The sequence below is a fragment of the Pseudorasbora parva genome, chromosome 20 (assembly GCF_024679245.1).
Source record: "Pseudorasbora parva isolate DD20220531a chromosome 20, ASM2467924v1, whole genome shotgun sequence".
NCBI classification, from domain to species: Eukaryota; Metazoa; Chordata; class Actinopteri; order Cypriniformes; family Gobionidae; genus Pseudorasbora; species Pseudorasbora parva.
In genome coordinates, this window is record NC_090191.1 from 6,125,556 (window position 1) to 6,197,644 (window position 72,089).

The 72,089-nt window shown below is 42.9% G+C and overlaps 1 protein-coding gene across 1 annotated transcript; it reads right to left on the reverse strand.

The window, feature by feature from the left end:
* Positions 1 to 5,074: 5,074 nt before the first annotated feature.
* On the reverse strand, positions 5,075 to 36,102 carry LOC137049033 (protein NLRC3-like). Its single transcript, XM_067427429.1, has 8 exons — positions 36,029 to 36,102; positions 31,696 to 31,859; positions 29,051 to 30,863; positions 26,414 to 26,587; positions 26,142 to 26,315; positions 21,912 to 22,085; positions 6,278 to 6,324; positions 5,075 to 5,628 (listed from the first exon to the last, which is right to left on the reverse strand). The coding sequence occupies exons 1-8, from the start codon at positions 36,100 to 36,102 to the stop codon at positions 5,075 to 5,077; spliced, it is 3,174 nt and encodes a 1,057-aa protein (XP_067283530.1).
* Positions 36,103 to 72,089: the final 35,987 nt, after the last annotated feature.

The following is a 72,089-nucleotide window of genomic DNA, read 5'->3' on the forward strand; positions in this document are numbered from 1 at the left end:
AGGGCTGTATTTTTTGTCCCGCTCCCGCTATTCTGCACCGCACCATTCCGCTCGGGCGTAAAATTCACTCCGTGCTCACCCGCTATAAATTAGGCCTATTTTATTCCCAACCCGACTGATCCAGCTAAATTTAGATTTTGTTTCCAGAATCTATCTTTTAAATTTCCCTTACAGAAAGAGAGACACTGGGGATAGGAATTGTACGTGCAATCATTTATTTTTCTTATAGCCTATATAGCCTAGGCTACTGTCAACACCGTAGCTAAAACAAATATCACAGAAAAATAGGCTAAATCAAATGTGACATCTGTCACTTAGAATTAGAAGAAAAAATGCAAATATGCATGGCCTTCGAAGTGCGCACCTTCACTTTGGGACACAGCTATAGTCCTCAATAGAGCGATTTCCTTGGCAGAGGCACAGGAGGCAAACTGCTGGGTCCATTACTAGTGGTCTGTTATTCTGTAACATAGTCCACTGAAGAGGTGAGGTTGAGAACCCAAGTGCAGTTTATTGAAGCTTAAAACTTAACATAAATCAAAATCATAAACATAAAACAAAGACTTTGCAAAACCAACCAAAAGACTTGAGGAAACTTGACTAGGCTTAACGTAAATAAACTTGACTAGACTAGACATGAACAAACACTCACCAACAGTGGGTTACGTTGACAATAACAGAGAAATACTATGGCAAACATGAGGGCTTAAATACACCAGGGTTAATGACAAGACAAGGGACACCTGTGAAAAATGATTAACCCATAAACCAATGACAACATGACACAGGAACATGAGGAAGGAACACATGAGGGCATAGAGTCACATGACAAGGGAACACATGACAAAACCAGGAAGTGCATGACAAAACATGACAGTGAACCTAAAAACATGAAACATGAAACCAACACCAAAACACCCTGTGACACTAAGGCCCCATTTACACTGCATGGTTCAAGTGACCCAATTCCAATTTCTTCCTCTCATGTGGCACAGATCGGATATGACATGTGAACATGTAAGCAGTAAAAAAACGCATGAATTCTGATATCCTCAGATCGGATTCAGGCCTCACTCATATGTGGTAATAAATCCGATATGATTCGGATGCATGCATTAGCGTCTGCCATGTAAGCGGTCAAATCGGATATCCCCCAGTAAATGCGAGTCGTACGTCATTGAAAAAAGGACAGAGGCGAATGATGTCAACTCAGGTGGACACAAACTGAAATACAGTGTTGCCAAGTCTGCGGTTTTCATGCGGAATTGGGCTACTTTAACACAGTTTTGAGTTGCAATTGGATGGGTTTTGTTGTGAAAACCTGGCAACTCCGTCAAGGGCTCTCCTCTTTTTCTCCGTCTTAAAGAGCATATTGCAGGTTAGAGACTCCAGTGAGTCAGTGTATAGAAAAATAATGTAGGACCTAGATTCTCTTTAAAATATACTTGTAAATACGCTAATAAGGCTTTTTGAGTCGTTTTTGTGAGAAAATTTTACTTACGCATCTAAAAATGCGCAAACCGGAAGTGACATAACAAGAGGGAGTGCGGTGACTTTCAACCATAGGAAAAGAATGGATCGCAATGACAGTTTGGACGCTGAGGAAATTATAAATGTTTATTAATACTCATATGGCAGACCACAGCCATGCAAATCTCCAACGATTAGAGGAGATGATTTGAGTTGTTGTGTGAGGAGAAACAGTGGAAAAGAGAGCAGGTGAGAGAGTTGGCTCATAACATTATACGCTAACACTGTGCTCAGATTACAATACTTTGCAGATAATTATCATGTATCAGGCAATCGCAAAGCTGGTATTGGTCCTCTAGGAGTATTGATACCAATAACAGAAACTAATAATAAGTTCAGACCATCTGGCTTAAGTCACACTCGTCGTCCACATTAGATATTAAAGCCGGGCGCGGGGCGTAACGTTACCCGGTGCTGTTTTTGCTGACATAACGTTACGAGCTCGCAGACGATGTTTTTTCCTCGCGTGGACATTGTGGATGCTCGTATGGTCGTGGCTCGCAGCATGTGAGGAAAAACACGACGAGACGAGCACGTTATTTCTCGCACCTCCCTATCTCACGATATTTTTTAAACATGCAAAATCAAAAAATTCAGGAGTCGGCTTGATTTTCACCAGCATGGCTGTCCCCTATTGCCAAATCATGCACAACAATGTCACATAGGCTAGATCTATGAGTATTATTATGCTATAGCTCAGTTGCTGCAACCATACAGTGCCTTTTTACACACACACACACACACACACACACACACACACACACACACACACACATGTGCGCTCTCACTCCCTCTCTGGGTGTTTCTGTCGAAAAGGCTGCTGGTCTATGCTTTTCAACAAATCATTTGCACACAAGTAATGTTTTCTATCTAAAGTTAGCAGCAACATTGAGTCTCTGTTTTGAGTCTCCAGTCTCTGTTTAACGCGAACGCTCGTGTGTATGTGTTCGCCCGGATCGCCTCAGTTACGGTGCTCAGTTCACACGGTTTCTCCGAGCTGATCTTCTGACGGATCCGCGATCGGCCGTCACACTCCGCCGCGGCCGAGCCACAGACAGTATAACGTGTTATTGTGATCCTTTATTCACTCATTCTGTGTTATGGGTTTATTTTGTGCCGATTCACCGTCGATAGTGTAAGGATGTAGGACGTTTTGAGTATGTATTTGAGTGAACGATGTATATACATGGCTTGAATAAAATACATTATCAGCACATAATTCCTGACTTTATTTTAAAAAGTGTGAGACTATGCATTTGTGTTTATGTAGCCTACATACTTTGTATTAATCAATGTTGAAATTGATTCATGTAAAAATAATAACCAAGAAGCATTGCGTGTGATTATTTAATCATTTAATATTATCCTTTAACTACATGAGTATTGCAATGTTAAACTTCATCATATCGCTGATAATCTGAGTCTGTCAAAGCAGATGCAGAAGTGAAGTCCCATCTCTTCATTTGCACAAAACGCCACAATGCAGCTTTTCTAACTTTTTTTATTTAGGAAACCTGTGGACTCGATGTCCTGACAGGCTGGACACAATAATTTTCCATGACAATTATAAATTTAAATAGAAAAACGACCAAAAATATACTGATTACTACAGAATACCAACCTATTCTGCACTGAGCCAATGCAGAGCTTGGCAGACGACTCCCTCTCGTGACGTAATATGACGCGATGTTGAAAAAAACAGCAGTTTTTACAAACAGCCAACAAAACGGCCAATTTATCTGCTAAATTTGTGCTCTTATGTCTTTTAAAAACATTTTAAATCCTGCATTACCTTTTCATATGGCATTTTCATACAAGGTTATATGTTTATCTCAAACTTTTTTTTAACCTGCAATATGCTCTTTAAGAGAGAAATGTTTTGCCGACTTTAAAGATGTGTGAAACAGTGCAGACAGCAAAACGTGCAATCATTTTGTCTGCGTCCATTGCATATCGCGCTGTTTTACTTCCTTTCACCGGTTAAGAACGTCTTGGGCTGTTTTCCCAGTGTACAGTGTAAATGCAAATATCGGATACGGGTCACTTTTGAAAAGATGATGTAAGCGGGTCGTTAAAAAAATCGGATATAGTCACCAAATCGGAATTGTGCATCAAGACCTGCAGTGTAAATGCAGCCTTAGAGCCGCTCTGAAGACTCTTCTAGATTTACCTTATGCACACACACACAATTTCTAGTTTAATTGTTGTTATTATATTATACAAAATAATTGGTAATATAATTGTCTTTAATTAAAGCCAATGTTGTTGCTAATCTTTGACATGCCCAAGACTGTGATAAGAGGTTCAAATTTTTTGTCATTTTGTGTGTTTTTCCCCCAAATCAGTGTTATTGTCAACTTGTTCTGTTATAATTTGGCAATTACAGAGTAAAAACCATGGATTTTTTTTTAACATTTAGTAGTTTTGATCAGAATTTAGGTTGATTAATAGATTTTTGCAAAAAAAAAGAAAAAAAAAAGCTTTTTACAGCAGTTTAGTTTAGTAGCTGTTTTCATCCACGAGGATAACGATAACCAAAATATGTGTAAGAATAAGATTTGTCACAAAAAATAATTCCATTTGCTGAAACAAAGAAAGTTATGGCCAAGTTAAGACTCAAAAGCACCCCATAGTGGATGAAATCGTCCCCAAGAGCTCATAAGGGTTTAATTTTCATCTGTACCTCACATTAAACTATGGGATGGCTTCAGAACACTTATAATATAGAGCACGAAGAAGAGTTAATGATGATTTATAATGTTTTTGCGGGGCACTGGGGCTTAACAATAACTCAGAATGCACAGTATTGGATCTGGATCAGTCCTGTCTGACCGACACCCGAATGCTAGGGCGATCCAATGCAGTTTCTAGGGAGTATTTAGGGTGGTTGCTAGGGTGTTGCTATGCAGTTGCTAAGATAATTGGGGTGGTTGCTTTGCGGTTGGAAGGGTATTCTGAGTCGTTGCTACGGTCTTTCTATGTAGTTGCTAGGTTACTTGGGTGGTTGCTATGTGGTTTCTAGGGTACTTGGAGTTGTTGCTATGTGGTTGCTATGGCACGTTGGGTGGTTTCAAGGGTACTTGGTGGTTGCTATGAGAGATGGATAGATAGAATGGGAGTTTAAAATGAGTCTTATTTAGTATTTTTTTCTTGTTTAGTCTAAATATCTAATAATTCTTAAATCAAGATGCTTTTACTAGAGAAGTAAAATGACGAGATATTTTTCTTGTTTTCTTGAAAATAAAATCTAAATAAGGCAAGTTTTTGCTAAAGGGGGACGAAAAATAATCGTATTACTGTTTGCGACAGAAACAAGAAACAAGATTTCAATCAATTTCTCATTGTGATACATGCACCATCTCTCTCTCTCTCTCTCTCTCTCTCTCTCTCTCTCTCTCTCTCTCTCTCGCTCTCTTTCACACACACACACACACACGTTTGTCATGAAGAGAAAATAAGAGCCTCTATAGCATCTCACTGTCACTGATTTATCATGAGCTCCAAGCATTATGGGTAGAATTTCTCATCAGTCTATTCTGATTCATCAACACAGTTTCACTGATGATCCAGTCTGATAAACCCCAAACCCAGGATAGAGCGGCTGAGTGAATGTGGTCTGGACTGTGTGGATGAGGCTCATTGTGTCTCCAGAGACGCTGTAGAAGGACAGAGTTCCTGCACTGGGATCCACATACACACCTGTTCTATAGATATCAGCATACTCTCCTACTCTACTGATGATGGGCTCTACAGGTAGTTTAGTCTTTATGTTATTGTGTGTGAATGAGTAACTGGAGGAAGAGCAGAACAAACTCCAGGACTGATCATTACGTCCAAATCCACACTCATCAACACGTCCCTTCCTGCTGATGCTCTTATATGACACTGCTATAAACACACCTTCATATCCACTCCACTCAATCTCCCAGTAACAGCGTCCACACACACTCTCTCTACACAACACTTGATAATGATCAAATCTGTCTGGATGATCAGGATACGGCTGGACTGTGCGAGTGAATGTAATCTCTCTGTTCCCCTCAGACAGACGGAGGAGTTTATGTGCTGTGTTCGGATCCATAGTGAACTGATAGGAAACTGATGAAGAGAAAACACATCATAATCAGGAAATATGAATCTGATCTTATAATGAACAATGTAAAAAATATTCTTAAAGAAACTTTCTTGAGTTCAGATCTGACAAGTTCATTTATAATTTTCACAACTTCATATTCCAGAAGCAAATATGAACGTGATTTATGATTCTTATCCTGTCTATAAATCTCATCTGTAGTTCGGTGCTCAAATCTCAGGTCTGTTGCCAAGCAACCAAGAATATCAAAATCTATTACAGAATGACATTTCTTATAACAATCTTCATAAAAAGTGTTTTATACTTTTATTCTCATTTCATTTTATACTTTCATTCTGTGATAAATTTAGTTATAAATGAGTTTCTGACTGAAATCACCATGGTTACCAAACAGATCAGATAGGATAGTAAAGTTAAGTGTGTGCATGCGCACGTGTGTGTGTGTGTGTGTGTGTGTGTGTGTGTGTGTGTGAGTTTGCGTGTGTGAGTGAGAGAGAGAGAGAGTGTGACTGTATGTGTGTGTGTGTGTGTGTGTGTGTGTGTGTGTGTGTGTGTGTGTGTGTGTGTGTGTGTGTGTGTGTGTGTGTGTGTGTGTGTGTGTGTGTAAGATAGTGTAAGTATGTGTGTTGTGAGTGAGTGTGTGTTTAGACGTACATTTGCGTACTCCTGTAGTAATCCTGATCTCTCCTGCATGATCCACACTAAAAAACACAAACAGTGATAATTAATCAGTGAACACACACCAGGGGCGGATCTAGAAAATTATTAAGAGATGCGCGTTCCTGGTGGTAATTTGTGTGTGCGCCAAACTGTGCTGCGATTCACACGAACAGTGTGAGAAACATGGAGCACTCTTGTTCATAACCTGCGTATTCGTTTTAGAAATGAATTTAGTTCAATAAAACACATGTAGGCTACTGTAAGTGGCGATGGTGTTAATGATTTACCTCGGACATGAGCGAGAGTGAGCTTTAGCGCGCTCAGATGTGTTCGGTGAAAAAACTGTTTAATGAGTTTAATAAAATTCAAACTGGAGTTTAATAAAAGTTAAGCAGAAAATATGGTAGCTTATGTACGCTATAACTGCACTTGTTTCCGAGTAATGCTATTGTTAACCCTTTTCTTTCCCTTAATGTTTGCTGCTGCATCCTAAACGTCTATGGCTGATTTCAATTTCTCCAATTAAAAAGTCATGTGTTGACTTTGAAACAGATAAGACTTTAAATTATATGCATCTGTGGTGAAATAAGATTTTCACTTCAATAATCAGTGCTGACGCACCGCTCCTGAAGGCACTGCCGGACTGCATCGGTGTGCAGTGTGAAAGCTGTTATCCGTTAACATGGGTACGGAAAAAATTAGATACGCACTGCAAACGAACTGTGTGTGAAACCGGCGGTAGAGGTGAGTTGCATTGCAGATCACTAATCAGTTCTTGAGTCATTTGTTTGGACAATAATAGAAAGACTTGTTTCCTTGCTATTATCTCATCACAATGAAGCACCGCTGACGTAAATCGGTAGAGGAAGCTATTTATATTTTATACATTGGGAATTTGGGATAGGCAGATGGGGTGGCAATGATTTTTCTTAGGGTGGCAGTTGCCACCCCATGCCACCCCGGTAGATCCGCCCCTGACACACTCAGTCAGCTTATTTTAATTGATCATATAGCGAAAATGTTGGCATATCAGTATTATAGTTTATAGAATTAAATATAACCTAATTCATAAATTTTATTTGTATAATTAGTTGAATAACTTTGATCATAATTTTAGTGTCCCCAACTGAGCAAGCCAAGCCAAAGACGACAGTGGCAAAGAACCAAAACTCCATCAGAAGAAAAAAAAATTTGATGGAGAAAAATAAAACTTGGGAGAAACCAGACTCAGTCGGGGTGCCAGTTCTCCTCTGGCCTATTAACACTTTGTGTATGATTATTATTCTTGCAACCTTACAGGTCAGAAATCATATTAGATCGGAATATTCAAAATTTCAGGGTATCACGCAAGAGACGAGTTTATTTAGGATGGTGCGTCGATTACACAAGAGTATGAATACTTGAAAGATCGGAGTTATTGCGCCAGAGACGGATTTTACTACGTATTGCAAACATAAATTCACTGACAATAATCTACAATAACCTACATCGATATCATTTAAATATTAAAAGTCCAGTTCGTTATAAATATGGATAACGTATACATGCTATACATACGATCCATACTTCAAATTCGGACCGGAAATAGTAAACCATCCAGTATCTTTGGAATACTCTTTTCAACATACTATGATTTGGGACATACTAATTCTATTTTTGAATACTATTTAGGATGGATAGTATGCGTAATTGGGACACAGGGCCTGTCTCGCCAGGTTCGTCAGGTTAATTGACTGAAGGGACTCCCTGAGCAAGCGAAGCATGGCAAGCAAACGCAATACTCATTCCCTCTTCTGGGGAACCAAGGTCACGTAAGTAACCAAAGCGTTCTCTTTGGAGAGTACTCTCGTATTCCGTTTTGCTAAACGCTAGGGGAACCAATGCAAAACGCCATGCTCACTTAACGGCTCTAATAGCCTGGAGACACCATACCCAGGCCAACCTAAGTAAATATGATATTCATATAAGTTCCTAATATGAGTTGGGCTAATTTAATGAGAATGGCACAAAACATGTGTATAAATAAATATATAGAGAGAGAATGGTTAGTGTTGTTTATTGGTGTTGGTAACAGGTTTTTGAAGCCTTCAGCCCAGAGGGTGGTGGCACCTTAACATGAGCACGGTCGTGCTGAAGTGAGCTGTGGTTTACAACAGAGATTATTTTACTCTTAAATAATCTTAGACAAGCTGCCTATGATTATTGTTTGCTATATCAGTATGGTTGTATTTTTTCCTCTCTTTATGCGGCAGGGCCGGCTCTAGCTCTTTGGTTGCCCTAGGCGAGATGGAGTTTTGCATTTTCAATTCCACATTGAATTTTGCTACATTCATTGCGGGATATATAATCAAAATGCAATCGCAAGTATCTTAAATGGAAGTTTAAATGCAATTTATAAAAATAACATTTAAATGATCATTTTGTTACAATTTTTGCTTGAACATGTTAAACACATCTAATTATTTCTGTAATTTCTGTAATACATTTTAATTTTAATTTTGCAACTTATATAAAGTATTACAATATACAATTTATGTTTAAATTATATGTTAAAACTAGTGTAGGAAATAGCAAATGTTAATTATATTATTCAATTTGAATTATCATTTTGTTCCAAATGTTGCACACATGGTATGGAAAATGTAAATTTAAATATTGAAATGCATTGCCATTTTGCATATTGCATTGGAAACTTTATATCGCTACACTTCAGCTTCCATAAATAGGGGTGAGCACGAATATATTCAATCTGTAATTAATATTCGAAAAATAAAAATAAAATTGAAATTTTACTATATTGCTTCGCTGGCCGTAAATGCAGTGAATCCATGATAAATCCCTCTAAATCTCGCAGTTATAACTAAATCCATTGGGTGGTGCTGTGGAATGTGTTAATAGCTCGACTGTATTTGATCACTATGTCGTCTGCCACGTGAATTACTTAGATGTTCCTTTTACTTAAATACAGAGTTACTTTTAATAAATTAATTAATGAAAGTGAGTTTAAAAAATCACATCCAAACACCAGTGGAATGAGGACAGCTGTCCATCACCGCATTCACGAGTGCAGAAGAGCACAGATGTTCACTAAGAGCGCAATAACGTACGATAGCAAAATGCATTTCATGCAAATCATGATTGAGCTTCCTTTAAGTTTTTTTGAGGGATTAAGAACAGAAAACACAAAGTGCTGTCAACTTAACTTAACACCGTTATCTTTGTGTCTGTGCGTCTGTCGGGGCTTCTAGTTGCCAACTAACGGTACTTCAGCGAGCATTTGATTCAATGAGCGAGTCCGTGGCGTGAATCACAGAATGTGACGTTGGAATCAGAATGTAAACGTTCTTGGGTGGAGGGAATATCCATATCTTACCCAGATACAGCAAATCTATTTTATGATTGGCTGTTCGGTCTCTATTTTTATTAGATTAAACTGGTGCGTGGCAGGGCCGTCAGAACTCGGAACTCGCTTGATTCCTCTAATAGCGCGCAACTCAGTGTGTGTTACCCTGGTGATTTCTCTGCGTGAGAAATACAAGGTGTGGCGTGTGAGCGGGTTGAAATGCGTGTCTCACGGCCAAAGCGTGAGACTTGAGAGCCCCCTGTATATATAATATACAGGCCAGTCAGAGTCTGGACAAAGAATATTTAACGACCAGACAAGTCGAGTCATGTGAGAAATGTGTTAATTATTTAACCCAGACCGGATTAGGCCATAAGGGGTTAATATGTATTACATGGCAAGAAGTCCAGCCTGTGAGACGGGGACATCTAGATCAGTGGTTCTCAACCTTTTTTCAGTGATGTACCCCCTGTTAAATATTTTCTCAGCCAAGTACCCCCTAACCAGCGCAAAGCATTTTTGGTTGGAAAAAAAAACTTAAAACCTTCGAACAGAGCACTATGCCATCAGTTTCTGATTTATTAAATTGGAACACATAAACATGTAAAAAATAAAACATAAAAAACTCACAAAAAAGTTTTAGTTTATTTTATAATTTCGTTTTTCAGGAACAGTAAATTCATTATAATTGTTCTGCCTATTATCTGGTCATGTTGTATGAGCTCCACCACCTAGTGGACATTTTCGATGCAGTTTGTTATTTTCTGCACATATACGCAGTCGCAGTGTTGATTTAGTGGTTCGGCAGCGGTTCAACGTGCAGCATCGATTTCAATACAGAGCATAACAGTCTTCACCTTGGAGAAAGATATGCCAGTAAGTTTATTTGATATTTGTAAAGATATTTTAAAGTGTTAAGTAGTCACATAGCTAATATTTCCTATTGAAAATAAGTTTGTGATCAATATGAAAATGCCGGGAAGTTCTCTATAACGTTACACACGTGCAGATTGTAGCGCACACGTTTATATTATATCCAACGAATTAATGTACACGTTGCAATTTCATTTCTTGTTTATTGTATTTCAGTTTTACAAAAGAAAAAGGATAAGTAATGATTCTGAAATGGATAAACTGCTGTGTGTTTGTTAGCTAGCTTTCTAGCTTCTTCAAAGTGACGCAGTTGCAAGGACAGCATAATAATTATTAGTTTATTGCAGATTTATTTGAATGAAAAACTTATTTACAATTATAAATACTCTGAATTTTTTCAAAAGAATAAAAAATTCTTACATTTATTCTTAAAACTTTTAAAAAAATAAAAAAGAAGACTAACATCTTAACATGACAACTACCAACACTGAATATTGCATTGTTGCACTGAACTGAGTGTTTTTGCACTTAAAGAGACATTTTAGTGAGACACTTGGGTTTGTGCTTCACTGAGGATCTTTTTCATTCTTGGTGGTAGGGAGGCAACCGCTGTGATCAAGCTCTTCTCCAGGCACAGTCTGTTTCTCTGCTTTGTTTTGATCACAGTCATTGCAGAGAAGGAGGCCTCACATAAATATGTGGAGGCAAAGGGTAATAGCTGCTCCAAAGCTTTCTGTCCCAGGTCAGGGTGCTTCTGCTTCATACACACCCAAAACTGTGAAAGTGTGAACATGGCAAACTTCATCTGGAGGCCACAATCCAATGACACTTCCAAGAGTTTTTCCTGATAGGTGACAGGGAGTTTGCTTCTGTTTGCTACGGACACGAGAAACGGGGTTCTCACCCAATCCAGCTGTGCAGATTTCTCCTCTATGTCAGGAAAGTAGGAATGAAAATTCTGAATCAACTTGATCAAATGTCAATCAAAAAGGCATGTACTTCGGATCTTAATTCCAACAGCCTGTTGAGTATTCTCCCTCGAGAGAGCCAGCATACTTCTGTGTGCAGCAGCAGTTGTGTGTGTTCAGCTCCCATATTTTTGCAGATGCGGCGAAACAGACGTGCATTAAGTGGCCTTGACTTAATGAAGTTGATTACTTGCTGCTGTTCAAAACTTTGTGTAATACAGGGCTCATTTTCTTGGACGCCAATGCCTCTCTGTGTATGACACAGTGAGTCCACATCACGTCGGGGTTTTCTTTTTTAATGCGCGCTATTAGTCCTTTCGCGCTGCCTGTCATTGATGCTGCCGCGTCCGTACAGATGCTGCTGCAGGATTTCCAGCTCGAACCGTTTTCACAGAAAGCGACATTAACAACATAAAATATTTCCTCTCCTGTTGTTTTCCCCTCCAAACTTTTGCAGAATAGTATGTGCTCATAAATGTCGTCAGTATCAACATACCTCACGAAAGCAACAAGTTGTGCATTCCCACTGAAATCCGTGGATTCATCCAGCTGGAGTGAAAAGGAGTCGCTAAGTTTTCCCACAACTTGCTCAACAATTTCTGTTCTGAAAATATGGAGGATCTGGAGATTTGATTTCTGTTAAATTTATCTGTACCCTATATATTTCTCCAATAAAAATAAAAAAACAATGTCTGTTCCCATAGCATCTACTCTGCGGCAAATAGTGTCATTTGACAAAGGCACGTCTTTAATTTCTCCGTTGCTTTTTTGTCCAGCATAGTCTCAGCCAGCACTACAGCCGCTGGAAGGAGCAGGTCTTCAGTGACTGCGAATGGCTTCTTGGCTTGCGCAACGAGCAAAGACACTGCAAAAAAGGCCTCCAGGGCTGTGGAGGCCTTTCGCATCGTGTCTTGAGATGATCTGAATTCTGACAGTTTCCTCTTAAAAAACTCAATTGGCTTACCAACATGACATTCATGTTTTGTCTTAAGATGATGTTGCAGATGTGCTGTCTTCATGCTGCTGTTAGCTAATTTCTCCCCACAGAAAAAACAGTGCATTGGGTGGGTTGCAATAACTATGACTACTATTTGTGTACACTCACAATAATAAAGGCCGTTGATTCAGGGAACGGATTATTTTGCATGCACTTCATTTCAAAAATGTATTTTGTTTAATACAACGTTTTCAATTTTTAAAATATTTCTAAATTCAGTTCATATTTCTAACAATCGAAATTCCAAGCCAAAATAACTAAATGAAAAAAAAGAAAAACTTTATTAGCCTACCACCATGCAATTTCAAACATTTTTAATTAATGCTCAAATAACACGCCTATGTCTCCTTCCATTAAAAATAATTGCGGTGGCTGGGATATTCATAAACCTACCAACATAACGCCGTCATTTCTCAATAGTTTTTTAATCGATATTTAGTTAAATATCGCAAAGGTTTTAAGCACATCTGTAATGGAAACGCGGCTACTGAGAGAGCAGTCCAAACGAATTAATAATAATAATAATAATAATAAATTTTATGTATAATGCACTTTATATGTATAGATAAATGCTGCCCGTCATAAATCAAAGCACATCTCGGAGGAGAACACCGGCAAAAGTGTCAGAATGACAATATTATAGTCTGTATTTGTAATACACGTTTCAGCTGCGAGTGATCCGTGAGACAAACGCTGCCAGAATGGATGGCCGTCGGGCTCGCGGCTCCCGCTCTCCATATGAACTGCTTTTGCCCTGTCAACCTTAGTCAACTGACTGCTTGCGCGTGCAGTGGGACATTTGAATGGTCACAAAGCGCGTTCGCGACCGACTTTGACCATTCTAAAATGGCGGACAGCTAACATATAGCGGCCCATAGAAAAAGTCGCTAATGAGGTATCTACTTATATTGCGACCTGCCTGCGACGAGCCTGATCTCATCGCATACCCCCCGGAGTGCCTTCACGTGCCCCCAGGTGAGAACCAGTGATCTAGATTATAAAACCTGATAAAAGTGGATGGAGAGGCCCAACCTGCCACCACACAGATATTATCCAGTGAAATGCCAGTAGGCCAAGCCATAGAATAGAATATTGGTGCTTGTGTACATGTGAGTGCGTTTGCGTATGGGGTTGTTGACTGTGAGGATAGTGTTTCCAGCCACCTGAGTGCAGGGGGCTGGGGAACATAGGGGAGTGATTGAGTGTAGAGTGAAAAAGTGAGCGTGTTTGTTTACGGGCTTGTTGGCTGTGTATGAAATGTGCTCCAGCTTTAGCGTAACGGCTTAGGCAGGAAAAGTCGCATTGCCTGTGAGGCCTTCTGCGCCTCTGTGAAGCTTTCTGTGAACCCTACCACAGAGGGGCCAAATAATCTTGATGGCGACATGGGCACGTCCAGGAAAGCGGTTTTGTCAGAGTCTTTCATTTTGGTTAGGTTAAGCCACAGATGGCGATCCAATACCGTCAAGTTTGCCATGCATCTGCCAATCGCCTGAGCATTGGCCTTGGTCGCAAGCAGAGCCAGGTTGGTGGCGCTGCGCAGGTCCTTCAGGGCCTCGGTGTCAGGGACAGGCTCATCCAGGGAACGGAGGAGTTTGGCCTGGAAGAACTGAAGAACAGCCATAGCAGTTCTACTGCCTATCGCTGAGGCAGCCTGACCGGCGAGGCTGGAAGTAGTGCGACATGCCTTAGATGGGTGTACAGCTTTTGACTGCCATCCCCTGGTGGATGGCGGGCAAAGGTGTGCAGCGACGGCTTCCTCGAGGGGAGGAAGAGCGTGATATCCTTTTTCCTGTGCGCCATCGACCACCGAGAATGTAAATGAAAGGCGGGATGAAAATGGCGCCTTCCACTACTTGGAAAGTTCCTGGTGGACTTCCGGGAAGAAGGGAGCCGGTTTTTGAGCGGTTGGTTGACGGCGGTTCTCGAAAAACCACTCGTCCAGCCTGCTTCTTGTGGGCTCCTGGGGTTGAGACCAATCAATACCAAGGTCGTCCACAGCCTTAGTGAGCAGGCGCATAAGCTCAGCATCAACTGAGGTTTTGCTGTCAGTCCGCGTTGAAGTAGCGTGCTCCGAGACGTTGTCCGACCAACCGCTTTCAGATGCAGCAAGCAAAAGGCTGTCATCCTCCTCCTCTTTCGGTCTGCCGAAGGAGACAGTAGCAGCTGCCAGGCGAGGGGAGCTGTGTTGTTCCTTGGTGAACATGACGGAAGATGATGAGTCACGCAGGGAAATGGCGGGCGTGTGCTCGTCAGAGCGCTTCGGGGGCCTCTGGCCGCGTCATATCTTCTTTCCCGACTCGAGATGCTGAGTGCAAGGGACAGGATACTGGTCAAAACTTGCGATCCGAGCCCGCAGGGTCTGCAGCGCCATTTATAGCGTATTCAGGTCGTGTATCATGTTTTTGAAAAATAACTTAGTAAAGTAACTAGTTAAGTAACTAATTACTTTTGAAAATAAGTAATCAGTAAAGTAACTGGATTACTTTCTTGGAGAAGTAGTCAGTAATCAGTAACTAATTACTATTTCCAAGTAACTTGACCAACACTGCACAACACAGTCTCTCACACACACATTTTATATACTTTATTTGATTCCACATTACAAGTCAATTTCTAGAGGAATCAAATTTTCTGAATGATCTAAGGGTAAATGTACCTATGATAAATAAAAGATTGATCACTCACACAATATTTCATTTTATTTTAAATGAAAAAGCATATAAATATAGATATACATAATTAAACGCAAAAAGTCTGGCTGTGCCTAATGGTTTTTTTGGGGGAAAATTCTTGTTAATTTTATTTCAAAGAATAATTTTATAGTTTAACCTGTTAAGCTGAATCCCAACTTTTGAAAAAATCCTAAGAAATGCATGCTCAGACTAAAACAAATACAGTTTGTGAATCCTTTGCACTAAAAGCATAATTATGGTCTCATTTAAAAGGAGACACTTGGCAGTTTACTGTAAAGTCAAAATTATAATATTTCAATATTATCAAAAATAGCTATAATAAGCTTCAAAGTTTTGTAAAGTTATTAGAAATGTATTTGTATGAAATATCTTTATGAAAATAAAATTGAAGTTGGCCTTGGAGGAATCTAGAAATGCATTACAGCTAAAGCCACAAGTCTGACCATGTTATATTTCAGATCTGATGATAAGTCTAAAACTCTGAATTTTATTAAATGTTTAAAGATCATTTCATGTGATTTTATTTTGAGATATCTCTAAAATATCAACTGATGTTTATTGCCATGTCTTCTGAGCTTTTTATACATTGTATTGCCTCTATTGCTCCATTCAGTTTGTCTCCTCGGCACACATTCACACTTCTGCGGACTGGTTATGGCTCTGATTATTGTTCTTTTGTCTGCATTATAATTACTAACGACTCTCTATTCAAACTGTTCTATTCAAACCTCATTTCTATATCAAACCTCTCACTTTACCCTCACAGACTCTATCAAAATCATTTCGTCCAAATAAGCATTTCGGTAGTTTTACATTTAGAAAATGTTCATAAAAATTAAGTGCTCAGTGGCAGGTGCATCTAGGGAAAGCTAGCATGTTAGCTTAGCACACCAGCAAAACAACAATTTATACGATTAAAATTATGTTTTATTCCAAACTTACTTCATATCACCTTATACTTTATAAGTCGAGTGTTTTATATAACAATCTGTGATCTCATGTAGCTTCGGGTAAAACAATCTGACTGAAAATACACAATGCTAAAAGCTATGTGGAATAGCATTGCATTATGAATATAATCTATCATGAAACCTCCCAACATGGCATAAAGAACACAGACCAACCATATATTGCCGCGATTGTGTGTTTATTGTCTTCAAACGTGTCTATCTGCATGAAATAGTGATCTGACGATCTCTGGAAGCTGTTTTGTTTATGTCAGATACTTCCTGAATGTCACATGGTGTGTCATGGTGTGTGTGGTGTTCTTCATGAGCCATATATGGAGTGAATTTTCAGTAGTACAGCTTTCCAGCACCCTCCTCCGGCTGCCAGAATGAATTGAAAACACAGCACATCACAGTCTACTGCGCTCATAATGATACATCCGCGGATTTTGGATAAAGATTGAATAAATAATATGAGAATCTATCAATGTTTCTCCACATCTGCACACATTTAAAGTAAAAGCCCTGAGGTTAGTTGTTTTGTCGAGAGTCTTCATGACGACTGCAGAGGAGTTTTTTATGAATGGGAGCAAATGACGCGAATATTACAATGAAAATATGTGATGGCACTGAGGAGAAAGACGTGCGCAAATCTTTCAAGAGAGGGAGAATGTGTTCGAAATGTTTGATGACAAGCAGTTAATCAAACGGTATCATTTGGACAGAGCAGGCATTATCTTTTCAGAGCTGGTTAATGTTGGGTTTTATAAAAAATAAAAAATAAATGCTGTTCAACTAATTCAGCAAGCAGTAGCGTTCGCTTCTTCCTCCTGCCAGTTCGTTTTTCTTTTGGAATCCATGGAGGCTGATTATATAAAAAAACAATCTAGGGTATGTATAGGCAGATGAGTTAACAGCACACCAGTTTAAAAATTGTAATTAAGACATGGTGGAAAACATGTTTATCTTTCATTTCAAATGTATATAATAATGTATTCTTTTGAAAACTCTTTATTGTCAAATCTGTGTTGAATGAAAACTAGGGTTGCCAACTTTTAAGTTCAGGTTGGAGTGAGATTTGGGGGGGGGGGGGGGGGGCGTAATGCTTTTGATCTTGATTCAGTATCAGTTTATATCTGAGCATGCAACTCCGCTTTTCAACGCCTCTGGCTTTAATATTATGCCACATTAGCGCCAAAACGCTATTTATTGTTTGAATTTCATTAAAACACATTTAAAAAAATTAAAGCTTATAGCTTTGTTTATTATCAAAAGCAGGTTTGGCAATTTGGCGTGAGATTGAGTTGGGCGGAGTGAGAGCGTGACACAGAGCCTGAAAGCGTGAGTATCACGCCAGATGTGTGAGAGTTGGCAACCCTGGTAAACTCATCTTAGGAATTTCACCATTCAATGAGAATTTATCTGAGAATATATTCTTAAATAAGGACATCTATTCAGTGATTGGTTCATGCCTATGACATCATCCAAAATCCCATTTGTGGCACGGCAAAGTGTCGTAAATCCACTCTAAGATTTAGTCCTACACTTTACTTAAAGTATGATTGGGACGCTTGATAACTAACTTTTAAGCGCAGCTTTGAGCCAAGAATTTTTTTTTACTCTTAAGTCAATTCTTAGCAGTGTTCTTGTGAGTAATTCTAAGATGTTTGATAAATACGGGCCCTGGCCCGCGCACGCAGTCAGATGGTTTTGATAAAAGCTGTTTCTGAAATATATCTGTCATGATAGTGTAATGAGGCGAGCTAGTAAGAGCTGTGCAGGTAGAAATAATATGCAAAAAAGTAATACCTTATGCAACCGCCTAGCAACGCCCTAGCAACCACCCAGAACACCCTAGCAACAAACTAACAAACATGCTAATTGTATTAGCATCATGCTAAAAAATGCCAATCATGTTAACATCATGCTAGCATAATGCTAATTGTGTTAGCATATTAGCAATATGCTAATTGTGTTATCATTGTGCTAGCAAACATGCTAATCTTGTTATCATTATGTTAACAACATGCTAATCATGTTTTGCAATGTGTTAGCAACATGTTAATTGTGTTAGCATCGTGCTAACAACATCCTAATCGTGTTAAAATTTTGCTAAAAACATGCCAACAGTGTAGGTTATTAAACTGGGTCCCGAGTTTTGCCTTCCAAGCACCACTCACATTTTCTTCAGGAAATGTACATTCTTTGTATGCCCTATTTTCACTGTCAACTTTCCTCTTTAGACTCTTTGGTAGTGCTAGCTTAAATGTTAACATCACTACACTAAACGTAATTATCACGTACCTCCAGCATACAAACAATTAAACAAATGCAGTTTAGTACGTGAGGATGCCACATTACAAGTTGTGCTCCATTGTGTAACAAGCAAATTAAAATACACATTTATTATTCACGATATGGTTATAGTCCAGATCTGGCTCTGTCATTGGGTTTTCCATTTCTTTACATGGATATTGAGGATGTTTCTTTTTCTGGGCCTGAATTTATCAAGCATCTCAGTCGTTATTTAAGTGTCAGTCTTAGAGTGGAATCACGCCACTTTGCTGTGCCACAAATGGGATCAAGACAATACATTATAATATACACATTTGAAATGAAAGATAAACATGTTTTCCACCATGTCTTAATTAAAAAATTTGAACTGGTGTGCTGTTAATTTGCCTGCCTATATATGGCCTAGATTTCTTAATATAATCAGCCACCATGGATTCCAAAAAATCTGAACTGGCGGGAGGAAGAAGCATTCACTGCAGCTTGCTGAATTAGTCAAACAGCGGGATGTTATAAAAGGCAAGTTCAGCCCAACATTAACCAGCACTGTGCAAACGATACCGTTTAACTGCTCGTTGTCCAATATTTCAAAAACATTTTCCCTCTCCTGAAAGTTTTGCGCACATCTCTGTCTCCTCAGTGTTATCACAAGCCTACTGACAACTACTAACTCTCGAGCCGCTCTGATAACTGGGAGAGTAGGGGCCCAATCACACAGAACGCGTTTTTACAGTGAAGTCGTGATTTGGAATACGGATGTCAATATTACATTTAATTTGTGTTTGTTTGTTACTGTGTCGTTAAAAGGTACATTTAATTTTGAAAAATAGATTTAATTTTTTGAGGTTGAACAGTTACGTTTAGACCTGATTAAAGAAGGTAAGCTGGTGGGTAAGGATTTCAAGCTAAACGTTGCCAATAGTTTGCGGTTGATCCCTCTGTTTAACGAATCGGATGTAGATTTTTTTTTTTTCTATTTGAAAGAGTTGCTAAAGCCTATGAAGGGGTGAGAGACTATGATATTGAGTGCATGCTGTTGCTTCAATGTGTTTTGACTGGTAAGGCTCAGCAAGCCTATTCCTTCTTGTCAGAGAAGAACAGCCAAACTTATGAAACCATTAAATCGGCCATTCTAAAAATGTATGAGTGCATACCGGAGAGCTACCCTCAGTAGTTTCGTACATTATGACGTAAAACTGACCAAACCCATGTCACTGTTGGTGCACTGCTGGCTGATGATTGTGAACTTAGCTATAATGCCTAATGATGCCTAAGGTAGTGTTGTCAAAAATATCGATATTTCGATATATATCGATACTGGAATATCTGAAACGATACGATTCTCAGTTTTTACAGTATCGATACCAGCTGCGCTCTCCTCTCCGACTGAAAGCGAGCTGACACACCGGCATATTCTCACTCAGCCCAGTTAACCTCTGAGCTCGGCGAACGCGCGTTCTGCTGGACTTTTTCCTCATGACAGTGTGTTAGTGTAAGTGTGTGATCGGTCTGAATTTCGCGCGGGATTGCACATAAATTAATTCTACTAATCCCCGCAGATTTCGTGCTCACATCTAAAGCGCACACATAGCCTACCGTAATAAAGCCGCCTCTGACAAGATACAAGTGCAAACATTTGCTTCTTTTTCCAGCATATTATTGGTCAAATACACTCAAAGAACTATCAGTGCACAAATGGAAGAGTATTAACGTAAACACAGTCGCAAACAGTTCAGGAAGAAATGAAGAATGAGTAACAGGAACAGTGTTTATGATCCATGAGTCTTAAAGGGACCGCAGTCATTTGTTATTCAAACTACAAAAAGACAAGCGATCAAACTGCTCTTGACTGATCAACTTGTGTAACTTTAATAGTTTCATCTGTACGCTATTGAATTTTTTACAAAGAACATTATCCAATGTTGTTTTAAATGTAATTACTATGCATTTTTTAATTCAGTTTCTTATCTGAATGTTATACCTGAAAAAATTTTATACCTAAGAAAAATAAAGCAGTCTATTTAATTTGTATCTTCTATTCTATTGCATTTATTTGTGCTATTGTTTGTAATCTGTTTATTTGTTCTTATTTTATTACTGTATACTCGTCTTTTTAAATTCAATTTACCATTCGAAATCAAGCTTTCTTGTGCTGTGTGTAAGCTATTGCAACACAATTATGTTACCCCATTGTAAAAAATACATTGAGATCAAGCACAAATTTGTGAGATCATTTTAATAGTAATTGATAAATTGATCAATAATTGTTCAAATCAAAATGATGCCCAACCCTAAGGAACATGCTGGCCACATGAATTTTTAGTAAAAAATAACAATGAATAATAACAAGTTCTGTTGTCATATTAAGCATCTTATCTTTTTTTTTTTTTTTTTACTGTGGTATCGATTTAGTATCGATATATCGATATTTTAGTCTGGTATCGTATCGAAGTCATAATTTTGGTATCGTGACAACACTAGCCTAAGGATGCCTGGCCGCACAGATGGTATGACAGAACACCAAGAGTTATTTAAGCCGTTCATCTCTGATGGTTTTGTATCGCTTGCAGGTAGCGAGAACAGGGTGGTGGTGAAAATTCTCAGTGACACGGGATCTTCTGAATAATTTATTTTGGAGTCTGTGTTGCCGTTATTGACGGATTTGCGTACAGGTAACTCGCTTTTAATTTGTGGGGAGGTAGTATAACTTCGAATTTGTTTGCCGAAGTGCTTCGTCAGTTGGGAAATAAACATAATCTGGCAACCGCATATCACCCGCAGAGCCAAGGGGCTCTGGAACGTTTTCATTCCATGTTAAAAGCGTTACTCAGAGCTTACTGTGTCGAATTGGAGCGAAATTGGGAGGAGGGCCTGCCCTTGCTAATGCTGGCAGCCATGAAGGTTACCCAGGAAAGTATTGGTTATAGCCCGAACAAGTTGGTTTTTGGTCACAAGGTCCGGGCGGTTGCTACATGATCAGTGGACTATTTCGGAATTACCAGAGAAATTATCAGATTATGTTTTAGGGTTCCGTCGTCAGCTGTTATTGGCCTGGGATTTGGCTAGAAAGTGGCTGGGGAAGACTCAGGAGAAAATGAAGAAGTTGTTTGCCCATTACACAGAACGTCGAAAGTTCAGTGTGGGTGATCAAGTTGTGGCACTTCTTCCAATAGTAGATTACAGTGATAGTTGCCTTTTTTGAATAGATTTCTGTTGGCAGAGAGCGTTATGCGCGCTGCTTATGCGCCTCGCGTTTAATCGCCTGCGGGTTTTTTATTTTACCTATGGTAAACCCTAGTATCTATATTTCTACTCGAGTAATGAATGTGAATACTTTTGACACCTCTGATTGGCATCATTTTGACGATAGTGATTCTGACAGAAATCAAACGTATAGCCTTAGTCATGTTAATCAGGTCACATTAGTCAAGCTTTTACAAACTGTTTTGTAATAAGTGATGATGGTAATGCTGCTTTTGGAGTTGTGTAATTAAAAATCTTCTTACTTAACATACTTAAGTTTTTCCAGTGTACAGTTGGGATCCTCCAGTTTTTCAGAAAGCAGCCTGACTCCTGAATCTCCTGGATGATTGTAGCTCAGATCCAGTTCTCTCAGGTGTGAAGGGTTTGAACTCAGAGCTGAAGACACATAACCACAGCCTTTCTCTGTCACCATACAGCCAGACAACCTACAAACACACACAGCAACAGTCCACATGACCATTTAAAAAAAAAAACTTAAATAGTAATATCCAGTGAATAATTAAATGTTTTGTTTTACATTAAAATGTAATTTTCAGCATATTAGTCTTAATTTAGTCTTAATAACGTTTAATTCCATGTTATGAGTGGCCCAAACTCACTTTGCAGGAGTTGTGCGGCAGTGGACTCAAAGTCAGCTCCCATAGGGCCACTGCTCTGCAGAGTGTAGCTCCACCCTACTTGATCCAGCTAATTAAAGTCTTCAGGATTACTAGACTCAGACCTTATCCACGCTAATACATTTACGGTTTCTATGAGCTCTCACAATATTAAAATGTGACAAGATTTTGCGTCGAGTTGAAAAAATGCGGTGCGATATCCCTATGATCGGGCATGAGGGTGAAATTAGCATAGAATCACAGTTCAGTGACAAGACCATGGCAGAGGATTCATTGCACAACAGAGTCTAGCATCAGAAGGCCATGTAAACGAAAGACATTATTGTCAGAAGGTTAATTAGGCATGGGAATAAAATGAACCATTTTCGAGAACAGGCCCACCACGGTCAAAACAACCGTCTTGTCCTGGGAGGGTGGTAACAAAATCTAGCGCAATGTGGGACCAGGGTCTCAAAGGAACAGAAAGCGGTTGGAGTTATCCATCTGGGGAGCAATTGGAAGTCTTAACCATGGCACAAACAGAACAACCCAATACGAATTTGCGGATGTCATGAGCCATACCAGGCCACCAGAACCATTGCTTTACTAAAAATGTGGTTCTATTGACCCCTGGATGACAAGCTACATTGGAACCATGACCCCGTTGAATAACATCAGACCGAACTCCCTCAGGCATGAATAAACGATTTGGTGGGCCGCCGGGCGGGGGGCGTTACCCCTTATAAGGCCGCATTGAACTTCGATTCAACCTCCCATGTGAGTGCCGAGATGATAAGTCTCTCAGGAAGAATTCACTCGGGAGTAGACGGCATTCGGAGCAGTCAAACGTGAGACAAAGCATCGGGTTTGATGTGTTTAGGACCCGAGCTGTTCGAGAGAGAAAATTCAAAGCGTCCAAAAAAGAGCCCACCGAGCCTGTCTAGAGTTGAGTCTTTTAGCAGATCTGATATACTCCAGATTCTTATGGTCGGTCCAAACTATAAAAGGAACCCCCGGTCGATCTAACCAATGGCGCCATTCTTCCAATGCAAGCTTGACTGCCAACAATTCCCTGTTACCAATGTCGTAATTGCATTCGGCTGACAATAATCGATGGGAAAAAAACATGCATGGGTGCCTCTTGTCGTCCGAGGAAAAGCGCTGGGAAAGAACCACTCCTAAAATTAAATAGCTTCATATGAAACCTGAGATTTCAAGATGTGCACTGAGATTTTTTGTGTGTGTATTTGACCAATAATAAGCTGGAAAAAGAAGCAAATGTTTGCACTTGTATGTCAGAGTCGGCTTTATAACGGTGTGTGTGTGTTTGCTTAAGATGTGAGCGCGACATCTGCGGGGATTAGTAGAATTATGTGCAATCCCGCGTGAAATTCAGACCGATCACACACTAATACTAACACGTTGTCATGAGGAAAAGTCCAGCAGAACTCGCGTTCGCCGTGTTCAGACGGTTAACCGGACTGAGTGAGAATATGCGGTGCGTGTCAACTCGCAGGAGAGGAGAGCGCAGCTGGAATCGATACTGCAGAAGTAGGTGCCGTCGACCCTTGTTGATTCCGGCCGGCCCTTCGCATTTGCGCACCAGCTGCGGGACTCCTGCCGCAAGTGGCTGATGGCCGAGGGAAGCGACGTCGAGGAGATCATCGACCGAGTGGTGCTGGAGCAGTTCATTGCATGGTTTCCCCAAAAGACCGCGCAGTGGGTCCAGTGCCACCGCCTGGCGTCGCTGAACCAGGCCATCCAGTCTAATGATAACCAGGCTATCGTGTCTTTTCAGATATTTCAGTATTGATATTTTTGACAACACTAGTTGCACTGTGCCGACCCAGGCTTATTAAAAGTAAAATAAATCCATACTTCAGAGAGCCCCGTGCCCCACGTAACACCTGTGTCTGATTGCAGTAATTGGCGTGGAGAGACGGCTTTTAAATGGCAGGAGAGACAGAGCAGAGTGATTGAGACCAGGACTGGGACTGCTGCTGCTAACCCTGAGCATTGTACTGAGCATTTGACTGAGTTGAAGCTGACGAGCTGAGAAATGTTGCCTACCGAGTTTTGAGTATATGAAAGAGAAGCGCCCTTGTATGTTGTTTATGTTAAAGAGAAGTCTGAGAAATAAAAGTGTGCAGTCCCAGTCTTGCCGACCCCATCTTCTTCCTTCCAACACACACACAAACCTTGTCACACTGGTGCCGAAGCCCGGGAAGGGAAAAGTTTGCTGCCGCCATGCAGACCCCGCCGAAGACGCCGCTTGCGGACATTGTTCAATCGCTCGCCGATCTTCACCAGGAACACCATCAAGATCTGCTGGCTGTGAGGGAGGAGGAGGAGCAACAGAAACGGTTTGAAGCCCTGCTTCAGGCCCAGCATGAAGACCGGGAGCTGTTCCGGAGCTGGATGGACCGGGAGATTCGGGCCGTCACCCCTGCTACCACCGACTCGGCCGCCGCCCTCCACCTCTCGGGGCCCGAGGATGATCCGGAGGCACATGATCCCGGGGATGGCCCCAGTGCCACCGCCCGACGTTGCTGAACCAGGACATGCTCCTTCTGCCGCTCCATACGATGACTGTTGGCAGTCAGATACTCTTGTAACTCAGCCATCTTCGCTGGATCCATGATTGGTCAGATTGTTCTGTCACGTGCGCTGGTAGAAAAGAATAGGAGGATCCAATAGTGAACTAATAATGATTTATTACTTTCAACACACAAGGTAGATCAGAACAGTAATGTCTCAGAAGCTCAGAAGGTAGAAAGCAGTGCAGTCCATGAAAGGAGGATTGCAGTGTACTGGATGTATCTCCGTTAAGCAGGGAGGCAAACGGGCAGACACGGTCGGCTGGAACCGAAACCGGAGCAAAGCAATCCCACGATGAACACGAAACATAGCAGGAACCCACAGGACACACTGCAATGATCTGACAACAAGACTGAGTGAGACAAATGAATATATAGGGACGGTAATGAAGTGCAGCAGGTTAGAGTGATCGGTTGATTAGTAATCAGTGACCAAGCCTCCAACAACACCACACAACACAGACAGAATGAGACGATGAATTAATGAACTGTGAGAGTAAGCTCATAATTTATAAATCAAGAAACTCTATTCGTATAGTAGAGAAGTCAGTTGAGTTTGTGACAAAACATATCATAGAGCTTGAGTATTTTTGTCTTTCAATGCATTTGGTAATTCATAAAAATACTGTCCAAAAATGTTCTCATCTCGTTATGTGCTATTCACATAAATGTATCTGGACTAATGTAGATGTAGCCTTAAGCAGGTGTTTTGGAACTGGTTGGAGCTAAACTCTGCAGGACAGTAGCCCTCCAGGAGCTGAGTTTGAGACCACTGAATCAAACTGCTCCAAAACACTGAAAACCATCATAAGCTGCTCTGTGTAAACCTCACAACCTTCAAAATTCATTCTAAGCCATATCCCATTGTGTTAAATTAGAACCCTGGCTGAGATGTTAATGGTGTCAGGTATGCAGTCACTAGATGCCGTTATTAGCTTGTCCAGTGCTATCGACAGCAAACCATCTATTAAAATATATGTATTAGACAACTGCAACATTTTACAGTTGTAATTCTTATTTAAGACCAGTTTGCAATTTCAATCTTCATACAGTCCATTGCCGTTCCTCCACCCCAACAATATTTTTCTCAGACTTGTGGAGTTCACGTAGGTCATACTTCTTAACTCTGAAAATACGGACATCTGTCTAAATATGGGGGGGAAAAATCTAATTCTCGAAAATACTGTTTTGTCTCTTGTTCTGGCATTTCATTGAGAGCAGATGCCACATTCTGTGACAAAACCATGTATTGTAATAGTATTTCTTTAATTATTTTAAAACCATTTACATCAGTATCTCCAGCAGGCAGTTTGGACTCTTCAGTCCATCAGAAAGAAGCTTCACTCCAGAATCCTGCAGGTCATTGTTACTCAAGTCCAGCTCTCTCAGGACAGAGTTTGAGGATTGTAGAGTTGAAGACAGACTCTCACAACACTGAGCAGTGAGCTTGCACGTGGGAAATCTAAAGAAAAACACAATGTAATAGCATACAGAATAAATCTTAGTAGTGCAATTTTAATAATTAACTTATTGCAAAATATAAGGTATTTGAACTCAAACCTCAGTATCTCCATCTGGCAGTTTGGACTCTGCAGTCCATCAGAAAGAAGCTTCACTCCAGAATCCCGCAGGTCATTGTTACTCAGGTCCAGCTCTCTCAGGAAGGAGTTTAAGGATTGTAGAGCTGAAGACAAACTCTCACAACACTGAGCAGTGAGATTACAACACTGTAGCCTGTGTAGAGAACAAAACAACAGTAATGCAATATTAATGCTTATTAGGTACACAGATAGAGTTGTAACATTGAGTCAATGTTGAAATGCCATCAGACTCATCATTTTGGTTGAGGTTGAAACTTCAATGCTAAGTAATAATGGATCAATGTAATAAAATTCAATGCTAAAAAGATATTGGACTAATGTTGAGAATTCAATGCTAAATAATCAGTGTTGAAAAGACAAACATTGAATCAATGCTAATGTTTAGTCAGCTTATTTCTCCACTGGTGAGGCTTACGGTCAATCTATCTGTCCCATCATTCAACATGTTAAAGCAAATCCAAATCAATTGGGTACATTTCTGGGGAACTTGAGCACATTCATTATTAACCTTAAAGGATGAATCTCCGCCAACGAGTGTGCGGATTAACAAAGAACTCCTACCATAAACTCAATGGGATGAACTATTTGATTAATAATAATAATAATAATAATAATAATATTTTAATTATTGTTTTAAAATCTCCTCCATCATGGAAAACATATCCAGTCCCCTATTTTTTTCTGCTAACTACAGTGCGTGCAGAGAGATATATGTCACGGAGTCCTTAATTCTTGTGGTCATCCAGTTACAAATAAATCATAGCTAATCTATTTTAAACTTTAAAAAATGTAGGCTATTATTATTATTATTAATATTATTATTATTTAAATCATGCGGAATGTATACGCATTTAATTATGTATCTAAAGATTACAGGGTTAATAAAGAATTTAGAATATTTTCCTCTAACTATCAAATGCGCTACAATCCAATCCAGCAGGTGGCGGTAATGCACCTTCAAGACAACCACCAATCAAATCAAAGCAAGCGGTTTTAGAATAGAGTGTAGAAAAGAGAGGCGATCGAAGATGAATTTCTAGCATTGGTCGCCACTTGTGAGAGTATCTCACAGCTGAAGCAGAGCTAGAACTGATTGTCCTATTGGCGCGGTCAGGGTAAATACAATCAACTCATAGCTCTGCTTCAGCTGTGAGATATCATCACGAGAGCAGATCACAATTACATCATTCCAATTGAATCTTTAATGCAGCAAGAAAGAAAATGAAAAGAGTGAGATCTTTAAATTCTGCAGCCAGCTACCTATATCAAACAAAAGGAAATTTAGCAAATGTTGCGACTCCAGTTTGTGTTGTAAATGGATAATCTCTTTCAAACCAGTGTAGCCTATCCAGCTCCTCTTTTATTAATTTAGCTACTTGATCATTAGTTTACTTGTTGCACTTTCACACTTTATTTACTATTAAATACAATAATACTCTCTTCTCACTTCATTTTGTAGTACATTTATAATGTATTATTATCACATTTCCAAATATTTGCTAACTTTTTGTTGTTTTAGAAGCCTAACAAGTGAATGCTGATAAAAAGGAGGCATCAGAGTTCATCTTTGCAAAACTGGCTCCCTTACGCCCTTGAAAGGCTTGGGGACATTGCTCATGGTGGAAACCCCCTGAGTTTGGAGTATTCAGAGTATTTCATTATTTCTTCTATCTTCTTTCTTTCAATAGTACTGTCCCATTTCTGTCTTTTTTCGCGAGTGTCCATTTGTATTGACTTCCATTTTGCAGATGCAGGTTGTCATGGTTTTGTGTTATAAATTCAGATTTAGTTGTTTTAAGTCAATGTGAGATTTCCCGTTGTTAATGTGGGGGCATAAATAAATACATTTGCATGTAAACTGAAGGATGTTGTTTACTATGAGTGAATTTTTAATACAAAATCAGATTGATTGCAGCCATATATGGTCTCTGATTAAATAAAGAGACTATTAACTGGCATAGAATCCTGCTGTATATAAAGCAAGATTGATCTTTTTTTCATAATTGAAATAACATTATTTCACGGTGCAAACCTGATGAAAAATCAATGTTAAATTTCAATACTGATTCAATTATTATTTGATTGATGCATTAACATTGATTCAATGTTGCTTCAGTGTTAAATAAGTGATTTAATTTTAGTTGAAAAATTATTGATTTTAAGCTCATCTTGATCTATTTTTCATCGTTGAAAAAAAAATTTCAGGGTGCAAACCTGATGAAAAATCAATGTTAAATCTCAACATTGATTCAATGATGTTTTAGTTTATGCATTAACATTGATTCAACGCTGATTCAGTGTTTGTCTGCTATCTGGGTAGGGTTTATAATCTGGAGCACAGATCCTTTGGAAAAATCGTAAATCGCTTAAGTGATGTAAGCAAGGCTAAAAAAATCTTTATGAAACAACCAGTATTTCCAGTTAATTTATGATATAATATTTGCATGATGCCTGACCCAGCTTGTCTGATGGTGGAGATACATCAGCTTTTAATATCATCATAAATTTGTTTTTTCTGTTCAGTCTTTGGTGAACAAGTCACCCATGTAAGATTAAGGTCAGATTATAAAAAAATAACAGTATAAAAGACTCTTACAGCGCTCTTCTGGTGTTTTTGATCACTGGGAGCAGTCTCATCACTGCTTCATCAGATCTTCTGTATTTCTGCAGTTCAAACTTTTCTTGAGTCTCTTCTGACATCTGGAGCGCAAACACCAGACCAGACCACTGAGCAGAGGAGAGCTTCTGTGCTGAAAGATTTCCTGAGCTCAGATTCTTCTGGAGTTCCACCATAAAGTCATCTTTCAGTTCACTCAGACAGTGGAAGAGATTGATGGTCCTCTCTATCGAAAACTCCTTCTCTATTGTCTGTTTGATATAGTCAGCAGTGTTTTTCATGTCCTCTGTTTTGAGTTTCAGTTTTGGCAGTAGATCCTTCAGGTCACTCTGATTGGACTCCAGTGAGAGACCCAGAAGGAACCGGAGGAAAAGGTCCAAGTGTCCATTCTCGCTTTGTAAAGCCTTGTTAATCGCAGCTTTATGAAGCTGAAACAATGGCTTTTTTGAGAGATACCATGCCATTTTTTTTGTCCAGGATTCGAGAAATGGGTTTGTTTTCTTGTCTTTGCCCATCAAAAACACATAAAGAGCAGCAAGGAATTCCTGTACACTGAGATGTATGAAGCTGAAAATACTTCTTGCCTTTTCCTCCTGAAACATTCGAGTGCATAACCCAGAGTACACCGACCCTTCGCTGACATCTAGTCCACATTCCTCAAGATCTTCTTTGTAGAAAATCAGGTTTCCTTTCTCCAGCTGTTGAAAGGCCAGCTTCCCAAGCTTCAGAATAATCTCATCAAAAGACCTTGCAGTGGCTTTAGCTCCAGGACTATCATTGTACTTTTTTTCCATCTGTTGCTGCTGAGAAATTAAGAAGTTTATGTACATTCCTGTGAGAGTTGTGGGAGTTTTGTCATTGCTTTTTTTGTCATTTTGAGCCAGTAGAGGCTGAAGAACAGTGAGCGAGATCCAGCAGAAGACAGGGATATGGCACATGATGTAAAGGCTCCTGGATTTCTTAATGTGACTGATGATGTTTTCAGAAACCTCAGGCCTGCTGTTATTTTTGAAGTATTGCTCTTTCTGTTCATCATTAAATCCTCGCACTTCAGTCACCTGATCAATGTAGTTGCGGTCTATCTGTCCAGCTGCTGCTGGTCTGGATGTGATCCAGATGAGAGCGGAGGGAAGCAGGTTTCTCTTGATAAGGCTTGTAACTATCTTACTCACTGTTGTTTTTTTGTGAACATCTGTAAATATGTCATCTTCTTTAAAGATCAAAGGAAAGCGACATTCATCCAGCCCATCAAAAATGAACATGACTTTACCATCACCTTCAGGAAGAGAGGGCAGTTTTTTGGAACTGCTAAAGAAGTATTTTTTAAGCAGTCCCGTGAGACTGTACTCTTCTTTAATCAAATTCAATCTACGGAATGGAAGTGGAAATATGAAGACTATATCCTGATTTTCTGTTCCTTTAGCCCAGTCAAAGATGAATTTATTGACAGAGACAGTTTTTCCCACTCCTGCAATCCCCATTGTCAGCACCTTTCTGTTTCGTAGATCCTTATGGACTTTAAACATGTCATTACACTTGATTGGCTTCTCCTTGGCAGATAATCGGTTGTGATTTGATTCGATCTGTATCACCTCATGGTCGTTCACTCTTCCTCCAGTCTCATTCTTTACCACATACAAATCAGTGTAGATATCATTCAGCATTTTCCGATGACCTGTCTCTGAATTACCCATCAATATCCTCCCGTAGTCCTCTTTTAATTTCTCCATCAGTCTGCGGCTGGTCTCTGTGTAATCATGAAGAGCAGCTTGTCTGGCATCTGCAGTTGAGCCTTTAAGAAAAGAAGGGAAAAGACAGCAAAGACTAAGTGATCATGTTTTTCATAAATTCTTAAAGTCATTGTGTTGAAATTCAAGTTCCCTTTCGGGAGAGGTTCCTCGTATTGCGTATGGGAAAAACTCCTTTTCTCGAGAATGTGAAGCAAAACTTTATTAATAAAGGTATCTATGTAAAGCGCAGTGCAGCTGCACGGCCATAGCCCGGCGCGAGGAGCGCTCTGTTTGGCCGGGCCGCGGCAACTGCAGGAACCTATGGTGACGCGGCCAAGAGGAGCGAACCAATGGGGGCGCTCCAGAGAGACCGGCGAAAAGGGGGCTTATATTAGCATACAGGAGGCTATATAAGACCCTGATTCACCATAGGTGTCAGATTTTATCTCCTTCAGCGACACCGTCGCTGACCTCCGGAATCAAGCAAACCGCCATCGAAAAGCAACCAGCGGAACATTCCTGATCACTTCTAGAGCTTACAGGCTTGTTCTTTGCGAGGACTCTCTCGTTCTGCCGCGCCGTATAGCACCGCGGAAAGATGAAGCTCTTCTCTCTCCCTCTTCTCTCATTCCGTCGCGCTGTATAGTGCCGCGGAGAGAGAGAATGTTAGAGGACATGACCAAACTCAAGCCGAAGCTCTCTTCACTCTGCTGCCGTGCTGAGGAGAAGCCGCAGACAGACAGAGTTTTTCCTCAATTTTACTCTTCTCTCGTTCCGTCGCGCTACCGCCGCAGACAGGGAATACTAGAGTGAATAGGCAAACTCGAGCCGAAGCTCTCGTCACTATTCTGCCGTGCTGAGGAGAAGCCACGGACAGACGGAGTTTTTCCTCACTTTTACTCTTCTCTCGTTCCGTCGCGCTACCGCTGTGGACAGGGAATACTAGAGTGAATAGGCGAACTCGAGCCAAAGCTCTCTTCACTATGCTGCCGTGCTGAGGAGAAGCCACGGACAGACAGAGTTTTTCCTCACTTTTACTCTTCTCTTGTTCTGTCGCGCTACCGCCACGGACAGAGAATACTAGAGTAAATAAACTCGAGCCGAAGCTCTCGCCATGCTGAAGAAGCGCCGCGGACAGAGTTTTTCTCACTCTTCCTCTTCTCTCGTTTCGGTCACGCTACCGCCGCGGACAGAGAATACTAGAGTGTATAAACAAACACGAGCTGAAAATCTCGCCGTGCTAAGAAGCGCCGCAGACAGAGTTTTTCTCACTCTTCCTCTTCTCTCGTTCAGTCGCGCTACCACCGCGGACAGAGAATACTAGAGTAAATAAACTCGAGCCGAAGCTCTCGCCATGCTGAAGAAGCGCTGCGGACAGAGATTTTCTCACTCTTCCTCTTCTCTCGTTCAGTCGCGCTACCGCCGCGGACAGAGAGTGTATAAACAAACTCGATCCAAAGCTCTCGTCACATTTTGCCGCCGCCGTGCTGAAGCGCCGCGGACAGACGTAGCTGTTCTCACTCTTCCTCTTCTTTCGTTCCGTCGCGCTAAGAACCGCCGCGGACAGAGTATACTAGAGTAAGTTAGACGAGCGAGCTCGGGCTGTTGGGTATGTCAAGAACGTTCTCCCTGCAGCGCGCGCTTACTGACAAGGAAGTTGTAATGACTGCCTTGTCATGATAGCGTGCGCCCCTTCCACGGCGCGCGTTTGCTGACTAGAGCGCGACTTACATCATAGCACGCGCTCACTGTCAGAGCATAAGGCCGTCGGAATATGGCTGGCAAGCTAAGCCTTTTTTCACTCTATCACTTCCAGTTCCCTTTATTCAGGCGGCTGAAAAGGTTTTTACACTGTAGACAAAGTGTCCACTACACAGTGTGCACCCCTACATAAGCGCTGTTAATTCAGCCCCACAAAATCACAAATAAATCCCGCAGCTGCCGTATTACACCATGTAAAGTCAACTAGCCTTATTGCAGTTAACTAGCCTGTGGTCAAACACGCTTGTCTGCACACGCACTTTCAGTCTTGACTAGAGAATAACGGCATTGTGGAATGGCTCCCATACCACCTGCACTTCCTTACATTCTCCCAGTTCCCTTAGTTAAGTGACTGGAGGTGACATATTGCAGTCAATTAGCCTGTGTTAAACACGCTCGTCTGCACGCTAATGCTGTGTGAGTTTACCCCTGTGGACTCGCTCACTGGTTCGCACCGTAGGTATTCTACGTAGGTTGCGCCCACTACACAGTGCGCGCCACTGCACATTGTTTACAACTACACACATAAGAGCTTTTCTATGTAGGGTATGTGCCCACTTTACAGTCTGCACTCCTGCACCCAAGCACTTTTCACAAAGCCCACTCTTGCACACAATATAAATGTGAGGCGCGCACCCACTGCAAAGCCTGCACCGCCAAAACCTAACACTATCCCAACAGTGCTGCAAGCAGTGTTACAGCACAAGCACGAGCCCAGGCCTGGCAGGCCATTCCTGGTATATAATATTGGGTGTTGAACATATAAAACGAGGTTCTCGCTACAGTTTTGCTCGCAGACCCTCCGATTCAAGCCGTGGTCGAGCCCTCAGTAAGAAGCAGTGTCAGTCTCGTGCTTCTCGCTGAGGTGTTAAAACTGTTAAAGGAGAGAGCGGTGGAAACAGTGCACCTGACGCTAGCGAGTCAGGTTTTTACTGCCGCTAATTCATCGTTCCCGAAAATGGATAGCGGTCTCAGGCCTATTTTCCAGACATCTGAACAAAACAATTATGTCACGCTCGTTTCAAGATGCTGACGGTGAAACAAATCCTCGCGCACATTCGCCCCGGGGATTGGGTTTTCACAATAGATCTGAAAAACGCATACTTTCACGTTCAGATAGCCCCCCCACTACAGGCCATTCCTGAGATTCGCCTTCGAGGGGCAGGCTTATCAGTACAGTCACTGTCATAGACTTAAGACTCAATGAGCAGCTTATGTCATAAGAAACACCACATCTAACGTACATAAAATCGCCAGGGCAGCCAAGATCAGACTCTCTTCACTGCATGGCTAAGCATCTCCTTTTATGGGCAGAGCACAATCTGAGCTCCCTAAGGGTGGCTCACGTGCCAGGTATTCTGAATCAGGGTCCGGACATGTTATCCAGAGGACCCATTCCCCCAGGGGGATGGTCCCTTTTAGGGGTGGGCGATATCTCGATATTTAAAATATATCGAGATATTTTTTCAGCTCGATATGGATTTGGACATATCGTATATATCGATATATTGTTTATATTAAATTCTGATTCCGCCACTTTGCTTCCATGTGCTGTGCTCGCTCCCGCTCGCGCGCCTCCCGCCTCATTGCTTTTGTTCCCCCTCCCCTCGCGTGTCGTCTCAGTGCACACGGCTGCGTCCGCAACCAGGTGAGGATTAGTTATCATGTTGACAAGCGCGCGCGTTGTTCAGGACTCAGTTAAGAGATCACGTTTTCCTTCTAACACAACTGCTTGTTTAAATTTATAAAGAAATATTAATGTTCATCATAGTTCAAAGCGCACGTTTCACCCACAGTCAGGTGATTGACACTGGTGCGAGACGCACTCTCAGTCACAATCATGCCAGTTTATGATTTGTGTCTAACTGATCGCATGGTTTTCGGTTAAAATGTCAAAATGATCGCATATCATTTGAAAACATTTAAAAAGTATTGCAATATCATTACTATGATTATTTTGTCAGCTTTATCACGGGATTATGATGAACAGGTCTATTCACGTTTTAACCAAGAGGGAAAAACGCGACATCCCGGGTGTCCTGAGACACAGTGCTCATCTGTCAGTTGTAGGCCTACTGTATCAGATTATCATATAGCCTACCTTCTGACATTCATATTTCGTTCTGTAACTGGAAAAGAAGTGAAATTCAGCTCATGTGTAGCCTACATGATCCGCATGATGAGTTTGAATTTGGTCAAACTCATGACAAACATCACTGTTTGAATTTTGATAAAAATTAACAGGAAATGGTGTTATGACAAAATCAGTTTATTTATATCTCAGTCATGCCCCCATCTTTCTGCAAAATGCTTACTGTTTACTTTAAGTGTAAAAAAGGGAGTCTTTGATTCATCTTTTGAAAGCATGAAATAAATGAAAAGAAGGCAATATTATTTATTTTCTTTTACAGTTAAATTATTATTATTTATGTAATCAGGGAGTTTTTTTTTTTTTAAATGTCGCAAAAGCACTTTGTTCCTACATGAACTGACTACCTCTTTGCACTTCAATAAAAAAAGAAAAGAATTTGTGGTATTTGGCATATTTGTTTTTGCTGTAGTTTTCAGGGGGTTATTTTTCCTGTAAAGATATCGAGATATATATCGTATATCGAGATATAGCAAAATATATCGAGATATATTTTTTGCTCCATATCGCCCAGCCCTAGTCCCTTTACCCACAAACGATTTAGCTCGCACAGCACATGCTGCCCAATTATTTTCTGCAAACGCAGGGGCACCCTGGCCCATGTTTGGCCCAGACTCCCTCTATATGCTCCCTCCGATCGCAATGCTGCTACAAACCATCAAAAAAGATCAGGGAGACAGTATCCACAGTGTTTTTAATAGCCCCACTTTGGAAGAACCTGTTCAGCTGTCAGACACAGCCCCATGGCCCATTCCGCTGAGGAAATACCTCCTTACGCCGGTGAAAGGGAAGATCTGGCATCCCAGTCCCGAGCTGTGGGCCCTCCACGTATGGTCCATCAACGGGTATCCGGGAACCTCTCTGACAAGTTATGAACACTATTTCGGAAGCTAGAGCCCCCGCTATCTGGCAGCCCTGCTTTGAAGTGGTCAGTGGTTTTCTAATCAGTGTGCTGCGCGAAACATCGACGCACACTCATGCGAACTGGCGGAACTGCTCGCTTTCTCCAAGAGCTAATGGACGCGGGTCGTTCCCCCTCCACGCTCAAAGTATATGTCTCCGCCATAGCAGCTAACCACACTCTGATCGCAGCACATTCACTAGGGAAAAGTGATCTTATTGTATGTTTTCTTAAAGGGGACAGGAGATTTAACCCGTTTTGCCCCTTCCTCAGTCCCTATTGGCACCTCGCTGTGGTTTTAGAAGCCGTGAAGGGTCCCCCCTCCTAACCACTTCAGACCACAAGCTTGAAGCACGTATCACTCAAAACTGCTTTTCTGCTGGCTTTGCCCTCGATTAAGCGAGTGGGTAGCTTACCTGCACTCTCCATGAGCCCTTCCTGTCTTGAGTTTGAGTCCAGCAACTTCAAGGTTGTGCTCAAACCGAGGCATGGTTTTATACTCAAAGTGCTATCAACCCCTTCAGTATGCAGGTCTTTACACTGCTTCCTTTACCCGCTTCTCAGAGACAATAGAAGCGAACCTATTCTGCCCAGTCAGAGCATTGAGATTGTATCTAGAGCGCTCCGCCCCCTTCAGGCAGTCGGATCAGCTCTTCATTGCTTCAGTGGCCGCACTAAAGTTTGTGCTGTCATGAAACAGACTCTCACACTGGATAGTGGATGCAATCCCACTACCTACAGTCATTAAAGCCCACTCCACTAGAGGCATGGCCTCGTCTTGGGCTTGGTCATGTGGCACTTCCATGGAAGATATTTGTACGGCGGCAGGCTGGGCCTCTCCACCCACTTTTATCAGATTCTACAATTTGGAGGTCCCAGCTTTACAAGCAGTGCTTTCTCCGTCTAGGGGTCTTCTGCAGCCCTGACAACACGATTGCTCAATGTGTTCTGCTTATACTCAATCGTTCATAGCACCTTTACACTCTACCATAGATCCGACTATGTCCGGTCAGGTGTTCAAACGAACCGACTCTTCCGGTTATTTCACTCTCCTTATGAAGCCCGCCTGTGTCGGTCTCTCTAAGGTTTTTTGACTTTCCCTCATTCAGTTGGGGATTTTGGGTCAGTCAGCACACACGGCATTTTACATTGTGTTCCCATACGCAATACAAAACCTCTATCGAAAGGGAACGTACTCGGTTACTTTCGTAACATCGGTTCCCTGAGAGAGAGGGAACGAGTATTGCGTTCCGTGCCGTGTTCGTGCTTCTCAGGTGTCGCGTCAGTCGATTTTAAAACCTGACACCTATGGTGAATCAAGGTCTTATATAGCCTCCTGTATGCTAATATAAGCTCCCTTTTCTGCGGTCTCTCTGGAGCGCCCCCATTGGTTCGCTCCTCTTAGCCACCTCACCATAGGTTCCTACAGTTGCTGCGGCCCGGCCAATCAGAGCGCTCCTCGCACCAGGCTATGGCCGTGCAGCTGCACTGTGCTTTACATAGATACCTTTATTAATAAAGTTTTGCTTCACATTCTTGAGAAAAGGAGTTTTTCCCATACGCAATACTCTTTCCTTTCTCTCAGGGAACCGAGGTTACGAAAGTAAGCGAGTACATTTTCTGCAGTTCTCACTACAAAAATAACTACAGCACACATGTGATGATAAATGCACTTCTGCTATATTCAAATTAATCACACTCATAGTGCAATTGTGTTTGCATGCATATCCTAAAGGGATAGTTCAAATTCTTAAAATTCGGTCATTAATGACTTTCCCTCATGCCATTGTAACCTGTAAGACCTTCGTTCATCTTCAGAACACAGATGAAGATATTCCTGATGAATCTGATTCCTGAGCTCTGACATCTCTATAGACAGCAAATAAATTAACACTTATAAGGCACAGAAGGGCAGTAAAAATATATAGTTAAAATAGTCCATGTGACTACAGCGGTTCAACTTTAATTTTATGAAGCGATGAGAATAATTTTTGGGCAGAAAATAAAACAAAAATAATGACTTTATTCAACAATTTTGTTTTAGCATGTGCCAGTCTCCTAAGCAGTTTATTTTGTGCTGAAAGGGCGATTCTGAAATGCACTGCCGCTCCAATATACCTGTATATTTGATAATCAAAACTTTAATCAATATTTATCCTATATTATTATAATAATGCTATCCAGTTATGATTTTGCTTTTAGTTTCTTGTTTTCTAAAGTGTATATTTGGTCTCTGAGGAGTGACTGAGGGATGTGTGATGTGTCACTAAACACTTGCAACAAGGTTGTGTGCTTGAATTTTTGAAGTATCCCACACCCCCAACATGTCAGGAGTGGAGTAAGAGCATTTGCTCACTTATTAGCTCCAACCTTGGAGAGACTGTGTATCTGTGTATGTGCGCAATATTCTGGGTTACAGATCAGTGTTGAGAATGGTGTACACTGGGCACCCTAAGAGATGGGTGAACTTGCTGTTCTGGGCAAGCTAGTGCCTGCTCCAGATCTGGAAGGTCACTATGGGCCTAATTCTGGGGTTAAAGCGTCAACAAGTGACACGTCTATTTAAACGTGCATCAAATTAACTGACATGAGTGCAAATTTACCATGACTGTGCATTGTCTCTGAGCCAATCAGAACCATCCACATTGCAGTAATGACTCGGATAAACCGTGAAAATGGTATAACTGTTGGGACAATTGTATGTACGATAGGGCGGGGCAACGAGATGGTGAGAGAGGGAGCGCGGCCTATGAACTCCTTGTGATACTTGAAGCTGGCTTCTGCTTTTGAAACTGCAAACTATTCTTAAAGTAAATTTTTCTGCAACCCTGGCTCTTTGTCTTCATTTCTTCACTACTGGTCCTGGGTCATAAGCTGTTAACCTCTATAAGTAACTAAAAAGTATTCTCTGCATTTCATAAAATTAAGGTTGATGCACAGAAGTCACATTGACTGTTTTACCAATGTCTTTACTACCTTTGTGGGCCTTGAAAGTGATAATTAAACTGATGTCTATGGAGAGGTCAGAGAGCAGAGGAGTTTGGATTTCATCAAAAAGATCCTCATCTGTGTTCTGAAGATAAACAAAGGTCTTATGGGTTTGGACCATAGACCGTAAAAAAATATGGACGACTTGACATCATCCGTTTCCGCTTGGCAGATTTGAAGCTTTTAGATTGCCTGCACGGCGCGGACATCTTGGGACAGAGTCTGCGCAGTAGCGATTTCGGGACCAGATTTGCGCAGTAGAGTGCAGGAAGTAGAGCAGGAAGTACAGCTGCGATATCAAAAGCCCGCCCACACTCTCGCAGATGCAGAACAATTAATTATGTTGGTGTGAAATAAACAGTTATGGAAATGTAGAAATTAAAGCTAAAGCACCAATCTGCTCCCAAAAATTTCGAAAAAAGTCCGTTAGTGCCTCAGTGACAACTTCACTCAGAGAAGCCGTCAGTCTCAGCTGTCAATCATGACTTCACACCCCCCGTTTTTATAGCATCAAATAACTAACTCAAACTAAACTTTTTTGAAAAACGAACACTTGAAATGAAATCATCGTAATGATAACTGCCTTCAGTGGCATAAACTAACTTTGGGGAAAAAATATTTGAAGTGTAATGTTATTATTTAGTTTGCCTCGCGTCCATTAGAAAACACAGAGGGGCGGCTATACTGGGACCGGTCACCGGGGGGCGATCGAGGCGCGAAAGCTTCAGTAAATGAGAGGGAGACTGCAGGCTTAGTTTGGACCAACAGGAGGGTGAGTAATTAATGACAGAATATACATTTTTGGGTGAATTAACTGATAAGAAGTCACAGCCAATAAGCGCACTTGTTACTGTGTGATGTCAGCCACTGAAAAGAGGGAAGCATCATGTTCTGAGGCTGATCTATAAAGATACATTTTCATAAAGTGGACATTCATTTCATGAGTTATTGAAACAATGTAAGAGTGCTTTGTTATAGTTTAATAGGAAACTATTTATTTATGTTTATCAAGTGACTGTACTGTATATTAATTGTTTTAATATTACTGTTATCTTGCTTACTCACTGGAGCAATAGTAATTTGCGCGTATATGTTTACCCACTGTATTGTCTTCTTAACAAGTTTAATTCTTAACTTCATAGATTTAAGGGATGTTTGTGCTAAATTCATAGTAGGGATGGCAGTGGCTCAGTATTTCTTGTAGGTTGGCCACAAACCGGAAGCATAGAAAATTATGTCACTGCAGTTCCCAGCGGCGTCGCTATGATGACTATTGTGGAGGTACTGCAATGGAAAACGGAGCGAAAAGTGAGCCAAGTCGAGTTGAGCTTGTACTGGTAATGGAAAAGTGCCATAAGTGTAGATGCTGTAGATGCTATTTACTAAGTGAAAATAGTGATATATTATATTTACACCATATAAAAGTAGCAGTTCTTTGCAATATGTGTAAATAGTAATTAGATGCTATTTATACTTTATTTTGACAGATACATACTATGTGCACCTCAGTATTGTTGTACATTAACAGCATACAATAATAACAGAGTTTAAATATTATATTTATTAAAATTATTAAATGGATGCCACCTTAATGGGACAATAAAAGCCCTCCTTAAACCGACCCCACTTTTAGAACATGTTCTTCATTTTTATTCAAAGTAAATGTCTTTCTGATGTGATTTGGGATATAGATTAATTTGCCAGTTATAAACTGCACCCACGAAAAGGCACATGGTCTGTATATGTTTGTTTATTATTAGTTGTATGAGTGTTTTTGTGTAATTTGCTGTGTATGTTAATTATAATGCAACGGAGAGAGAGAGAAAGTTTGTGAATGAGACGTTAATGCGCACGCTTTGTTTGTTCAGCTCTTGCTGTCATTTTTTTGGAGTGTAAAACTATGTAATAAACTTTATAAACCATCAGTTAAGTTTGGTCATTATTCAGACGGGGTATACGCTACATTTTTGTTTCCAAAAACATATTGGGAGGAGGTTTTCACACTGACAGCTGTCATTGTAAGACAGCAAATCCGTTTTTTGTCAGAGTTAGCAACAGTAACCAAGGGGGGCGGGTGTTACTGATGGGTCAATTGCGTCAAAACTAAGATCCTTAAGCCTTACGCTTAAGTGTTTTTTTATTTATTTATCTTGTTTGGCCCAACCAGGCATTGTTAGGCAGAGCTAGTGTGAATGGCACTTGTCAACAAGCCACACTATATGCAGATTATTTACAAGTCATATATTTTACAATTAATTGGAATGTAATTTAAATATATATATATATATATATATATATATATATATATATATATATATATATATATATATATATATATATATATATATATATATATATATATATATATATAGATACAAATGTTTTTCGTTCTTAAATGTTCATTCAGTGAAAATAAACAGACCAACACTAACAGATGGCTTTTCATTTTATGAGGTTTTTCAACATTAAGATAACAGAGTTCTCCCCTACCCTGAATATTGTCCCCAAGTGGCTAGAAATTTCAATCAGTGTAAACCAAGTTCTGGCTGTCTTTCTCTGCCTTTGAGAAAATGAGAGCTCAGACGAGCTGATCTTGAATTCCCGTTAAGACGTCACGAAACCTCCTTTTGGAGTGGGAGGTGTGATGACCCTGAGTCTCCCTGCTTTCATAATTGGGCTGAATGGGGGAATTTCTGAATCTTTAAAATCTATTTTTAAAGATGTTTCGCCCATGCTCCGTTCCTGGGTGCGGTCGATATTTTAGCCCGTCTGACAGGCATGAGCGTTGTTTGGCGTGCTTGGGCCTCGTACACGCCGAGCGCGTGTTCATGTATGCTTCATGTTCTCATTGTGGGAACATGACCATTGCAGTGCTGCACTCAAGACTCAATGATCTCCATTCTGGAGCGAGAGTCCCCTCTACCACACCCCGATCTACTGTCTCCTTGCGAGCCTGTACTTTGGCTGGTGGCCAGGGTGATCTGAGGGTGTCGGTGTGGGCCAACTTGACGAGTATTCCTCGGGCCACACCCTCCTCTTTGGTACTGCAACCCATAGCGCAACCAGATGTTCGCTCTGGTGTTTCCCGTCCTGGGCCCTGCGTTTCATTTGGGGCGGTGGCGGACGACGCCATATCGATCGCCGCATCACAAGGCGAGCCAGATTCGGCAGTGCCGCCTCCCGCGGGAGTGTCGACATTGTCCGAGTCTGATCCAGAGCTGACAGCCATGCTAATCCGAGCGGCCGAAAGCCTCGGACTCGAGTGGAATCCTCCGCCGAGTCCCGAGCGCTCGAAGCTAGATGATTGGTATCTGGGGGTGGCCCGCGCCGAGCATGCCCACTGGCTCTCAGTGCCTTTTTTCCCGGAGGTGCATGAAGAGGTTTCGAAGTTGTGGAAGTCCCCATTGTCTTTCCAAGATCATTTGGCGGCCGTTTCTGCCTTTCGGTTACAGGATACACTGGGGTTCCCCCCATGGAGGTTTCTGTTGTGATGCAACTGTGTCCTCAGAGCGCCCCCGCGTGGTGCGGTGACTCAAAGCACCCATCCCAGGCCTATAGGTTCTTGGCCGAAGTGCGGAGGTGCCCGCAGCAGGGCTGCCCTACCTTGGCATGGTGCGGGCAAGCCAGCTGGGGACCTTGTGGAAGTTGTTGCGGTTGCGGAAGCGAGCCTTGGCTATGCGATTCAGTTCGCACAATCTCCTCCCCGCTTCCGGAGAGTCCGCTATACGATGGTGGGTGGCAATGCCCCTGTCCTACATGCGGAGATCGACACCCTACTGGCGAACGGTGCCATAAAGATCGTCCCTCTGTGTGAGATGAAGTCTGGCTTCTACAGCCCTTACTTCATTGTACCCAAGAAAGGCGGTGGGTTACGACCAATCCTGGACCTGCGCATCTTGTACCGAACCCAACACAGGCTTCCCTTCAAGATGTTGACAGCAAAACGGATTTTTGAATGCGTTCGTCCACGTGATTGGTTTGCAGCAATCGACCTGAAGTGGTTCGTGGTTTCTACCTCTGCCGGGGTAATGGCGGCTCCAGCCCCAAGCGGTTCAGCTGATATGGGACCAGTTTGTCGATACACAGATAGACTCCTCCCATTGCCGCTGGTACTATTCCCTGTCCGAGGGGACCCTCGGCACGGATGCACTAGCACACAGCTGGCCGCGGGGCCTATGCAAATATGCACCCCTTACAGGTACCCTCTTGGGACCTCGCAGCGGTCCTAACTGCCCTGTGTATGGCTCCCTTCGAGCCACTGCAGACGGTGGAGCTTAAGTTCCTGTCAATGAAGACAGCGCTCCTTGTTGCTCTGGCTTCGATCAAGAGGGTAAGGGGATCTGCAGGCATTTTCGGTTGATGAAGCGTGCCTAGAATTCGGCCCGGCCAACTCTCACATTATCCTGAGACGCGGTGCTTTAAGACCTCAGACCAGCTCCTTGTCTGTTACGGAGGGAAGCAGAAAGGGAAGGCTCTCTCCAAGCAGAGGCTGTCTCACTGGATAGTGGACGCCATTGTCCTGGCTCACCAGGTTCAGGGCTTGCCATGCCCCACTAGGAATGTAGCTGCCTCTTGGGCTTTAGTGCGTGGCGCTTTTGCTGATAGACATTGTAGAGCTGCAGGCTGGGCGACACCCAACACATTCGCCAGGTTTTATAAGCTGCGAGTGGAGCCTGTGTCTTCTCACAGACACATGCTGGTGTCTTCCCTTGCTGCGCCATGACTGGATACATGCACTTATTCGTTCAGGTTAGTCTCCCCAAAGGCCCTGAGTTCCTCCAGCACAGTTGATGCCGGCACCAGAGTGCATGCCCGAATGGTCCAGTCCTCGGGTCAGGCTAGGTGCCTGTTTGCAAGGTTGTCCCGCAGGCCAACCGTCAAGTGTATTCTCCACGGTAAGTCTCCTTGAGAGCATGTCTTCCCTTGGCAAGACCCTTGCAATCCCTGGGGTTGAAAAACTTTTCCACCTGCGGATGGATACTCCAGGTTCTTCGGTATGCAGCACATACGTGGGTCATACGCGTATTCCTAAGTCCTCCCTACGGGTAGGCACTTCTCATTTGTGTTATAAATTCAGTTGTAATTGTTTTAAGTCAATGTGAGATTTCCTGTTGTAACTGTGGGGGCATAAATAAATACATTTGCATGTAAACTGAAGGTTGGTGTTTACTTTGAGTGACTTTTTGATACAAAATCATATCGATTGGAGCCATACATGGTCTCTGATTGAAAGGAATAAAATAAAGAGACAATTAACTGCCATAGAATCCTGCTGTACATAAAGCAAGATTGAGCTATTTTTCATAGTTGAAATAACATTATTTCACGGTGCAAACCTAATGAAGAAGCAATGTTATATTTCAATATTGATTCAATGATATTTTGATTGATGCATTAATATTGATTCAACATTTATTTACTGTAAAATAAGTTATTTAATTTTAGTTGAAAAACTATTGACTTTAAGCCCATCTTGATCTATTTTTCATCATTGAAATAACAATATTACGTATGTAACCCTCATTCCCTGAAGGAAGGGAACGGAGATGTTACGTCCCAATGCTACATCCGCTGTACCCCTGGTATGGCCTCTGCTCCTTAGCAGGTAACATAAATGCTAACTGCTATGCAATGCCATTTATACCCACGCAGTGGGGCGGGGTTGCATTAGGTAAATTCTGCAGGCCCATGACATTTTCATGTAATTGGATCGTTTTGATTGAGATTGAAGGCAGCTGGCTTTCTAAGGCCCATTTATTCATTTAATTTTATTTTATGAGGCCCATTTATTCATTTAATTTTACAGCAGTTTGTGTGTACAATAGAGCTCCGGAGGTTGACGTCACGCAGCCTAAGCGCCGCCATTTTGGCAGGCAGTCAGATGCACAGCTTATGTTCACCAGGATGCCAGAACAAGTGGGAGAAAGCAAATGGGAAATAATTTTATCGTAGTAAGTTTTTGAATGCCATGAATTTCAGTTTATTCTTCATTCTTAACTAACGTTACTTTTGCCTCATGTAAATAATGATAAAACATATCCCAATACTTAATCGTGAATAACATAAGTGCTTTTATGTATAACATCAAGAAAGGCTATTTGAAACTAAATTAGGGATCAATAAATAAATACTGAAGAAAAAAAGAATTGATTATGACTGATTTTATTTTACATACACAACACGGACCTATGGATGCAGCGGCAGGCTGTTTTGGTTCGTGTTAACCTAACATAACGTTAATCTATTCACATTTCTATTATGTAAAACAAGAGCGTGATGCAGTTCAGTCTGCCTGCTATTCTATCTGTTAAAGGGGGGGGGGGGGGGGGTGAAATGCTGTTTCATGCATACTGAGCTTTTTACACTGTTAAAGACTTGGATTCCCATCCTAAACATAGACAAAGTTTCAAAAACTAATATTGGACATTTGATGGAGTATTTCTATGTCAAAAACAAAAACTTCCAGTTTCTCACAAGTTTCGGAGAGTTTTTTTTAGAGTATGGGTCGACTTGACGTCGAAAGAGCGGAAGGTACGGGCTCTTCTCCCGGTAGGGTGCGCGCATGCCCGTGACTAGAGCGAGAGAGGAAATGCACGCCCATAAACACTCGCTCAGGTGCAGATCTAGTCGTCCGTGAACACTTATGTCGGTTATAGTCCGCGCCGCGCTCCACTTTATTCTTATGCGTGACATCAAGCGACTTCAACGCTTCAGCACAGCATTCTGGGAAGACAGCTCTGCATTTGAACCAATTTGAACGCAGAAATGACGGGAAGCTTCACAACATTGCTTTCTGCGCGTCGCAAAGTGGATTTCCACGGTCATTGCTGTCACAGGACTTCACCAAATCATACCAAAGAAGTGTGTTTTTGACGAAGCGGTCCCAGCGATAAAGGATCGGTCCTGCTTTGGAAGCAGCCGGTGAGTAAAACTGCTTCAAATGTCTATGCTGTTGGCTATCGTCGCGTGAGTAAACATCTGTAAACGACACGATTGCGTGCTTCGTCATTCAAATGCGCTAACGGTTACTCCATTTTTGTTCTATGTATAACGTTACACTAGTCTGACGTGCAAAACCGTTTTGCTTGCTACTGCTAAGGTTTAGTCGCATACAATAGTCCATAAACCGAATCATGTCCGAATCATGCGAGTAAAGACACACAAATGTTGACAGGCCACTAAATACAATACATACCACAGAGACGAACGTCCTGCTGTTGCTGTTTCTCCTGTTCAATTTATTTCAGCCTCCGAATCTGATTCTGGATCTATTGCCATGGGTTCCTCCATGCTTGAGGACGTCACCGCTTTGTGCGCATTCATAATTCTTTAGCTCCGCCCACACGATACGCCTCCAGGCGCTCATTTTTTTCCGGAAAGACTCGGTACAGCCTATATTTCTTTTATAAATATAATACAACTAAAGACTTTTCGGAGATATGAAGGATGCAATACTACTCTATAGGTACTCAAGATTGACATGAGATTGACTGAAACTGAGTGTTTCACCCCCCCCTTTAATGTTACACCTGATTCCAGGCTTTCGTGAATATTTAATTTAAACATAGATTTAAGCTTCAACTAAGTTTAAGTGCAACGCAAAAATATAACGTTGTAACTTAGTGCCTTTTTACGTCAAAACTAGGCTAGTTGTAACTAGCGCACAGCTGGTGCAACAGGTGTCCTGAGGGGAAAGCTCTCCGTTCCTTTATCGAGACACGTGAAAAGCACCCCAGGGGCAGTTTACCACCACCGCAGTGGTCTAGGGCTGTGCCGGTGAATACACCAGCGGTGGTCGGCCAAACATTTTTTTATTTTTTTTATTTATGTTGATGCTTCACATGGATATTATGACACGAGTTAAGTACAACGCTTTATTTACAGAATAAATCAATCTGTTCACCCAATTCTTCACGAATTTAACAATAGGCTTACTCCATTTTATTCATACATGGAATCTCTTATCTATTTCCCCAAATCTTGAGAGACGTAAATGAAGTATCTCGTTCGGCATGAATGTTGTTTCCATGGCTGCAAAGTAACAATTGCGGACCTATTTATTTTGTAAATAAAGCGTTGTGCTTTACTCGTGTCATAATATTCACGTAAAACAGTATTTACTTACAAAAAAGCTATTGTTTGGTCAACCACTGCCGGTGCTACTCAGCCACCGTGGTGGGTCTCTACCACCACGGTGGTGAGGTTGTCATGTTTACCGGACACTGGCACAGCCCTAGACCACCGTTGTGAAAAAAAAAAAAAACTGCCACCGTCACAGCCCTATATATGTTCTGTATGATCTATTAAGTTTTTCTATGTACAAACCTATGTCTTTTGAATAAAAGTGCGCAGTGAACTCCGTTGCCTTGAAACTCATGCTGGCGCCAGTAGTTTTTGCCTGCCAAAATGGCGTCGTAAACAGAATGGGTCACGTGACCTCCGGAGCTCTATGGATGGATATAAGCCAATTTAAATTTTAATCGTGCATGTGTGCAGAAGTTCACTAATCAAAATTCTGGCCTAATAGTTAATTTACTTTTAAAACTTATGTATATTTTTGTTTATTTCATTTTTATTTATATTATTAGGCCCATTTATTCGTTTAATTTTACAGGACTTGTTGTGACTAGCCTAATTTGTAATTTAAATAAAACATTTATATTTGAAAAATGTTGTTGTTGCTTAGTTCTTTAGGAGGTAAGGATGTGGTCTAAGCTAAAAGTGATGTACATATAGATATACATGTTTTTTTGTTGTTGGAGCGAGCGGGGGATGATTTGAGTGGAGCGTGAAGCAACTGCATTGAGCGCTGAGCAATAATGAGCGGAGCGGCATGATGTAGCTTTGAGCAGAGGGGTGAACAGTTCCGTGAGAGATGAGCAGAGATTCTCACCGCTCCACTTCGCTCATATGCTCTGATAATATTATGTTAACTTTCACATGTTATTTGCTTCTATTTTAGAACACTTGTTGGTTATATAATCAAAATGCTACAGTGACGATAAAATTGAAATCGAATCAAAGAAATTGATTGAATGTGTTTCTGATTTAAGTTTCTGTCGGCTGCACGACGATACAGTTAGCTTTCTCATGTCACTAGCTTTAAATATGCAACTTTATTGTATAATGAATGCATAAAAGCGTCCAGCTGGATATAAACTAATGCAAATAGATGTAACAAGCATGACATTAAACATTTTGTTCAGACTTGCATGTTTTTTTAGTCACATTGTTTTAACAGATTTAGTCACATTGTTTTAAGTTAAATGCAGCATCCAGTCAACAAATGAATTAATTTATAGAGATAGGAAAACTGTCACGGGTTGGATGGCTTAGAAAGCGCACGAGAAGATGTTGAGAAGGTTCACGACCACGTTCACACAACCAATAACCGACAAGAACTGAACAGAACGGGAGTATAAATAAATAGCAAACAAGGACACTAAACAGAAACTGTAGTGTATAACACACCATTTTGTTGTCTATGTTTTAAATCTGATTTTGAAGTGTCCCGCTCTGTGTAGTGCACAGCCTCAAGCTTGGAACAAAGAAACTTTTTCTTGAGGTGGCAAGAACAAGAAAAAAGTTAATTCAGGCCAGGACATTCCATACTTCACGACAGAAGCAGGTGCCGATCATCTGAATTTCTCCGCATTAACCACGCCCACATTAAATGTCTGACCAATCACACAATAGTTCTCGGACACAAGAAAAAAGTTCTGCTCAGGCGTTGTGTCGAGAACAAGCTGCGAGAACAAAATGACGTCATTTTGTTTTCTCAGCCTTGGGAGTGAGAACTTTTTTCTCTGTTTTTGCCGAGTATGTAGCGGCAACATACGCAACACCAACAATGAAATCAACTGCGCTTGTGCAAGCACTTGTTTATATATGGTTGCTTGCAGTCAGTTCTTCTGAATTTATTTTGTAGTAAGTAACGGATATGCTTTGAGGAAATGTATTGGAGTAAAACTATACAATTTATTTAGGAAATGTAGTGGAGTTCAAGTTGACAGAAATATAAAAACTTCAGTAAAGATTAAGATTCTACTAAAAATACTCAAGTACTGTAACAAAGTATAGTACATCTTTACACCACTGAAGCAGAGCTATAGTGACAGTACCGTGTCCTGCAGTGTTGATGTTGAAGATCACTGAGCCTGTGATGATGTTTCCAGTGAGTACAGGAGCATTTACAGCTGCTCCCGTCTGAGCATTCACATCAACACAGACTCCAGTGTGAGTGCTGCTACTCATCTCTACTGGAACAGAGTCAGAGATTAATCACATTTACTAAATGACAACTTTAACATTACTGATATTCTTTCCTTCATTACCTTTCTTGTCTTCTTCCAGCTTATCTGGTGTCACAATGCTGATCAGCAGATGCCATCGTCCTTCACTGACTCACAGCTGTTGGACATGAAGAAAAAGATTTAGTTCTGCTGTTACCAGGCACTTTATACAAATAAATGTTTGAAAATAATCAATTAAATATAGTCACAAGCAGCAATTATAAACTAAATGAGCAGTTACTAAATGTCTCTGTATAGATGTATTATTGTATGTGCCAGTGGCTTGGGCAGAATTTTATTTTTGGTCGGGCCTGGGCAAAAGTGAGCGGCACTGGTAGGGTGAGACGGTTCACTCCAATCAGTGGGTGTGTTTACATGCATGTTCTTAAGCCGATTATGCCTAATAAGCCGACAATGAACATGGTCATGTAAACACGGTAATCCGTTTTCTTTTATCGGAGTATGGTCATAAACGGCGTAAGCATAAACCGGTCGGGACAGGTAATTTTTTGCCTCTTACCCCGATTTTGCGCAGCATGTAAACACATTAACCTGCTTTCTGTCGGCTTATTGAAGTGCAAATGTGTGATAGGTGACAAAAACGCAAACTTAGAGCAGATTTAAACGCATCCAGACAGAGTGAGCTAGCGTTTTGCATGAAATAAGGACATATATCACAAATGCACTCTTTTAAGACCCAGAAAATTGTAAAGATGTGTTCTCTTCTCATGCAGCAGAAGTAGAAGAGGTTCAGTCAAAATGGTGCATCTGTAACTTCATGAGGGATAATATGAGCCATAAATCTCCCGCTGACACCGTGCAAGCTTTATTTAAAATCACAACTGACATAACATTTTGACGTCACTACAAGGAACTAACCCGGTTTATTAATAAAGTCCTGTAAACGCAGTTTACTTGCATGGTCAGTTTGCTGGTTTGCATGTAAACTGGCAAAACTGATTATTTCAATAAGCTGATATTTTTTAGTTATCAGCTTACTGGTGTGCATGTAAACGCACCCACTGTCACTGTCAACATAACCCAAAACTGTACACAACCTGATACAATCTGTCCACATACGAACAGCGGTACAACACCCTTTTGACCCTTTATTTCCACTATTCTCTTAATTTTTATCGAAATTAAATGCCTCTTTGATCTAATATGTGAATGGAAAAGGAGAGCAAGTTTGGCAAAACATGGATTTGAACCTCTGGTCGAATAGCGTCCACACTTCGGCCACACACTTACCCCTGAACTATCACTACTGTTAGTTCTTCGCTGTGTGTTCCCGGCTTTACATAATGAACCTGCGCTTGATATTGAAAAGTCTTACCATTACCAGCTGATGGATGGGTTCTCTCCTGCGTCAATGTGAGTTTTTAAAAGTCCTTTCCTTTTTATAGAATTTTGCATTGCGGCTGTTTCTCTATCATACAACTGCAAATTATAGTCTATGTGAACTTTATGAACATGCATTTGACAACCTGACACTTAAAGGGTTACTTCAGCGATTAGCATATGGCTTTGTATCAGTAGAAACCCTGGAGTATAATCAAATGATTGTGCCCCTCATAACCCCCTGAGACGAGAGATTTATGCATTTTATTTCTGAAAAAATTCCTCCCGTAACTAAAATTGATGATATTTGCATCATAGGAGGAATGTTTGCCCAAAGGCTAAAGACTACAGCCAGCAGAGGGAGCTATTTCCACATGTTTTCAACCTGCACATGGGGATGGGAGATCACACTCACAGCACAGCTTGCAGCTGCAGGCATTCATTTAAGTGGATGCTAAGAAATTTAAGTGTTTTAACTCTCGAAAAACTTCTATGAAAGTTAAGCTTCCGAAGGCATGAACTGAAAACGTGCCAGACTGAACACGTGTTGTGAATGTATGCCTTGAATGTGGTCGTGATTTCCTCAGCTCTCATCATTTCTCTCATCACGAGAGCTCATTAGCTCAATTATGACATTAAATGTAATCTGACTCCTGCAGTTAATGCTGTGAGACTCACGGGGCAACTCAAGTGTTATATTGAACAGACACGTTCAGTAGGGCTGTGAATCTTTGGGTAGGCAGCCAATCGATTCGATTCATGATTCATAGGTTTTCGATTCGATTCAAGAGCGATTTTCATTGTGTGCGTGAATAAGCGGGCATAGATAATGGGGATAACATTGAAAGTGTGATTATGACTTAAAAGGCCCTATAGAGTTTACTTGACTCTGTATCGTCCCGTGCTGCTCAGACGACCTAGTTGAAACCACAGCTGAAACACGCGCTGGGTTGGGGTATTCCATACCAAGAAAGGTAATGGATTGGCAGGGCTGAAGCATGCTCTTTTGCATGTTCACAGACAAACCTAGGCGCGCTAAATGAGTGAGGAGCATCTGTTTGTGCTCCTCGAGCACACTTTTCAATTGAGCAAGGGTCAGCCAGTCATCGAGATAGTTTAGCACGCGCATTCCCAGGGGAGTGTGCAGAGTCCTAGGGGAGAAAGCGCCGCATTCATGCACATCGTAAATGTACAGGGGGCCAGTGCTAGGCCGAAGGGTAACATTTTGAACTGGAATGCAACACCTTCGAACGCAAATCGCAGAAAACGCCTGTGATGAGGGCCTACCTGGATGTGAAAATAAGCGTCTTTCAGATCCAGCACAATGAAATGATCCCCGGGCTGAATGTGCGCGAGGATCTGCTTCACTGTAATCCTTTTGAATGATCGCTTCACAAGCGCTTTGTTTAGCGGCCTTAGATCTAAAATGGGGCGCATACCCCCATCCTGGGGGCGCTCTCTTCCGACACTTCTGTCATAATAACGCCATTGAAGCGGAGTGGTCTGCGAGTGAACTGTGGAGTGTAGCCATGCTTTACGGTGTTGATAACCCACTCTACGCCGCCTGTAGCTCTGCCCACGCGCTTAGGTGGTTCGATAATAGTGACGGCGGTGTTCACTGCGGCGAGGGCGTCATGCCAGTCCGTAGCAAAATATTGCTGCTTAAAATGAAAGCTGGTGATATGTCTGTGGTTTGACCCACGGAGACATTTGAACGCTTGGGTTGCGCCGAGCTTCCGCTTCGCCAAACATCTCCCGAGGGAGAGGTTTCGCTTATGTCGCGGGCAGTAGTTAGTGGAGGAAAAGAGCTCTTTTGGTGAGGCATGTAACGTTTTATTGCAACGTAACACAACGGGGCTCCCCATGTTGCAGCCGATTCCCTGGGCCACCTTATTAGAAGAGGCCAATCCGAGGTCCGCTGCTATACGCAGTTTACGGACTGACTCTGGGTCCGGGCCTTCCTCGTCAAGGGAGCGCAGAAGTCGCGTTTGGAAGACCTGCAGGATTGCCATCGTGTGGAGGGTAGATGCTGCGTGTCCTGCTGAAACATATGCCTTTTCAGCGATGTCAGCTGTGGCTCGACATGGCTTAGAAGGCAGTGAGGCGGCTTTCCAACCACGGGATGGGTATAAGTGAGCCGCGACGGCGTCCTCGACGGGAGGCGGTCTGACATATCCTTTTTTCTCCGCCCTTCCTCTGTCGTGAGCAGCTGAGTCCCTTGAGCATGGGCCCGGGCTGAGTGAGGGGAGCGCCATGAACGATTGAGCTCCTCGTGAGACTCGGGAAAGAAGGGGGCGGGTCTCTGCGCGACGTCCGCCTGGTGGCTAGCGCCGAGGAATGACCCATTACATCCAGACGGTTGTTCAGGTACCGCCCAGTCCAGCTCCATAACCACCACTGCCTCTGCAAGAATATTCATTAGCTCCATATCCAGAGATGTTGAGGTACAGCCAGCCTCTGAAGGAACTTCCGACCAAGCACCCGGGTCGGAAGCACTCGTGGACATGGCGTCGCCCTCTCCGTATCCAAATGAGACCATTTCCCGCGCTTCGGCCGGAGAACTATCCTCAACATAGGTGAGTGGGGGTTCTGGCATGCGAGGGCAACGTGGGTGTTGGGCCGACGTCAAACCACCCGCAGAGCCCCTTGAAGGGGTTACCTGCGATCTGCCGGCCCGCGGCTCGACGGCAGCGGGCTGAGGAGATGCAGGAGGCAGCAGGTCATCGCTGCGAACGACGGCTAGCCGAGCACAAAGGATCCTGATTGGCAATTCCTCACAGGCTTGGCAATCTGATCCTTCCAATGCCGCCTCAGCATGGGCTAGGCCCAGACACAGCACACAATCCTTGTGTGCGTCCGGAAAGTTGACACTTTACTTTACTCTGTAGTAATCATTTTTGCATTATTACACTGTTTTCATTACAGTGGTAAAATGTACATTTCTTTCTTTGCTGCAAATATGCCACCTACACGAGCCGAGCTGTTCGCTATCAGTATCCTTCAATAACTGGTTCATTTAGTTTCCGAACGAACGACATGTAGCCTACCAATTCGTTCACGAACGACATTTCTCGTTCAGAGTCAGACTCAAAGCCTCTCGGTCAGTAAAGGGCGTATTCGTTCACTGAATTCAACAAATCACATGCTCCGTCACATCTCATACTCGAACGCTATTGGCTTGAGGTTTTGTCATTTTTTGACAGAATTAAACAGTCGACAGAGCTGCGCATGCGCTTGCTGCTAATAGCGCCACGCTGCGGTGGAGGGAGGAATTTCAGTGAACAAGAAACATGAGTCAGTAGACTACGTGAACGAGAACGATTCGTTCACCTAAAAGATTCATTCAAAAAGAACGATTCGTTCACGAACGTAACATCACTAGTTCGTTTCCCTCTTTGGTGCGGTTCGTTTGGTCAGGTCTGAAAGCAGCAATCGCACTCGGGTGCGCACCAAAAGCGGACCAAACAAGCGTACCGAGACCTCCTTGAAGAGGTGGTCTCGGTACGATTTCAAACGAACTCTGGAGCGGTTCGTTTGTGGTGAGAACGTGATCCGACCTCGAACAGAACCAACTGCAAAAGTACTGATCATTTTTGGACTGAACCAGCTGCCGTAGTTAGCTGTGCTGACATTGTGTGCATGATATTACCTGATAGATCGTTGGAAATATTTTCGGAAGATGAGCATGTCAAGAGTTTTGATTAATGCACGCCTCCGCTTGAAGTGACGAGCGATGCGCGGTCGCCGTCTGCAGTGCATTAGAACGTTGTTTTCACGTCGCATCCGCGCTTCATTATAGAAAGGTATTTGCATACTGTGGTAAATACACATAGTGTGGTAGATTATGGCCAGGGACAAAACCAGCCCACGCAGCCGTCTCTTCATAGTGTTATAGTTTGCTGGCTTTGCCTCTTCTGTTGGAATTTTCCCACACCAAAAATTCGGACCAATCGAAAAGCAGTTTAGGAAATACGCCATGGCCAATGAGTGATATGGATGTTGTCACGTGCTTGCGTTTTGGTTTGTTTCAACTGGTTCGGAACAAAGCAATCAGTGTGGTGTGAAAAGGAACCAAAAAGCTGAAAAATGCAACAATGTATAATTGTTTGCCCTTGGTTCGGACCAAATGAACCGAACTAGAGATGTGAAAGCACCCTAAAAAAAAAAAACGAATAAACCAGTGGTGGCCTACTCATCATAGTGGGCGGTTTGAAACCGAAACCGGTTTGATGGTTTGTGCTGAAACTTTGTTTACAGCTGGAGGGGTTTCCAGAAAGCAGCTTTATGTCTCTGAATCATGTCTTATCATGTTACTTTACCTCAGATAAACACCTCTGAGCTTTAGAGGTCTTCAGCACATGTATGAAAGCACAGATTACGTGTCAATTCGTTCATTATAAATGATTATTATGATGATAGAAAGCATTTAGCCCTTCGTTTCTAATCTCACATGTCATAGATCTATGGAATTACCTTTGTCTCAATAAAACGGAACTAAAAGACTTTACAAGAGAATTACAAAAGAAGAAGAACACATTGAAAATAAAAAAATGAACTCAGTCGCACAAATGTAACAGGATATTTAGTATGCTTTAGGGGTGACCCCTAATAGTCGAAGATTTGCTGCATCGACATGCAGAACCGGATTCGACCACTGATCTCATGGTGGAATCTTCGCGGGTGTTATGAAACGAGGATCATACCATTTTGGCAATATGGGGGTGCTCAATATTAGTGTTATAAAGACGTGTCGCGGCGCTGAGTGATCGCCCCTTTAAGGGCACTGAGCTTCGCACCGGACGCGCGCGCCTTTAAAATTCGAACACATATACACCGACGGCGGCATTCGACGCCTTATTAAATATATATTTCCCTCAAATCGTGAATGTACATACTGATTTCACCCTGTGCTACAAGATACACTCATCATGCAGCTCTTCTGACAGAAGTCGATTCAAAATTGAGCTTGCGCGTATATAATGTTCACGTCTGCCTGTTGTGAGATACCTGAGACACGGCGCTGAGCTTCAGCAGTGTTGCCAACTATTTTCCAAGGAAAGTAGCTAAAGCCTGCCCAAAAAGTCGCTAAATGTCGCTAGATGACGTCATGCGTCAATTAGCATATCCGTGATGTCAGCACACTGTCCTTGCGTTCAGCCTGCCCAACATTTTCTCTCCTAATCCATGCTCATTTATTGTATTTTAAAATAATATAATACAGCCGACTGTCCAATAAATGTTTTAATTTCCTATACCCTTTTGGCATACAATTGGAGTATGATGATATAGTGAATTACAAAAATGTTATATGTGTAAAATCTGAACTGAGAAACTGGATGAAATAAAGCTCTGTGATAGTGAGTAATATAAGCAATAAGCACAAGAGAAGAATGGAACTCATCGTAAGATGGAGCGGATGTTATTTACTTTTTGTTTGAAAAAATTGATATGCATATTACATCTTTCCTCTGTGGTCTCAGAGTGGGAGAACACAGGGGGTTTAAAAAGGTGGTTTATAGTTGAAAAAAGTTGTTTAGAGTTTCCATGGTTGTTATTAATGATAGTGGAATAATACTGTGACTGCGTTTCGCAGAGCTTCTGCATAAACCCTCTTTTGTTCCTGGTATGCCTGTTTGTGAAAAGTCAGTCCCAAGGCCTTGAACCGCCACTCAGAGGTAGGTAGTAACGAATTACATTTACTTCGTTACATTTACTTGAGTACATTTTTTGGGTAACTTGTACTTTTAGAGTATATTTAAAAATGGGTACTTTTACTTTTACTCAAGTACATTTCTTGTGAAAAAACTGTACTTTTACTTCGTTACATTCGGTGGCGTTCCTCCGCTACTGTCGATGGTGATAATTAATTATATATTTTAAAACAAGTCTCACGAAACGTTGGAGAGGCTGCTTCGCGAGAGGTGGATACGCATCACCCGCATAAAATTAGCGCGCGTTTAGTCAGAAGATGATGGCCGAAGCAGAGGGAGATGTGTGTGAGCTACGGCAGGTCACCCGTACGTGGCCTCAAGTTCAGCCTGTGTGAACCAAAATGAACTGACATCTCAGCATACAATAATTCCAGCTCCAACCTGAGAAAACAGCGGTAAGTGTAACAATGATGCCTATATTTGAACTCTATTAATGGTAATTTGGTAACTATGGGCACTTTTCCTTTATTGTAATACTATTTCACACACTGTCCGAGTGTTTTCCTCATATGCGCTCTTCAAGCATTGACAAATCGTTTGAATCCTCCGAACACACATCCACAAACAAACGTTCACATCTGCACATTTACATATCTTTTTTTCACACAAAACGAGCAACCTTATTGGCAAAATGTACCTGTGACAATGTTTTTGCAAACCACAAAATACGTCCCAATACACACTGCAGGAATTCCAACAGAAATTAACACTATAGGCAGAAAAACTGCATTTTTTTTAGTCTATGGTTTGTAAACTAAAACATTTTGAATTATGCGTCACAGCTCCATCATGTTCTGCTTTTCTGATTCACCAGATTTGCTCGATAGCTCAGCTGATACAGATTTGTATTTGCAATGCGAAAAGCTTGAGAACGAACCCCGTGAAGAACGAGTCATGATAAAAGAGCTCAAAGACGAGTTCTAAACACTAGCTAAAAATACATGGGCACAATTTTATTTTTGTCACATTTGCTTTTGTTAACACTTTCGGGTAGGTTTAGTGTGGGTGTACGTTAAAAACACAATGTGGTTGTGCGTAATGCTTTTGATCTTGATTCAGTATAGTATATATACTATACATAATAAGAAAAAATATGTTTGTTTTAGCACTAGTTTAAACATTTCTTGGGTCAAATTATATGTGCCATTCCTTAATATTCACTTGTGAGTGATTATATAAGTATCATTATTCATTAAAAATATTAGGATGCAAGTTATTCAAGTTTTGAAATTTCACATTTAAAGAAATCTAGTGTTTGACCATCATATCTAAATATTTATTAGAATGCAAAGACTGCAATACTTTTTTGAGCAACTAGATTAGATACATTTATATTTATTAAAGAGCCATAAGGCACCTACTGGTTAATGGCATTACAAATAAACTTTTTTTTTTTTTGCCACAAAATGACTGTATTTGTCCTCTTTGAATCGGAATTCTCTATTTTAACATTAATTACTAAACATATTGTAATATAAATATTAGAAGAAATATATAAAAATATTAAAAGAAAAATATTTTAAGTGGTCATTTATTTACAATAGCCTAATTGTTGCACAAATAGTATTTAGTACCAAAAGATCTCCTCAAAATATTCAATAAATATAATTTTATGAGTATGAGTGTGACCAATTAGTAAGGAATACCTGAGGGCTAAATACAAGAATAGCATTAATGTTAGCAATGTTGCATCTCTATCACTCTCCATAATAAAACGATCCTGTAAATATGGCTGACTTAATAATCAATACACACTAACACTGCTGTACTGTTTACCAAAACTTGCAGCAAACATCTATATGGTGAAACTGTTGTGTATCCGCTTAAGCCATTTAAATTAATTGGCACAGCGCTAGAAGTATTGAGCGCTCATGGGCCACGTGACCAGCGCGCACCGCAGGGAGACGAGAGCATGCAACTCCGCTTTTCAACGCCTCTGGCTTTAACATTATGCCACATTAGCGCCAAAACGCTATTTATTGTTTGAATTTCATTAAAACACATTTAAAAAAATAAAGCTTATAGCTTTGCTTAATATCAAAAGCAGGTTTGGCAATTTGGCGTGAGATTGAGTTGGGCGGAGTGAGAGCGTGAGACAGAGCCTGAAAGCGTGAGTCTCACGCCAGATGCGTGAGAGTTGGCAACCCTGTGGAGGAAGACGGTAGTAGACGCGGTTCAGACCAGGGTAATTCTCAGAGTAATTATGCCAGAGTGGTGGCATATGCGCTCAAAACATACTTCAAACACAGACGCTGCAACAGGCTTTTACGCGTGGCACACCATATAGCCATATATTGAAATATTTGAATGGCAGGTGTAGTGATGGCAAAAACTAAACATTTTCTTGACCGACCACCGAGCCTCATTAGCCGATTGAACCCGGTTAACCAATTAGTTTAAAATATGCTGCGCTATTTGAAATAACAGCCGCGAGCCGCGCTCCCTCTCGCTCTCTCTCTCTCACACACACACACAAACACACACACACGCACTGTCCTAGCGCTGCCGCCTCCCTTCCACTCACGTCACTTTTTTAAAATCCCCCACAGCGCGAAACACGAGTCCCACAAACGCGCCGCCAAGGAGCTTGTTTGTAATCGGAGGACAATGGCTCTTAGTTTCGAAATGGTTTGGGTACAAGGTGATCGCGTTGAAAATAAAGGCATTTGTCTAGCGTAAGAAGCTCATTTGAAACATTGCTGCGGCTCGTTAAAGAAAATGACAGCTCCGAAGAGACGTCGCTTTAGTTCGAGGTAGTGCTAACAATAATAAAGAAAGACGGTCAACACATTATGTGTTACCACTGAAATGTAGATATTTCCAAATGTAAGCCCATCTTAAGCGAAATGCACGCTTCATTCTGTCGTCTGCCCTGGCTCTAACCTCGAGTGTTTTAGCCTGTTTACTTTTTGCAGACCTTGTGAGCGCGCAAACCCAAACGGAGAAAAAGGCGGCGCTCCTCCTCCATCATGGACGACCTTATCAAGTGCCTTACCGAAGTGAGTTTGCGACAGCAACAAATCACCGAACACCTGATGGCCCGTCAGGAAAAGGTTGAAGAGGAAGTCGCCGCTCTCCGCCGCACCCCTGCCCAGCGCGTTCCGCTGCCTGATCCGCGCGACCGCGCAACCCAGCTGCTGCCGAAGTTAACCAGCTATGATGACATCGAGTTGTTCCTTCAGCTATTCGAGACCATGGCGGTTCGGGAGAACTGGGACCGGAGCGAATGGGCGCGGTTGCTGTGACCCCTGCTGACCGGTGAGGCACAACAAGCCTACTTTTCACTGCCCACTGAGAGGGCTGACAACTATGATGCATTAAAGAGGGAAATCCTTGGACGCCTCGGGCTGTCGTCCATTTCAGCAGCCCAATTGTTTCACGAATGGGAGTACAAGCCTCGTCGCCCAGCCCGCGCCCAGGCCGCTGAACTCTCCAGACTGTCCCGACACTGGCTGCTCGAGGGAACAACCACCGCGGGTCAGGTAGCGGAGCGCGTCACGATCGACTGTCTGCTCCGAGCTCTCCCGCCGCCCACTAGGAGGGCGGTGGGAATGACGAACCCAACCTCCATCAGCGAGCTCATCGAAGCCATCGAGTTGGCGGAGGCGGCGATGCACCGCGACCCTGGGGAGCGAGCGCCGTCTTTCCTCCGGAGGGTGGTCCAGGAGCGACGCGCGCCGGAAGGTACCCAGCGCGCAGTACACAGGCCTGCGGCTCCCGGCCCAATCGACGAGCCGATGCCCACGGAGGAACTGGTCCCACCGGTACGTGCATGGTTGGCTGGCTGTGTCGTCCATCAAGAGCCGCCCCGCGGAGCCCCGCGATCGGAGGTGAAACTCAATGGGCAGCCAGTTCTGGCCCTTCTCGACTCGGGGAGCTCGGTCAGTCTCGTCCAGGCCGCCATCCTACCGCCCCAGAAGAATTCCAAAGCCCAGCTTCCTATCACCTGTGTACACGGCGACACTCGTCATGTCCCGGCCCGCCGAGTGACGATCTCCGCTGGCCCGGGTACCTGGCCGCTGGAAGTGGGAATTGTGAAGGACCTTCCCGTGGCCGTACTCCTTGGACGGGACTGGCCGGGCTTCGAGGAACTGCTTCGGACCTCCGCCCAGCCAGCCAGCCAGGCCGGGAGCCGCCCCCGAGAGCGGCGCGGTCGGAGAAGGAGGACGACCCAGGCCGCTCTGTTGGCATCGGACAGCGGGAGAGATGGTGAGTCCCCCTCCCAAACTCCTAACGTCTTCTTTGATGTGTTCCAACAGGTCCAGGGAGGGGGCTCCTTCGCGAAGGCCCAGCTGGAAGATGACCACCTCAAGAACTGCTGGACTCAGGTCCGGGCAGTCGATGGCCAGGACCATCATCCAGCGCCCCATCCTCTCCCGCATTTCATCGTTCGGAACGGCCTGTTGTACTGTGTCGCCCAGCGGAGGGGGGAGGTCAAAGAGCTCCTCGTGGTGCCGAGGACCAAGACAGAGATGGTCATGGAACTCGCCCACGGCCATCCGATGGCCGGCCACCTGGGAGTCGCCAACACCATCCAGCGGATCCGGGACCGGTTCCACTGGCCAGGCTGGGATGGGGAAGTGAAGCGTTTCTGTCAGGCCTGTCCGACCTGCCAACGGACCGCACCACGAGCTCCTCCCCCCAGCCCACTCATTCCGCTTCTCATCATCGGGGTACCTTTCGAGCGAATCGGAATGGACCTGGTGGGGCCGTTGCCTAAGTCTGCCCGGGGACACAAGCACATCCTGGTGATCGTCGACTACGCCACCCGGTTTCCAGAGGCAGTTCCCCTGAGGAAGGCCACGGCCAAAAACATCGCCCAAGAGCTGTTCCTCCTCTGCACCCGAGTCGGCATCCCAGCGGAGATACTGACGGACCAAGGGACCCCCTTCATGTCCCGGCTGATGGCGGACCTCTGCTGGCTGCTGCAGGTAAAACAACTCCGCACCACGGTGTACCACCCCCAGACAGACGGCCTCGTCGAGCGCTTTAATCAAACCTTGAAGCAGATGCTCCGGCGTGTGGCAGCGGAAGACGAGAGAGACTGGGACCTGATGCTCCCATACGTCCTGTTTGGCATCAGGGAAGTGCCTCAAGCGTCCACGGGATTCACCCCATTCGAGTTGCTCTTTGGCCGTCAGCCGAGGGGTCTTCTGGACGTGGCCCGTGAGGCCTGGGAACAGCAGCAGCCGGCACCTCTCCGCTCCGCCATTGAACACGTGAGGGAGATGCGTGAGCGGATCGAGAAGGTCATGCCATTAGTCCGGGAACACCTCACCAAGGCGCAGCAGTCCCAACAACGATGGTACGACCGGGCGGCCCAGCCACGAGAGTTTCAACCAGGGGATCGAGTCCTGGTGCTGGTCCCCACCTCCACGTGCAAGTTCCTCGCGACCTGGCAAGGTCCGTTCACCGTCGTGGAACGAGTGGGGCCCGTCAACTATCGGCTGCGCCAGCCGGGTCGCCGGCGAGAAGAGCAGCTATATCACGTTAACCTGCTGAAGAGGTGGGTGGGGACCCGAGAACAGCTCGCCGCGTTGGCTTCCGTCGATCCCCTGGTTGTAGACGTCGGGGACCACCTGGCGGCCGCCCAGAAGACGGAGTTGAACCATCTGGTCCGTCAGTCCTCTGATGTGTTCTCCTCCCCGTCCCGGGCAGACCAACGTCATCCAGCACGACATCCGAACGCCACCGGGGGTCATCGTGAGGCAGTGGCCCTATCGGGTCCCAGAGGCTCGGAGACAGGCCATCGAGGATGAAATTTGTGAGATGCTCAAGTTAGGGGTAATCGAACCATCCCGCAGCGCCTGGTCCAGCCCAATCGTCATGGTACCAAAGCCGGATGGCACCCTCCGGTTCTGTAACGACTTCCGCCGGCTCAACGAGGTCTCGGAGTTCGATGGCTACCCGATGCCCCGCGTCGACGAGCTACTGGAACGTCTGGGGAGGGCCCGGTACATCACGACACTCGACCTCACCAAAGGATACTGGCAAGTCCCCCTCACGAACTCCGCAAAGGAGAAAATGGCGTTCTCTACTCCAAGTGGGCACTGGCAATACCGGACCCTCCCCTTCGGCCTCCACGGGGCACCGGCGACGTTCCAGAGGATGATGGACATCCTCCTGCGTCCTCACCAAGCCTACCTCGACGACGTGGTCATCCACTCCGAGACCTGGCAGGACCACCTGGAGCGGCTCCGGAGGGTGCTCCTGGAACTCCGGCGGGCTGGGCTGACCGCCAACCCCCGGAAATGTCATCTGGCCCTCGCCGAGGCTCAGTACCTGGGTTTCTGGGTGGGTAGAGGACTGATCCAGCCGCAACAGAGAAAGGTCGACGCCATCCTGACAGCGCCCCGCCCGGAGACCAAGACCCAGGTACGAGCCTTTTTGGGGTTGGCGGGCTACTATCGCTGTTTTATCCCTAACTTCTCCTCCTTAGCATCTCCCCTGACAGACCTGACCAGGAAGGGGCAGCCGGAGAAGGTGAAGTGGGATGACGCGCTGGATAAGACCTTCCGGGCCATCAAGACCTCGCTGACCACGGAACCGGTCTTGAGGGCGCCAGACTTCAACTGCCCCTTCCTGCTGCAGACGGACGCCTCCGACACGGGCCTCGGAGCGGTCCTCTCCCAAGTCCAGGAGGGTGAGGAGCACCCCGTCACCTACATCAGCCGTAAGCTGACCCCAGCCGAAACCAGGTATGCGGCGGTGGAGAAGGAAGCCCTGGCCATTAAATGGGCGGTCCTGGAGCTCCGCTACTACCTGCTGGGACGCCGCTTCACTCTGATGACGGATCACGCCCCACTTCAGTGGATGGCCCGCGCTAAGGACACCAACGCCAGAGTGACGCGGTGGTTCCTAGTGCTCCAGGACTTCCACTTCACAGTGGAACATCGGGCCGGGACGGCCAACTCCAACGCCGACGGACTCTCCAGGCTGTGGTCAGCTTACGCAGGTCTGTCAGGGCGCACTCCCCGCCCACCCCTATGTTCCCCAGTATATGCCACTAACTGTCGTTACAGGACCAGCGCGACGCTTTGGGGGGGGGGGGGGGGGGGGGAGTGTGACAAGTCTCCCGAGCTCTCATCAGCGTCGCCCTGGCAATTGATTGAAAACACCTGCACACGATCAGCACGGGCCGGATCGTCACAGCTGCAGGCCATCAGGCCCTGGCATAAAAGCCTTCACTCTGGGACACCAGTTTGAGCACGATCTCCATGCAGCACTACACTAATCATTGTCTCTCTCTCTCACCCAGACTGCAGCCTGTGACGCTCCGGCCACCTCGCCGCACCTACATCACCGCTAGCACCAGGGCACCCGGAAGAAGGACATCCACAGCGCACCTGCACCTAAACTCACCACGTTTGTCACTGTTCATACAAATAAATCCACCCTCTGGGGGCTTTGCACCAATTTCATTGTTGCGTGATCCTTCACCCTGCCACAATATATATATATATATATATATATATATATATATATATATATATATATATATATATATATATATAATATTTGGATATTTGAAAGCTCTCAAAAGCCCTATTCGGACGGGATTAGATTAACATGGGGGTAAAGTCATTTTACATTCGCACGGGATAAGACATCTCAGTAAAACTAGCAGAAGTGGGAGGAGTAACTCGCTTTACGCACCTCCTTGACTTCATGTGCGTATGACGTTATCGTTATCACATGAGCAAATACACAACCTGAGCGCCAGTCTGAACTCCGTCTCCAATATATATATATGTTTTAATAAACAGTTAGGTCCAGTCTAACGATTCTTATTGGATTATGTTGGTAATAGACACTTTCCTACAGCTAAAATAAGTGTTGTGCCTCTAATAAGTGCTTTTGATCTTCTTTTTGCTTTAAATGATATGCGGAAAATACTGGACGTTTGCCACAGATTTGTCCCACCACCTACAACGCAGCCGAATGCTTCAAGGGCCTCCAAGTTTTGATTTTTTACCTTTTAAACAGGAAATGACGGAATTTTACTATACATTTTTACAGCAGGTCTATTCGAACGGGATTAGTATTACCCGAGGTCATTTTTCCAGACCTTTTTACAGAAGGTAAAAGTCTCGGTAATCTTTACTGACATTGTCCGTAATGATTACCAAGATGGCACATTCGGACGGGACTAAAATCACCGAGAACCTCTGGTTATAATTACTTTGCCCCCACGTCCCCATGTTAAACGAATCCAGTCCGAATAGGGCTTAAGTAGTCTGAAATTCAGGGTTTTTGCTTCATATCAATCAGATTGAAAGTAACTAGTAACTAAGTACTTGAGTAGTTTTTTCATCTAATACTTTTTTACTCTTACTCAAGTAACTATTATGATTGTTACTTTTACTTGAGTAAATATTTCCGTAAGTACTTGTACTTTTACTTGAGTAAAGATTGTGGCTACTCTACCCTCCTCTGCCGCCACTCAAGGACACGCCCTGCCGCCTTCATCTTTCGCAGCTCACAGGTGTATCAAGGTGCTGAGCGTGTGAATGAGACTGTCCTGGATATTAGAGGGGTGGGGAGGTCCAGAAGACTGCTCAGGGACTGGTTATAAAAATCCACAGAGTCAGCAACAGAAAGTAAGTCAGAAAAACAGGAGGAGACAGATGAGATATGTTAAAGGTCCTGGGTCAGGACATCCGCATTGATGTTTTTCAACTTTCTGGTAGTGGATCTGTCTCTTAGGTTTGGTGTGAGATGAAAGAAAGGGCAACTCCATAGCCACAACCTTATGATCTGATACTCCAAGATCATAAACCTGTAGGTTACTGATGAGGGCTGAGTTTGAGATGACCAAATCCAGTGTGTGTCCCTTGGAATGTGTGGGGACATCAGCATGTTGTAAGTTGAGGGAGTCTAACAGCTGAAAAAAATCAGCAGCAGGATGACAGGAGGGAGTGTCAACATGAATATTTATATCTCCCAGGATTAAGATGTTAGCAAAGGTGGTACAAAGTGTAGTGAGGAGATCAGATATTTCCAGAATGAATGCAGAATTGTGTTTAGGTGGCCGGTAGATAAGTAGAACAGTCATTGGAAAAGGAGGCTTACATTTAAATGCTAGACACTCGCATGAAGATGTCACAGGCAGCGTAATGCGGGACAACTCCAGGTCCTGTAGGTGGATGACAGCTAGAACACCACCTCGGCCCGTACCGGGAGCTGCTTCCAAGTAACTGTATCCGGGGGCACAGTCTTCATTTAGGGCAGAGTACACCCTCTGGCTGATGCCATGTTTCTGTCAAACACATGAAGTCAAGTCCTTTCTCCCTAATGTGTTCTTCAATCAGTACAGATTTATTATTGATGGATTGAGTATTAAAAAGTTTGAATTTAACCAATGACTGAGGGGTGAATCTCTGGACCGCACACAAAACATTAAAATCCACTCCGCGCAGACTGGAATCCACTCCAAGGAATGTATCCAACCCAAAGTGCGGGGATCCAGTGCTGGAGTGCAGATGTCTCGCGATATTTCCAGTGTTGATAAAAACTGGAGCAACGGCATTCCGATGACGCGTCAGACATACGACAGATGACCAGAGAGATGGAATGCTTGTAGCAGAGCTGCTTGTCTGGTTATGGATGATGAATTTTCAACCAGATCCTCTATGAATGTATCGAGGATGGCGAAGAAATCCAAGTTCTTTAATAATAGGGACATTAAATCCAGGTGTGGTTGTGACATTAAGTCGACAAAGTTGCAAGCTGGAATAGCTAAGCACCATTCTGACCGAGCATGCAAGACAGTGTTAGCAGACAACACCAGCACAGCAGTAAAATAATTCCCAAAAGGAACAAGGATTACAGCTGGAAGGCGTCTGTAGTAGGTAGGTGCCACAGTTTAAAAAGTTTTAAAAGTTTTTTTTAAAATCGTGGGCGGGCAGAGTGGAGAAGCGGCAAACACAATGCCTCTCCTCTCGTCTGACAGAAACAGAGCTGATGGTGAACAAAAAACAGAGCTGATGTTGAACAGAAAACAGAGCTGATGGTGAACAGAAACAGAGCTGATGGTGAACAGAAACAGAGCTGATGGTGAACAGAAACAGAGCTGATGGAGAACAGAAACAGAGCTGATGGTGAACAGAAAACAGAGCTGATGGTGAACAGAAACAGAGCTGATGGAGAACAGAAACAGAGCTGATGGTGAACAGAAACAGAGCTGATGGTGAACACAAACAGAGCTGATGGAGAACAGAAAACAGAGCTGATGGTGAACAGAAAACAGAGCTGATGGTGAACAGAAAACAGAGCTGATGGTGAACAGAAACAGAGCTGATGGTGAACAGAAACAGAGCTGATGGTGAACAGAAACAGAGCTGATGGTGAAGAGAAACAGAGCTGATGGAGAAGAGAAACAGAGCTGATGGTGAACAGAAACAGAACTGATGGTGAACAGAAACAGAGCTGATGGTGAACAGAAACAGAGCTGATGGAGAACAGAAACAGAGCTGATGGAGAACAGAAAACAGAGCTGATGATGAACAGAAACAGAACTGATGGTGAACAGAAACAGAGCTGATGGAGAACAGAAAACAGAGCTGATGATGAACAGAAACCAGAGCTGATGATGAACAGAAACAGAGCTGATGGTGAACAGAAACAAAGCTGATGGTGAACAGAAACAGAGCTGATAAAGAGAACAGAAAACAGAGCTGATGATGAACGGTGAACAGAAACAGAGCTGATGGTGAACAGAAAACAGAGCTGATGGTGGAAGTCTCTGTAAGCTCTGCAGTACACTGGGGTCCACTCCATGTATTACATTTCTCCTAGCGCTAGAAGCTATATTGCCACATATTCCCAATTCGGCAGTGTCCTGATGACGTCGTTGAGGCATGACAGCTGAAGACCAGATGGAGGGATCGCTGCAGCACCACGCAGGAGGCAAACAAAGTTTACCGGGCACTTCTGTGGATACACCAGGGTCAGCACAGAAGTCCAAGCCATTACTTTGCCGCATTGCTGAACAGCAACGCAGCCGAGACTCAGCAGCCGAGAAGCGGAACATCCCAACATCACATTGGACGCTGATAACGCTAACCCGGTGCAAACTTCAGCCACCATGCGGCTCAAGCCCGAGGGAGACCACCAGTCTCCCTCATCCAACATCCACAAGAGAGAGAAGTCGCAGCGAGCAACATGAAATGTCCTTCAAACCAGAACCAACAGCAACAATTCAAACATAAACATCAGAGAAGCAGTGAAGAACGGCAAACAACGTCCTCTCAGTGGCTGCCAGCAATCAGCAACAGTCCCAATTGTAGCTCTGATTGTTAGACTAGTCACAAACATAATAAAATAAAGTTTAAATCTAATAGTACAGTTAACGTGATTTGTGGGTGGAGAAACGGCAAACAGACAACGCCAGCGTCCTCTCCCCCACGTTGCACGAATATCTCTAAGATATATTTCTCTAAGCTTCAGAGTTTTTCAGCCACAGAGTATGTGTCGCGTCACAAATCATTATTATTCAATTGTCCAATCTCACATTTCACCTCAGCCCATCAACCAGTCAGCTCAGCCATGACTCCTCCCTCCCTGTCTTTCTACATCATCTTTACATGGTTAAAGGTGCCCTCGAATGAAAATTTGAATAAACCTTGCCATAGTGAAATAACAAGAGTTCAGTACATGGATATCACATACAGTGAGTCTCAAACATCATTGCCTCCTACTTCTTATGTAAATCTCGTGAATCCAAAACTCCACGGAAAAAAAAGTGCTTCTCAACATAAACCCAACCGTGAAGCAAGCGTTGGGGATAGGGCTGGGATAAACGATTATTTTTTAAACGATTAATCTAGCGATTATTTTTTCGATGCATCGATTAATCTAACGATTAATTTTTCCTGTCCGATTCGGTTACGATTCGATTCGATTACCGATTATCTCCCCATTAATTGCCTAATAGCAATTTATAGATGTTGATTTAATTATCTGAATGAAAAAACTAATTCCTTAACATTGCAATATATGTTTATTGCTCTTAAAATTCCAAAGTAAGACTATACAAGAGCAATGCATTCAATAAAACCTTGAAAACATAAAGTAGGCTACACACACAGACACACACACACACACACACACACACACACACACACACACACACACACACACACACACAAATAAATAAGTATAAACCTACAACAAAGAAACATATTATATGATTTTTCTATGTATGCAACTCAGCCTACAGGCTATGCCCATCGATTAAATATCAACAAGTTGTTTAATCAAATCCAGGGACACACTGCAAGCGTGAGCGTCTCAGCTGCGTGGCGTGTCCGTTTTTGTTTCGGCTCACATGTTAACAGGTTGGAGTTTGCACACTGCCTGTGACGCGCGGAAAACGCGTGCATGCTGGAAATAGAAGAGCGCTTATTTTTCACGCGTGTTGGGAGCGTCTCCAGGCAAAATAGAATAGGAAAAGATGTTTATCGTTTTGACACGAATACATATTATTAAATTACATTTTCATGTTTGAAAGTCTGTAGGTTAAATGCAGATATAGGCCTAATTGTAATAATAAAAAACGTCAATTATCGATTTTGAAGTGTTGCAACTGACAATATAGAACGACACATTCTGTCGCCTATTTTGCCGTAAATACCAGATATGTGGCTACTCCCGACGTTTTCTTTGCTGTATCAGTAGGCTATTTATGTTTAACATTAGGAATAGGGCTTCCCTCCGCATCAATAGCAGCAGCAGCGCCGCGTCAGACACGCTTCTAGTGTCCAAAGGCAGAGAAAACGCCACGCAGCCCCGTGGCTGATCCGCAACAGAAACGCCACGCGCATCCGCGGCATGACAGTGAAAACAGTTACATGTAGAGTGCATTACGGGTGCCAATATTCCGTTTAAAACCGGAATAGTCCTGGGATGAAACTGCTCACTTAGGGGATGGATACCCTCGGTCACATCAGCGCGATTAGACATTGAACATTTTAAATTTAAAACAGCTTATTATGTAGGTAGCCAATGTGTCCGATGCTTTCACTTGATGCAAACGTTTGTTTTTGTGATTAAAATACATTAAATATTACCAAAACATCTGTCTTCCTGTGTGCAGAAATTTATTTATGTAGCCGTGACAACAAAACGCGTGCGCGCATCCCTGTGATGCTCCGTGCGCACCGCGCGCCAACCCCATAGACTGTGGCCAACCCGCAAGCCTTGCATTTCTGAAAGTCTGAGGAGCCACTCGTGTTGCTACCATAGATATATATCATAAATAATATACTTAATTACATAATATACTTTATTATGTACATCTATGGTTGCTACTACTCTCCGGCGCCGCCATCTTTATTTTGAGTCTGACGAATCGACGCGCATATTTTGCGTCGACATATTTTTTGCGTCAACGTCATCGATGACGTCGACGCGTTGTCCCAGCCCTAGTAGGGGATCATTTATATGCACGCCCCCAACATTTGCATCTGTCCAAACATGTTCATTGTGAGGCGGAAATGGAGCGAATCATCAGGTAAACAAGCTGCTTGCATGGGCACGCTTCATGTTCCAGGCTGTTCAGGAGACCTGAGGATTTTTCTACCCTTCCCACTGATAAAAAAATGTCAACAGTCATGGTTGGTTGATGTTTATAATCCGATACCACAACAATTTAAGATCGTTCGTTTGTTCGGCCCATTTCAAGCAAACTTCGCTCAGTGTCTTAAACTGAACAAAGTGGCAACTATATTCCTGCAAGCAGTAAGTGCTGATTTTATCCACTTATTGACTGTTTAAAAAATGTCTGATTAAATTGAAAGTTTCTTAGAGAGACAGCTTTGTCTAGATAACGCAAGATTCTAGTACAGTAACATTAGGAAACACCAAGTACCAGTGTGTCTAATGACAAAGGGTAATATTTTGTATTACAAAATACAACCGTAGATACTTTGCTTGGATCATTTACTCGATCCTTCTAGCAAACACCACCTTTTCCACCATATAAGTTAAAACGATAATCATTTGACAAGGCTATTAATTTTGTTAAAATATAAGTTATATATTTATATTTTTGAGAACAGAAGTATGGTGTTTCCTATGATGTTTTTGCCTGTTTGTATTTCAGATTAGGCTAACGTACATCACAGTCACTCCGTAACGTTAGCCTACATTGTGACTAATGTTATATAAACATGCAATATCGTTGACGAAAAAGACAAGTCTAAAATGTAGGCTGAATGACACACTTTAAGCAGAACATCTCAAATGGAGATTGATAAAATGCAGCTTACTTGTTTATTGGTGTTTTCAGATCGTACGTGCGCGAGAGAGAGAGAGCTCCTGTGCATATGGTTGCCAGACTGGACATGTTTAGGTAAAAACCGGAGTGTATACGGGTTTCTTTTCACAGAAAAGCACTGTTTGGGGGATTTAATTACTGGAATCTGGCAACCGCACGAACGCGAGCTCTTTCTCGCACGCGGATGATCTGAAAACACAGAATAAACAAGTAAGCTGCATTTTATCAATCTCCATTTGAGATGTTTTGCCTAAAAGTGTCATTTAGTCTGTCTGTGTTCTGTCAGGATGGTCAGGTATAGCGGGTGGGAAGGTCCAAAAATAAGACTAATAACTTATCTTGGGAAATCACTATACTATAGCCAGTAACTACTGACGCCCACTGAGGCCTAGTCCACACGTACACGGGTATTTTTATTACCGGAGTTTTTCCTCCTCCATTTTAAAAAACAATCACGTCCACACAAGCACGGTTTTAAAAAAAATCTGTCCACATGAGAACGCAAAACTACGCTATGATTGGCTGCCTGATTTCCACATGGGTCCCCTTCACTGCACCGATGCACATTGCACTGACTGAGGGATGCCATGGGCTCAAGTGAAACACTTCCTACAAGTTCCTTTGCTTTGGACTCAGTGACAGGTAACTGTATGGTGCAGGGCCGAAGTGGACTGTAATAGCTTCACACACTTGCTTTACTATTTTGTATTATTTCATTCTGGCGCCTTTGTTCTGCAATACAATGAAATAACTGAACATGTATCTGTAGGATACTATACATGTGATAAGCGCTGTTAGTAGAGTCCACCGCATAGAATCGACTCACGTAAATCAAAAAGAGATGTGGAAAATCTGATATCAAACAAAGGAGAGAACGGCGCGCACTTCGACTTAAAAAGCCGAAATCTCCGGTTTCACCTTCTACACGACAACGCTGTAACCGGAATTTCTAAAAATCTTCACCCTGGCCGGAGTTTTCAAAAAAGTCCGGTTTTAGTAACCGGATACAGCGTTTGCGTGTGGACGAACAGCCAAACCGCGTAGAAAAAGCTGCAGTTTTGAAAATACCCGTGTTCGTGTGGACAGGGCCTGAGAGGCCGGCTGTGGATCTGAATAAGCACTTTCCTCACATGGCTGACGACTGACTCTCCTCACGTAGCAGGCGACTCACTTTCCTCAAACAGCGAATCACTTTCCTCACACAGCGACTCACTTTCCTCACACAGCGACTCACTTTCCTCACACAGCGAATCACTTTCCTCCAGTGTTGCCAACTATTTTCTAAGGAAAGTAGCTAAAGCCTGTCCAAAAAGTCACTAAATGTCGCTAGTCATGCGTCAATTAGCATATCCGTGACGTCATCACGTCGTCCTTGCGTTTAGCCTAACGTGTTTTCTCTCCTAATCCATGCTCATTTATTGTATTTTAAAATAACATAATAGAGCTGACTGTCCAATAAATGTTTTCATTTCCTATACCCTTTTGGCATACAATTGGAGTATGATGATATAGTGAATTACAAAAATGGGGGGGCTCGCGCTCGCAGGAAAGTACTAGCGACATTTGTAAACTAAAGTAGCTGACATTTGTCCAAAAAGTCACTCAATTTGTCGCTAGTCGCTTTTTTGAAAAAAAGTCGCTAGAGGGGTCTGAAAAGCCTTTAAATATAGCGACAAAGTCGCTAAGTTGACAACACTGCTTTCCTCACAGGACGACTGACTTTCCTTAGCCTAGAAATCTAGACGCACCCTAGCGGCAGCAAATGTAATCTGCCCGCAAGTGTCGTCTAGGAACTCTCAATACCCTTCTGAGGTGTATTCCCCTAACTCTTGCCGGACAATACACATCGTGTAGAGTCAGTGGGCGG

What these genes read in the sequence shown, in the direction of transcription:
- LOC137049033 (XM_067427429.1), bottom strand. Translation starts at nt 36,102, where the DNA reads ATGCCTCGGTTTGAGCACAACCTTGAAGTTGCTGGACTCAAACTCAAG. An exon ending in GGAACGAGAGAAGAGTAAAA is followed by an intron (nt 30,864 to 31,695) that starts GTGAGGAAAAAC and finishes CTTTTCTTAAAG; the next exon opens with GCTCAACTGCAGATGCCAGA. An exon ending in TGCCTGCTGGAGATACTGAT is followed by an intron (nt 22,086 to 26,141) that starts GTAAATGGTTTT and finishes GTGTGTTTGTAG; the next exon opens with GTTGTCTGGCTGTATGGTGA.